Raw genomic sequence first — 70,959 nt, 5'->3', positions numbered from 1 at the left:
ACTTTGGACTTGAACCTGGGGTCTGTTGCTGTTAGTGTGACCCCGGGAAAGTCACTAAGTTCTCGGAGCCTCCGTCTCCTTTTCTGTAGTAATGGAGGTGACGGTATCTGAGCAAGAGTAGATGAGAGGATCGAATAAGAAGTGCATGTGAAGGCGTCTGGCTGCAGACCATCAGACCCAACGTGGCTATGAAAGACCCATGGTGACGGTGATTGTAACTGTGTGCAGACACCGCCAACAGTGGTACAGAGGAAAGGTCAGCAGAGCCCACAGATGACCGCAGACAGGGTCCTGTCCCTTGTGCCCTCAGCTATACCTGAGACCAAGGCGGGGGAGAGGATTTCAGAGAATCTCACTTGCTTTACATCTCCTTTCTTCTAGCCTCTGCCTCTAGGACTCCATAAAGTGGTGGTTTTCCTTTTCATATGTTACTTACTAGTGTTTTTAAAACCTCCTTTTTGGGGCACTTGGGTGGCTCAGTGGTTGAGCATCTGTCTTTGGCTCAGGTTGTGATCCGGGTCCTGGGACTGAGTCTGGCATCCTGCTCCCCGCAGGGAGCCTACTTATCCCTCTGTCTATGTCTATGCCTCTCTCTCTCTCAATGTGTATCTCTCATGAATAAAAAAATAAAGAAAAAAATTAAACCTCTTTCCCCCCCAGACTGCTTAGGGATTTGTTTTCTATTTTGAATTAACTTTATTGAGTTATAATTTACTGAGGTATAATTTATTATGCAACCACACCCCATTTCGATGAAGTTGAACAAATTTATACATTCATACAACTACATCCAAGATACAGGATATTCCTATTACCCCCAAAGTACCCCACATCTCATCCACAGTTAATCCCTGCCTCTGCCCCAGGTAACCACTGATCTGCTTTCTGTCACCATAAATTGAATTTGTCTTGTAAATGAAATTATACAGCATGTACTCTTTTGTGTTTTGCTTCTTTTGCTCAGCATAGTGTTTTGTGTTGTTGGTTTTTTAAAAGATTTTATTTATTTATTCAGGAGAGACACAGAGAGAGAGGCAGGCTCCATGCAGGAAGCCCGATGTGGGACTCAATCCCAGAACTTCAGGATCACGCCCTAAGCCAATGGCAGATGCTTAACCACTGAGCCACCCAGGCATCCCATCAGCATCGTGTTTTTGAGATTCATTTATGCTACGGTTTAGCATATTTCTTTTATTGCTAAGTAGTATTCTATTATATACCACATTATTTTTTAAAAAGAGATAAAGAGCCCACGTTCCAGCAGAGGGTAGAGGAGGAGAGGGAGAGGGAGATAGAGAATCTCAAGCAGGATCCATGCCCAGCACAGAGCCTGATGTGGCACTTGATCTCATGATCCTGAGATCATAACCTGATCCAAAACCAAGAGTTGGATGCTTAACCGACTAAGCCATCTGAATGCCCACCACCATTTTTTATCCATTCATTTACTAAAGGACATTTTACATAGTTTCTTTTTTTTTTTTTTACTATTATGAATAAAGATGCTATGAGCATTCATGTATGAATGAGTCTTTGTGTCAACATCTGTTTTCATATCTCTTGGGCATATCTCTAGGAGTAGAATTGCTGGGTAGTGAGGTAAGTATATGTTCAACCATGTAAGAGATTCCCAAAATGTTGGCTGTACCATTTACAGTTCCACCTGCAGTGTATGAGAATTTGTTCCACATCACTAATACTTGGTATTGTCTTAGTATTGGTCTTTTTAATTTCAGTCACTCCCATGGGTGTACAATGGTATACCATTGTTTTTCCTTGTAATTTCCGTGATGGCTAATGATGTTGAACATCTTTTCATGTGCTTATGGGCCATTTGTGTATCTTTCTCTGTGAAGGGTTGGTTTGGCCTCACTCGCCTCCAATGGCCTGCCTCACTGCCAGCACATTCTGCCACGGTCCCAAAGAAATGCTTCAATTACCCACAGTCCTTTGCCAGTGGCCAGAGTACTGGCTCCTCATCTCACTCAGGCCTATGCCAAAGATGTAAAATTTGGTGCAGATGCCCAAGCCTTAATGCTTCAAGGTGTAGACCTTTTAGCCAATGCTGTAGCCGTTACTATGGGGCCAAAAGGAAGAACAGTGATTATTGAACAGAGTTGGGGAGGTCCCAAAGTAACAAAAGAAGGTGTGACTGTAACAAAGTCAATTGACTTAAAAGACAAATATAAAAATATTAGCACTAAACTTGTTCAAATTGTGGCCAATAACACCAATGTAGAGGTTGGGGGTGGCACCACTACTGCTACTGTCTCAGCACACTCTATTGCCAAGGAAGGCTTTGAGAAGATTAGCAAAGGTGCTAATCCTGTGGAGAAATCAGGAGAGGTGTGATGTTAGCTGTTGATGCTGTAATCGCCGAACTTAAGAAGCAGTCTAAACCCGTGACAAGCCCTGAAGAAAATTGCTCAGGTTGCTCTGATTTCTGCAAATGGAGACAAAGAAATTGGCAACATCATTTCTGATGCAATGGAAAAGGTTGGAAGAAAGGGTGTCATCACAGTAAAGAATGGAAAAACACTGAATTAGAAATTATTGAAGACATGAAGTTTGATCGAGGTTATATTTCTCTATACTTTATTAATACATCGAGAGGTCAGAAATGTGAATTCCAAAATGCCTATGTTCTATTGAGTGAAAAGAAAATTCCTAGTGTCCAGTTCTTTGTACCTGCTCTTGAAATTGCCAATGCTCACCATAAGTCCTTGATCATAATTGCTGAAGATGTTGATGGAGAAACTCTGAGTACACTCGTTTTAAAAAGGCTAAAATTTGGTCTTCAGGTTGTGGCAGTCAAAGCTCCAGATTTTCGTGACAATAGAAAGAACCAAGTTAAAGACACGGCTATTGCTACTGGTGGTGCAGTGTTTGGGGAAGAAGGATTGACTCTAAATCTCGAAGATGTTCACGACTTAAGAAAAGTTGGAGAGGTCATTGTGACCAAAGATGAAGCCATGCTTTTAAAAGGAAGAGGTGACAAGGCTCAAATTGAAAAATGTATTTAAGAAATCATTGAACAGTTAGATATTCCAACTAGTGAATATGAAAAAGGAAAAGCTGAATGAACGTCTTGCAAAACTCTCAGATGGAGTAGCTGTATTGAAGGTTGATGGGACAAATGATGTTGAAGTGAATGAAAAGAAAGACAGAGTTAGAGATGCCCTCAATGCCACAGGAGCTGCTCTTGCAAAAGGCATTGTTTGTTCTAGAAGGCGGATGTCCTGCTTTGGTGCATTCCAGCCTTGATTTCAATAACTCCAGCTAATGACCATCAGAGAATTGGTATCGAAATTATTAAGAGAACACTCAAAATTCCTGCAATGACCATTGCTAAGAATGCAGGTATTGAAGGATCACTGATAGTTGAGAAAATCATGCAGAGTTCTTCCAAAGTTGGTTACAATGCTATGCTTGGAGATTTTGTGAATATAGTGGAAAAAGGAATCATTGATCCAACTAAGGTTGTAAGAACTGCTTTATTGGATGTTGCTGGAGTGGCCTCTCTGTTAACTACAGCAGGAGGTGTAGTCGCCGAAATTCCTAAATAAGAGAAGGACCCGGGAATGGGTGGAATGGGTGGAATGGGAGGTGGTATGGGAGGCGGCATGTTCTGATTCCTAGAATAGGGCTTTACCATTCTTAATGAATTGAGAAGAAGCTCAAGGCTGTGCTCCTCAACCATAACTTCAGAGAAGTCAGTTGAAGGAAATGACTAAAGAAAACGCTGGCTGGTATTTAAGAAAATCGCTATAACCATCAGTTACTGTTTCAGTTGACAACATATAATGGTTTACTGCTGTCATTGTCCATGCCTACAGAGAATTTATTTTGTATTTTTGAATAAAAAGATATTTGTCTCTGTGTGACTATCATAAAAAAAAAAAAAAGATATTTGTACGTTCCTGATAACTGAGTACAAGAGCCATGCACCAATGTACTGCTTTCAATTTAAATCGCATTTTTACTACTATTCTGTTAAAATCAGGATTTTAGTGTTTGCTATCACCAGATGAAAAGAAGCAGCCTTTCTGTAGAGAGTAAGAATAATTGTGTACAAAGTAGAAAAATATACAATTATGTGACAACCTTTGTGTAATAAAAATTTGTTTAAAGATAAAAAAAGAGTATGTTTGATTTTTTTTGCCCATTGAAAAAATTAGGTTGCCTTTTTTCTTTTTTAAAATTGTGTTTATTAAAAAATAATAAAATTGTATTTATTTATTTGATATTTATAGAGAGAGCACAAGCAGGGGGAGCAGGAGAGGGAGAGGGAGAAGCAGGTTTCCCACTGATCAGTGAGCCTGATATGGGGCTCCATCGGAGGACCCTGGGATCATGCCCTGAGCCGAAGGCAGATGCTTAACTGACTGAGCCACCCAGGCACCCCTAGGTTGTATTTTTATTATTGAATTGTAAGAGGTCTTTATAGTTTCTGGATACCAGTTCTTTATCAGACACATATATTAAGAATATTTTCTCCCAGTCTGTGGTTTATAATATCTTTCAAAGAGCAAAAGTTTTTTTTTTTAAAGATATTATTTATTTATTCATAAGAGAGAGAGAGAGAGAGAGAGAGAGAGAGAGAGAGACAGGCAGAGACACAGGCAGAGGGAGAAGCAGGCTCCATGCAGGGAGCCCGACGCAGGACCCAATCCTGGGTCTCCAGGATCACGCCCTGGGCTGAAGGGAGCGCTAAATGAGCCACCAGGGCTGCCCAAAGAGCAAAAGTTTTAAATTTTGATGAAGTCCAGCTAGTTTTTTTTTTTTCTTGGTTTGTGCATTTGGTGGTGTTTTTCTAAAATATTTTGGCTTCCCCGAAGGTCATAAATATTTTCTTCTATGTTTTCTTTCAGAAGTGTTACGATTTTAGTGTTTATATTAGGTCTATGATTCACTTCAAGTTAATTTTTATATATGTGGTGAAGCCTAGGGTTCACTGTTTTTCTCTATGAATAATGAGTGTCCAGTTCTTTAGCACAATTTATTGAGAAGGTTATACTTTCCCCCACTGAGTTGGCAAGTTGTTGAAAATCAATTAAACATATACATGGAGGGGGTCTGTTTCTGTACTCTGCCTTCCATCCGTTAATCTGTATGTCTGTCCTTACACTGATACTACACCGTCTTATTTAATGTCCCTGCACAATGCCTTGAAATCACATAGCGAGGGCCTCTAACTTTGTACTTCTTTCCAAGTGTATTTTGGCACTTTACAATTCCATGTACTTATTTTTAGAGATTTTATTTACTTATTCATGAGGGACCCAGAGAGAGGCAGAGACATAGGCAGAGGGAGAAGCAGGTTCCCTGCAGGGATCCTGATGCAGGACTTGGTCCCAGGACCGGGATAAATGACCTGACCCAAAGATGGATGCTCTGAGCCACCCAGGCGTCCCTCATGTAAATTTTAGAATCAACTTGTCAATTTCCAAGAGAGATGCTTGCTGGAATTATTTTTTTCCTTGCTGGAATTTTGTTTGGAGTTGTATCACATCTATAGATGAGTTAGGGAGACTGAGTTTTCTAATCTATTAAAACGGTATATTTGTCCATTTATTTTCACCCTCTTTGGTTTCTCTCAACAATGTCTTATGTGTCTCAGTTATAAATCTTAGCTATATTTTTTAAATTTATCCCTAATTACTCATGTTTTGTCATGCTAATTTAAAAAGGTGCAAGTTCTAATTGCTAATATATAGAAATACAATTGATTTTTGTATATTGACCTTGTAATTGAGACATTGTTAGTCTCATTTATTAGCTCTAATAGTTCTTTTGTAGGTTTGTTAGGATTCTCTGTATACATGACCATGTAGTCTGCACTAAAGATAATTTTACTCTCCACTTTCCACTCTTTCTTTTTATCCCTTTTTCTTGCCTGATTACATAGGCTAGAATCCCCAATTTACTGATGAACAGAAGTCATGAGAGCAAGCATTTTTTGCCTGTTCCCAAATGGAGGATGGAAGCATTCCGTCTTTTGCCATTAAGTATGAGGTTAGCTTGAGGTGTTTCATATTTCTATATGCATTTAAGAAGTCTTCTATTCTTAATTTGCTAAGAGTTTTTAACATCAATGAAAATAGAATCTTTTCAATGTTTTCACCTACATCTCTGAAGATAATCTTAAAAAAATTTATCCTGTTATGGTGAACTATGATTTTTAAATTTTAACCAACCTGAAATAGATGGGATAAATCTCATTTTTTTGTGTATTGCTACATTGAATTTTCTAGGTTCTTTTTTCATGAGGGATATTAATCTCTACTTTTCTTTCTTTTTTGATAATGTCTTTTTCTGGCTTTGATGTCAAAAAAATGATGATCTCATAAAATGAGTGGGAAAGTGTGCTCTCCTTCATTTTCTGAAAGAGTTTCCGTAGGATGGTCTTCTTTTTCTTTCTAAATATTTGATAATATTCACTGATGAGACCAATTAGGCCTGGAGTTTTCTTTGCAGGATGGCTTTTAATTAAGAATTCGACTTCTGTAGTAGCTATAGAATTACTTGGATTATCTGTTTTTACTTTAGTTAGTTTCAGTAGTCTGTGTTTCAAGGAGTGTTTCCATTTGTCTGAGTCATCTAATTTAGGTAGAAAGTTTTTCATGACGTCCCCTTTCCATAGGAATCTATCATAGTGTTCTTGTTCACCCTGCTATTGGTAATTTGTGTGTAATTCTCCTTCCTTCACTTTAGTTTATCAGTTTAGCTGAGGTTTATCGATTGTATTGATCTCTTCAATTAACTTAGGTTCAGCATCATTGACTTTTTCTATTGTTTTACAATTTCTATTTAATTGATTTTTGTGTTAATGTTTGTTTTCTTCCTGATTATATCAGGTTTAATTTCTCTTTTTCTTAGTGCTTAATATAGACAATTGGGATATTTGTTTAGGAATTTTCTTTTTTTTTTAAACAATAACAGATTTTTTTTTAAGATTTTATTTATTTATTCACGAGAGACACAGACAGAGAGAGAGAGGTAGAGACACAGGCAGAGGGAGAAGCAGACTCCATGCAGGGAGCCTGATGTGGGACTTGATCCCGGGACTCCAGGATCACACCCTGTGCCAAAGGCAGGCAATAAACCGCTGAGCCACCAGGGATTCCCAGGAATTTTATTTCTTTCCAATAAAAATGTTTAAAGCAAATTTCCCTCTAATGGTGGCATTGATTGGAATATCATAAATTTTATTATATCATATATCCACTTTGCTTGACTTAAAATATTTTCTTTCTTTTGGGGGCTTAAAATGTTTTCTAATTTCCATCTTTTATTTCTTCTTTGATTCATGGATTATTGAGTAGTATGTTGCTTAATTTTCCAATTATTTGGAGATTTTTCAAATAGATAAGTTTAGAGAAGGATAAATTTGTACAGATTCAGTTGGTTTTACCTCTCATGACTTTAGAACATGGAATGCTTAAGATTTTTCTTTTCATCAGTTATCTCTAATGTGTTCTAAAATAATGTTTGTTTGTTTTTGAGATTTTATTTATTTATTCATGAGAGACACACAGAGGCAGAGACATAGACAGAAGGACAAACAGACTCCCTGCTGGGAGCCCAAGGTGGAACTCCATCCCAGGACCCCAGGATCATGCCCTGAGCTAAAGGCAGATGCTCAACCACTGAGCCACGTAGGCAGCCCTCTGTCTAATGTTTTCTAAGCTCGATTTTTTTTTTTTTTTCTGAGATCCAGATGTGATATCTTCATACCAAGGATGCTTTGAGGTTTGGCCACGCCTAGAAGGCCAAGTCTTGATTTACCTTATTCATGAACAATTGGAAGGAGCACCGGCAGAGGGAGCTAGAGACTCAGGCCGGCCAGGGGAAGTGACCCACCTGCCTTAGAATGTCTGCTTTTTGCTCAGCTCAATCACAGCCATAAGATAATGCTGTTCTTTCTCAAGATCCATATACCTACTTTCTGCAAACACTTGAGATTCATAAAATAATTCTGAGCCTATTCATTTTCCTCACTTTTATTCAGGGCCCTGACCATTCCGGGTACTGCATTAGGCACTAGGAGTTTAAAGAGGAAACTTACAGCCTTTGTGTGGAGTCGGGTACTCACAGGAAAAGAGGATCAAATGCACAAAGGGGCAGAGGTCCAATACACACACATAGTAATATACATTAATCACTGATGTAGACCGTAGGTCAGAAATATTCTGATGTTAAGAGTTATCATATAGGAGTGCCTGGGTGGCTCAGTCAGTCAGTTAAGCATCTGCCTTCAGCTCAGGTCATGGTCCCAGAGTCCTGGGATCGAGCCCCACATCAGGCTCCTTGCTTAGCAGGGAGCCTGCTGCTCCCTCTCCCTCTGCTTGTGCTTTTTTTCTCTGTCTAATAAATAAATAAAATTAAAAAAAAAAAAGGTTATTGCACAGTTTTTTTGTTGCTTAAAGTTAAGATGTTCACACTTAACAATTTAACATTTGGTGACAAACATCAATTTGGAATTTGGGCTGGTCTAGAAAGAGAATCACACATCCAACTCTTGAGATTATAGAGGTTGTTTGGATTGGTTTGGGTTGTTTAAACCTTCCTTTCAATCAGTTTTGCATTCAGGTTTTGAGAAAAAAATGATAGGTCTGAATTACAGTATTTCTTGAACTCGGGTTAAGAGTAAGCTCCAGAAAGTCCCTCCTCTCCCCTCCTACTTTGTTTGTTTTAACAAACTTTATTAGTAATGTATCACATGGAGTTTGCTGTCATGCCAATTTAGATCTTGGTCTGCTGCCAGGGACAGTGAAAGTGCAAGTATGCTGTTGGTTGGAAAGGAAGGTGGCCATCTGGAGAGAGGGGTGCAAATCTGAGAGGCTGCTTCTCCAAGAGGTTAAGAAAACAGAACAAAGCAAGCAAGATCACAAGATCAAAATGAATTGAGACACATCCAACGAAGCCCAGTGAGTCACGAGGAAGCACACAATAGGCAAGGGGGAGGGCTTGCAAATGTAATAATTTTGTTCCTAACTCATGGGAACAAAGATGGACAGAGAGGGGACCAGCAGAAAGATGGAAGGGGCAAATGGAATTACTTGAGTCACTGAGAAAGTTGTCTCTCTTGAGGAGAAAGCCAGATCTCTGCTGCTGGCTGGGGGGAGGGGGGGCTGCTAGAGTTTTGAACCTGAGTGAAGCCCATGATGGGAAAACCTGGGGTGATTCAGGTGTTTTGAGAAAGCAAGTGATAGAAAGATGGAAAGCTTTCTCCCTCCTCACGTATAATTGGGGGAAATGGCCATGATAATTAGGAACTGTAGCTTGGAAAAGCGAGAAGGAAGGTACCAAATGAAACGACAGATTTAAAAACTTCACCTACCATTTTCAGGTTAGCGGCTAGCTTATTTTCTTTATAAAGGATTGCATTCTGGAACTAAGATAAGACATGAGTTTTGCTTTAGACAGTGTGAAGGCAACCAAAGTGTGTGTTTCCTGGAACAGGTGCAGTGCTTGGCACAAACTAAAAAATTTTAGCAGGGGCAGCCCTGGTGGCTCAGCGGTTTAGCGCCGCCTTCAGCTCAGGGCGTGATCCTGGAGACCCCGATGGAGTCCCATGTCAGGCTCCCTGCATGGAGCCTCCTTCTCCCTCTGCCTGTGTCTCTGCCTCTGTGTCTCTTGTGAATAAATAAATAAAATCTTAAAAAAAAATTATCAGGTTACTGACATGGTGACAGAGTGCTCCAACTAGAGATTTGGGGTTTGGAGTGGTGGCAATAGCATCTGAACTTTGGGTTTTTTAGCAAATGTAGAAAGGATGACAGTCGCAAACGCCAAGGGAATCATCAAACATTCAGGTGTAAATGATGGTGGTGCTGGAACTCCAGGGAAAAAATCCACATGTGAACAGGTTTCTCAGTTTCTCCAGCAGAGGGCACTTTAAGGTTTCTGCAACACAGTGGGTCTCCATGACAAAAGTCTGAAAAAATCTGTTTACAGAAGGAAGAATTTCACAGATTTGTTTTCTCAGACCTCTCTGAGGTTCTGGCCAGGGTATGGGTGGTGGAAGGGTTGCAGGGAAGAGAGGGTGTTGGGAAGGGAAGGAGTTGGGAAGGGTGGGTGTTGGGAAGGGAGGGTGTTGGGAAGAGCCAGAATGAGGATGCATTTCCAGCTCTGTACCGACTGGGCAGTGACCTTGACCAGCCACTTCAGCTCCTGGACCTGCTTCTTTGTTGGTAGTAGGAAAAGATCATACTCTGATTGCTCCAGCTCTGATGCGACAACATGTGATATACCCTATGTCCGCAGCCTGGGGTTGGTAGGAGGCCATGGCTCCTTTTGTATCTTGTGGGATTTAATTCTGAGCCCCATTTCATCACGGCATGTCTGTGTCTCTCTTCTCCCTTCTTTCCTGAGACTCATCACTCCGTGATGCTGCTCCTTGCTCTCTGCTTTGCCCCCTGAAGGGAAAACTGTCATCTCCGGAAGGTCTGGGCTCCCAGTGCTACAGCCTTGCGGTTCTTCATGTCTATGATTGATGGCATCCAGCCTCCCCCCTTGGAAGCAGTCAGACATTCGGTGTGAGGGGTGCTTCAGAGATGCTGTAGCACTTTAAAATCCACAAGGCGTCCAGATCCCTTTCTTTGGAAGGCTTCTAGGCCCTGACACCAATTTACCCACTCCTTCCTAGCAGTCATAGTGGGAGCTTGACCTACTCTTGTAGGTGCCAGGAGTCAGCTCACGCTCCCTGAGAGCAGTGGCTGCTGACTTGCCTTTCATCTACTTCCTGAAAGGGACCACTCAGGAGGTTTCTCTAAAGGAGACTCACTGTCTCCTTTGCTAGAAATAGAAGTGACTGGAAACTTAGAAACTTGCTCTTAGAAAATCTAGTTCCACCTCCAAGGGCGCCCTGTAGCATTTTTGTGATGGTTCATTCGGTCTGGTCTTTCCTTAGAGTTAGCAGAGCTCACCCCCAACTTTAGGCTGGGGTGGGAGAGAGGAGGAGGGATTCAGCAGATGACATTTTGTGTTACTGTGTCTCCTGCAGGCAGTGGCAGTAGGGACGTCCCCCCTCCCTGTGGCCAGCCCGCAGGCTCTCCCCTCCCTCTGTGGGCTAAGCTCTGGTCATTTCAGCAGGGCCTGGCGGGGGTGGCAGGTGGGGGGACAGGTAGCTGTGCAGGAGGCGGCCTGTGGCCTGTCAAAGGTGGGGCAGACAGGAAGGGAGATCTGCTTTGCTCAAGCTGGTGTGTGGACTCCAGTGGCTTGTGGGGTGCCTGGCCATTCCTGCGCCTCCTGGGCCTTGGATGCACGCCTGCCCCCTGGGACTCCAACTCAGAAACCAAGATTTCTGGGCTCTGCTCTGAGGATCGACCGGGACCTTATTAAAAAGGTGGGGGATTCAGCTCAGGAAAGGAAGTTTATTTCATGTTCTCTGACTTGGTGCCAACTCTACACTTTAGGAAATTCTCCCCTCTTTTGCTTTTTCTTGTACCTTCTCCCCCTTTCCTCTCTCCCATCCTCCCTATCTTTCCTCTCCCACCCTCTGTTTTCTGCTCTGTGGTCAAGGGGAGCAGAGCCCAGACCTAACGGGAAGGGGTGCTGTACCTTTTGCCAAAGAACTAAAGTGCAATGACCAGCTGCTGGTGTCCACAGAGGGACGCTTGTCAAGGGACATACCTGTGTGATCTCTCAGGAGCAAAGCATCAATCCCTGAGTCCCATCCGTCCCAGCCCAGCATCCAGCAGCAGGCTAAGGTCCAGGACCTCTCTGCAAGCTAAGGCTCACTTGTTTGCTGTTGCGCTCCAGTGGTAAGAAGTGTTTTGTGCATACCCCTCCTCCCACGACAGATTCACACTTCACAAAATGTATTACTGTAGTAACACATTATGCACATTTATTTTTTTTTTTTAAAGATTTTTACTTATTTATTTGAGAGAGAGAGCATGAGGGGGAGAGAGCAACAGAGGCAGATGGAGAAGTAGACTCCTCGCTGAGCAGGGAGCCCGATGCGGAGTCAATCCCAGGATCCTGAGATCATGACCTGAGTTGAAGGCAGACACTTAAGCGACTGAACCACCGGGACACCCCACATTATGCATGTTTAAAGCATATTAAAAATAGAAAGAAAGAGATTAAGAATACTAAGAGAACTTCTCATCTTTTCTTCTTGCCCCCCTACCACACCATCTTGTGCACTCCCAAGTGCCTATCCCATGCCTTGGACTCTGTGGGCCAAGGCGTCCTTAGGGCTACAGGCCGATGGACTTTTGCAGGTCGCTCAGGGTGAGGTGGGAAGAATGCTGGGTGTGGTCATTGCTATCCTGTTCCCAAACATTCCAGTTCTCCTCTGCATGGGGCACACACTAAGCTTGCATTTCCTCCTCTCCTGGAGGATTGGTTTGGCCATGTGACTTGTTCTGGCCAAAGAAATGTGAGCAAAGGTGTTTTGCATCACTTCCAGGTGCAAGCTCTAAGAAGCAGGGATAGAGGTAGAGAGAGATATAGAAGAACAGCAGGTGTCTTAGCCTGCTCCTGCCATACAAAGTCCCTCAGACTCGTGGCCTCAGTAACAGCCATGTACTGTCTCACGCTGCTGGAGGCGGCAAGTCTGGCAGCAAAGTGTCTACAGGGTCGGGTTCTCCTGAGGCCTCTCTTCTTGGCTTGCAGACGGCCGCCTTCTCCCTGTGTTCTTACATGGTCTTCCCTCTGTGTGTGTCTGTGTCCCAATGTCATGTTCCTATAAGGACATCAGTCCTTTCGGATTGGGTCCATATGAGTGACCTCATTTTACCTTACTTACCTCTTGAAGGCCCTATCTCTACTTTTTTATTTTTAAAGATTCCATCTATGTATTCATGAGAGACACACACACAGAGAGAGAGAGAGAGAGAGGCAGAGACATAGGCAGAGGAGGAAGCAGGCTCCCTGCAGGGAGCCCCATGTGGGACTCGATCCCAGGACCCCGGGATCATGGATCACAACCTGAGCCGAAGGCAGATGCTCAACCACTGAGCCACCCAAGTACCCTGAAAGTCCTATCTCTAAATACAGTCCTATTCTGAGGTCTGGGGTGCCAGGACTTTAACATTTGAACTTTGAAGGGACAGCTTAGTCTGCAACCAGGCATGATGCTGTCATTTCCCAGCGGTGATGCAGGGAGATGTGGGGACAGAAGGCTTCTTGAGAAGGAGCCACTCGGGTCCTGCAGGAGGCCCTGGGAGGCACTTGCCCAGCCTACTGAAATCCAGCGCACTTTCAAGATGACCTCCACGAGCCACTTCCTCCAGCAACCACTTCCCTGACCCTTCTGATAGTTCTGTAGCCCAAACCCCTTTATCAGGTCCTTCCCCTCCTGGAATTCTCACAGCCACTTCCACTTTCCTGCCCCAAACCCTGGCTGGTACAGGCAGACAGGGAGGAGAGTTCCTAGCCCATGGCACCCCTTCCAGGTGAGGCTCCCCATGCAGTGGGTGCAACCCTTCCCTGTGATGCCTGGGCCACAGCCTGGGGAGGTGAGTCTCCCAGAGGGAGATGGGGAGGCTGGCTTGTCATTCCCTAACTCAGGATTGCCTTGGGACCCTGGGTGTTCTCTGGCAAGTCATCCTTAGCGCTTCAGCTGTCCCTCTGTGGACAAGCAGGTAGGTAGGGGAGCCGTGGCGGGGGATGGGGGACCCTCTGTGTGGTGAGATGGTTTAGGGGACACACTAGGAGCCCATGAAGCTGGGCCCAGGGAGTTTGCACACACTACCGGTGCACTGACTGCTGGTCGGGGAGATGTCCACAGTGAACCTAGCACGTCGTGGTGAGCAGGGAAGACTTCTTGCCAAGGCCTCAAACGTTTGTGGTTTCCTTTCCTAAAGCAACTTCCTTCGGAGACCGCCTTGCTGTCTCCATCACTGTTGGCTTCAAGCCGGCGAACAGGGTACTTAAAAATAGCCAGGTCTGAAAACTTGCAGGGCTCCAGAGCGGTTCCCAGCAGAGAGGGCCTGGGATTGTGACAGGCCTGTCTGTCGTGGCAGGGCCACCGTCAGCCACACTGCCTTCCTCCTCCCTGTGGGCCCATTACAGCCTTCCTGGCCCAACCGCCAAGATCACAGACTCCGCACCTTTGCCATAGTCAGGAGAGGGCTTCTCCTCCTGCTGAGAAGCCAAAGGGAATGTTGTCAGCAGATCTTATCTATCTTAGAAATAAATGAGATAGATAAGATCTGTAGGTGGCTCTAGGAGCCACTGTTTTTGACCTATGTCGCCAGTCCCAGAGGAATACACTTAGCTGCGGCCACCGGGCAGGTAGGGTAGCAACAGTCTGTGTCCCTGAGTGGAGAGGCTGTATCATCCCTAAAATATCACTCTGCTCCCCCCATTGACTGGTCATCACCTTCCATTCCATCTCCAGACCTCTAGATGTCAGGGTCTTAGGATGCTGTACTTAGCCCCTGCCTCTTTTTTTTTTTTTTTAAGATTTTATTTATTTACTCATGAGAGACACAGAAGGAGAGGCAGAGACACAGGCAGAGGAAGAAGTGGGCTCCCCTTAGGGAGCCCGATGTGGGACTCGATCCCAGAACCCCAGGATCATGACCTGAGTCAAAAGCAGATGCTCAACAACTGAGCCACCCGGGCATCCCAGCTCTTTCTTCTTTTATGTCCTCTCTCTCTTCCTTCAGGAATTTATACAGGCATGGTACTTTTAATGTCATCCAAATATCCTATGCCAGAATCCCAAATTTATGTCTCCAACATTGGCCATTTCCTGTAATCCAGATCCCTATATTCAACCACTTATACACTCCCCACTTGGATGTCTAATAGGCATTTAAATGTACCATGCTTGAGACACAACTACTGGGTGTTGCCCCTCTGCCCCAATCATGCTCCCCTCAAAGCTTCTTCATCTCAGTAAATGGCACCCCCTCTGTCCAGCTGCTGGCCAGAGGGTGGTTCTTAATTCCTCCATCTTCTTCACACACCACATCCAAGCTGTCAGCATGTCTTGTTGGCTTTACCTCCAAAGTATATCCAAAAGCGTGTCCCAAACCCATCCACCTCCACCCACACTTCTTTCCTTCCTTCCAACCTCCCTCCCTCCCCTCCTCTCTCTTTCTGTATGTGCTACAATAGGAACAAGGTAAAAGAAAAGAAATCTCTCCTCCTTATATAGTATCTTCTTTTGAAATATTTTTATTTCACTTTTTCTAACAGCAATATAGAAACAAATAATAATAAAAAATAAGATTATAAATTGTCCATCGATTATGTAATAGCACTTGGTATTGCTACAGGGAGGAGGCCCGGGGCCGGATCAGGCCCTCTCTAGCCTCCCCAGGCTCTCCGGGCCTCTGTGATCTCTGCTGAGTCCGTGAAGGCATCACACACTGCTATGTAACGGCAGTGTCAGTGGAGACCTCGTGGTTTACACTCAGGGTCCTTGGGGATGACACAGAGGTGGGTAGATAATGAGTCAGACTGCAAATAGTACTGTGTACACGTGGGACACCAGAAGGTGGCCCCAGGATGCTGGCGATGGCACAGGTTAGGTTGCAGGTGATCCACAGACATCTCTTGATCCCCCCAACCAGGCAGGGACTTCACACAGTTGAACTGACCGGGTGAGTTAATTGTGTTTCCTGTGGGACTAAGGGAACTCCCGGACACTGGATGATGAGTCAGGGGACGCACCCGGTCTGTCCCCCTCTGCTGTCATCTCTGGTCCCCTCCCCTTTCTCCACCATCCTCGCCCCCAGATTAAATTCTCTTGGGGTGAGCTAAGCAAAAGAGAGGAGACGTCTAATCTATTCAGAAAAAGTGTTTCTTGATCTGGGCTTCCTCTCAGAGAACAAAGATGGGAAGGGACCATTAGATGACCCGAACAATAAATTGCCCAGCTGATGCCAACTCCATTGGATTGACAAAATCAACTATATCACTCAGCTTTAGTAGAATCCAATTTTTTCAATTACTATAATGACTGATTTCTGATTTTCTAGAAAGAAAAAAAAAAACCCAAAACACCAGTTTGGCATTACTTTCAGAATATGCAACGGGCTTTTTGGTGTGGGTTTTCATACGTGTACCTGTGTGCCTCTCGAGAGTGAGTGGTGTGCGCAGGCCAGCCTGCCGCCCTGCCCTCTCAAGGAGGCATCTCAGAGAAGCCCGGCAGGAACGCCTCTGCAGGACTTGGCAGTGCTTGGATGTAATCCCTGAGGAGAGAGGGCACTGGGTAGAGAAAGTCCCCTCCTTCCCTGCCTGAGGGGGAGCAGGTCTAAGGGTCCTGGCATTGCACTGAGGTCTTTTCTGTGGACCAGTCCTCTGGGCCTCAGGCTGCAGTCATTGCTCAGAGTCAGGTTGAGAATGAATTTTAGCTGTGGTGCTGGACCTTCTTTGAAGGAAGCATAAACCCTCTGGCTCTTTGAAATCACAAAAAAGAGACCAAGTTCTTTTCTAACTAGGGACCATTCATTCACATCCTCCCACTGCCAGCCCACAAAAGAAAAACAACCAATGTGAGTCAGGGTGTGTGTGTGTGTGTGTGTGTGTGTGTGTGTGTGTGTGTGTGTAAAAGTGTGCATAGGCCCCAGTAAGACTAAACAGGAAGATGAAACATGAAAGAACATCAGGACACCTTACTTCAACTATGGAAATGTGATTGGTAAATGCATGTACTGCGGGTCTACTTTCCAGGCATTGCTCTGACTTTGACCCAACTATTCTGAGTTGCAAAGTGAGAGGTACATGTAGGGGCTGCACGAGGTGGAGAGTAGAGGGCTTGGCAGTTTGTGGGTTTGGCAAAGCATTAGGACCATCTTTGGGGTTCAGGTTCATTGATATATGATTGGTCTAGGCAGTTTTAATAATGATTTAACCTGTTGATATTCTACAGCCACTAGGGAGCTATGAAACCTGAGGAAGGTCATCTCCTTCCCTGGCTTCACTTCACTCCATTATGAACAAGAAGGCTCGGCTAGGTGACGTCCAAAGCCACCTCACCCCCAGCTGGCAGGAGAACACGCTCCACGCAGCATTCTATCAGGTTAACTTTCCTCCCTGTTGAGGTGTCAGCCCTCACCTTGCTGATCTTCATGCCCGATGTCAGGGACAACCCTTTACAGTCAATTCCTTAACTACTGTACTTGAGCTACCCAATTGGCATCACCATTTGGACAAAAATCAAACAGTTGTTAACAAGTTAGCAACAGATTAGTAACAGTCTGATTCAATTAAAATTAGTCGTTTAAATTAGGCACAGAATGTCAGAGGAGGCTCAGGGTGAGCTCCTGAGCTCCGTGGAGTCTCTCTGGGGAGGGCAAGAAGGGGACAAAAGTGACGCCATCAGGAGAATTCGGAGGTGGGAAATCCACCGACACACTTGCCTGGTTCTCTCAGGCACTCCCCAAGGGGCTCTTTGGAGACTGGGATTGGTGTGTGCGGCCAGGGCGGCAACAGAGGGCATCTGTGCTTGCTCCACCCACATTCCCTGGTGTGTCCTGGCACGCGCTGGAAACAATTTACACGGTGCTGGTGGTGCCAAGGTCTAAGACTGACAGTCGCCTGGACCAGCTGCTCCCCAGAGGCGCTGGCCAGGACTGTGGGGCTGCGTCCCCAAGCCCCCACTTTGTCATTCCTTCTGGTTTTCCCTTCCAGGTGGGTCCCTGTTAGGGCTGCTAAGTCACCTGTTTACGGTGAACTTGAGCCTGTACTTAGAGGACAGCAACAGGAGATGGGTTCATCTGACACACCTAATCACCTCCTCCCTGGATGTGCAGTGTCCTTGGGGAAGCTTTCTGCAAGAATTACAGCTCTGGGGGTCCCCCTTCGGGATCCCAGATCATAGCACCAGCGATTCCGGGAAACAGGAATATGGGTGAGCGAGGGGAGGATGGAGATGTGTCATGCTGGGAGCCAGGTCTCATTGAACATCTGGATGGAGCGGCCCTTCTGCAGGACACTTTGGGTCACAGACAGTCAGGGGGTTGTTGGGCTCCACAGCCGGAGCCCCCGGGGAGAGCACCTGCTGTGGGTCTGAGGGTCCAGGTTCACCAGTCACAGGGAAGTCCTGCCTCTGGGGAGACCCACTCAGGGTAACTCAGCCTCAACTCCCTTGCCACATCCCCTCCCCGCCTCCCAAACACTCTGCTCTGCACCGCCCCCCCCCCCGCCCCCTTCCAGGGCTTCTCAGCACAGAGAGAACCTCCGGGAGTTGATGTTCATCTTGGTGACTCCGATGAGCTTGAGCGGGGTGGAGAGACTGAAGGAGGAGGCCAGCGGGGAGTCGCAGAAGAGATCGGACAGCTCGTCCCGTTCCTCCAGCTCGTAGGTGGCATCGTTGAGCATCCTCCGGTGCAGGTCACAGGTCTGCTCGATCTTCAGCTTGTTGATGTCACTGCGCAGCCGCATGAGCTGTCTGGCCAGCTGCTGGTCCTGCAGCCGCATCTCCATCTGGAAGGGAGGAGAGGAGGCGTCAGCCAAGAACGGGGCTGGGGCTTGCCGCTCCGTCGCCTCTGACAAACACACACATGCTGATTGGAGACCTGATTAATGGCTCGCATCGTCGATTGGTCCACCTGGAGATATTGGACAGTCCCTGCTCAGGAGGGTGAAAGCACACACAGAGCAAGATGACACATGGGGACAGATGGGTTTCCTAAACAATACTTTGTTGTTGTTTTTTAAAAGATTTTATTTATTTGAGAGAGAGAGAGAGAGAGAGAGAGCACACCAGCAGGGGGAGCAGCAGGCAGAGGGAGAGGGAGAAGCAGGCTCCCTGCTGAGCAGAGAGCCTGATGGGTGCTCAGTCCCAGGACCCTGAGATCATGACCTGAGCCCACGGCAGACACTTACCAACTGAACCACCCAGGCGCCCCTCCAACAATATTTTGTGCTAGGCTAGATACTATGTCTAAGTCTGTCTGGAAGAGACATATGTCAGTCCTGGCTTACTTAAAATTTCAGTCTCATTGTTTACAGATACATACAGATGGGAATGGAGCAAGAGTATAAAGGAACGCACGGGAGTGATAAGTACCAAATTCAGGAGCATGATTACCTCTGGGTGGGAAGGAAAGAAGGTGGTTGGGGAAGGTATATGAGGGCTTCAGCTGTACTGGTAATATTTCATACCTCATGCTGGGTAGTGGTTATGCTGTTATTCTTTAAACCTTTAAACATTCTAGAAGGCCTGCAATGTTTTTAAAAAGATTTTATTTATTTGAGAGAGAGAGAGAGAGAGAGAAAGCAGGGGAAGGGGCAGAGGGAGAGAGAGAGAATCCTTAAACAGACTTCCCACTGAGCCCGACACCAGGCTCCATCCCATGATCCTGAGATCATGACCTGAACTGAAACCAAGAGTTGGATGCTCAACCCACTGAGCCACCCAGGTGCCCCTGTCTGCAATATTTCATAATAAAGTTTCAAAAAAACCAAACAAATATGTAAATATATGCCAATATTTACTGAGTGTTTTACTATGAACCGGGCACTGTTCTAAGCTCTTCAGGAATCTATTAATCTGCTCAGGCTGCCATACAAAATACCACAGACTGGGAAGATTAACCAATAGACAAACTAAGATTTTTCATAGTTCTCGTGGTCAGGAAGTCCAAGATCAAGGGGTGGGCTGATGCCATCCTTAGGGAGGACCTTCTTCCTGGCTTGCAATGGCCACCTTCTTGGTTTATCCTCACATGATGGAGACAGAAAGCTCAGCTTTCTTTCCTTTCATAAGGACATCAATCACATGATGGGGGCCCCACTCTTATGACTCAAACTCTAATTACCTCCTAAAGGCACACCTCTAAATACCATCACTCCGGGGGTAAGGGCTTCATCATGTGAATTTGGAGGGGCGACACAAAAATTCAGTCTATAACGGGTATATCAACATGCTGCAACTCTAAGTAAAATCACCATCACCATCCCCCAGTTAGAGATGAAGAGACAGAAGCTGACAAAGTCAGTCACTATGTCAAGCCACAAAGGGCATAAATGGCAGAGTTGAGATGAGAAATCCAGACAATCAGTCTCCAGTGCCCAAGCCACCGACAAGGAAGTCCTGGTTCCTCTGCTACTGTTGAGGAGGGTGGGGCATGGAGCTAGTCCTGCACTCAGTGAACTAACAAAAGGCTCATGATCTTTTCGATGCCTTTTCTATTGAGGAAGGAGAGTGATAATACCCCCACACCTGGTCTAACATCTTTACAGTTTCCAAAATTCATCCTCATGCTAACTTTGTTAGTACTATACAGCCAGCCCCGAGGGATCAGCAGAGCAGGTTGGCTGAATAGTTTACAAGTCTGGAAGAATGTCAAACAGTTCTCAGTTTCACAGTGGTGCCATAGCAGAGATGGGTATTGGAGCTCACAGGATCTCCTCAGGCTCCCAGCACTTTCAATTAATTTTTTTAAAAAGATTTTATTTATTTATTTATTCATGATAGACACAGAGAGAGGCAGAGACATAGGCAGAGGGAGGAGCAGGCTCCCTGCGGGGAGCCTGATGCAGGACTCGATCCCAGGACCCCAGGATCATGACCTGAGCCAGGGGCAGATGTTTAACCACTGAACCACCCAGGCATCCCAGCACTTTCCATTAATAACCCTTGTCGGGATCCCTGGGTGGCGCAGCGGTTTAGCGCCTGCCTTCAGCCCAGGGCGCGATCCTGGAGACCCGGGATCGAATCCCACGTCGGGCTCCCGGGGCATGGAGCCTGCTTCTCCCTCTGCCTGTGTCTCTGTCCTCTCTCTCTGTGTGTGACTATCATAAATAAATAAAAATTAAAAAAAATAACCCTTGTCAATAGGACAGGGGTCCTCAGCTGCTCCTACTTGATACAAATCTGATTCCTTCTCACTGTCTACTCTGCCTGTCATTGCATGTGGCTATTGTTGTTGCGGTTTTGTGTCTTCAAGCTCAGCCACATCCTTCACATGGTGCTTGGAACCAAACTGATGTGGAGAAACCAACCCTGAGATCCCAGGGGGACACTTCCCACTGTTATGCAAGTGAATACAAATGGTCTCACTTTTCCTCTGTTAAGGTTTGGAATCTAGTGCATTGCCTCGTAGAAAAATAAGCAACTTCACCAACAAGCATTTTATCATTCTTTTTTTCTCTTTCATGTTTAAATGTATTTCTACAGATCCCCCTTCTTTCCATTTTGCAGATAAGAAAAATCAAGATAAAAAATCTTGCATGGGAGGGATGCTTGGGTGGCTCAGTGGCTGAGCATCTGCCTTTGGCTCAGGGCGTGATCCTGGGGACCTGGGATTGAGTCCCACATCAGGCTCCCTCAGGGAGCCTGCTTCTCCCTCTCTGCCTATGTCTCTGCCTCTCTCTCTGTGTCTCTCTCATGGATAAATAAATAAAAAGCTTTAAAAAAAGTCTTGCATGGGGATCAGCAAAATATTTAATGGCAAAATTGGTATTAAAGTTCATAGCCCCTGTTTGTTAGTTTCTTAATCCTTGGGCATAAAAACCCAAATTTTATTGCCAATCAGAAATTCTATTGGGGCACCTGGGTGGCTCAGTTGGTTAGGTGTCAGACTCTTGATTTTGGCTCAGGTCATGGTCTCAGAGTCCTGGGATCCACGCTCAATGGGGAGTCTGCTTGAGATTCTCTCCCTCTCCTTCTGCCCTCTCTCTCAAATGAATAAGTAAATCTTTTTTAAAAACTCTACTGATTTAGAACAGCACCAAATTAATGATGGCTTGCTCATCACAGGGCAGTTGGCCATTCATTCATTTGTCATGGAGCTTGGAAGTGGGCTAGATGTTCATTGGTCATGCATGGAAGTGGGCTAGGCGTTGTCTAAAACCCTTCTGAAGGAGATAGTGGTCAAATTTGTCTGAAAGACAGTGCCAGCTCACGCCCATTGCTTTATTTAATATGGTCTTCGAGGAGTCTTGATTGAACCACTTCTCTGGGAGTATTTTATCATTTGAAGATAGAGCTCTTTGAAAAGATGGGAACTTCATGGTTTTGATTTAAGCTTTGGCCCCGAGATTGGATCTGAGGTCTGAAAAGATCCTTAAGGTCGGAGAATTTCAGGTTTGAGCAGGTGTCTAGGAGTATCTGTGAGATGTGGCCCGTAGGGGTGCCTGATAGAAGAAAAGGTCTATTTTCCTATGGCCAATAGATCAAGTCAAAGGTCAGAGAACAATTTAGGGTTGAAATCCCATCAGAGTTAGCGGGAAAGAGGGGTGAGAGTAAGCATATGTCCAGTTCTCTTTGACTGGCCCAAGGCCACCTTGGTGAAGCCACTTCACAGACTCATTCAGCTTGGACTCATTTGACTCTGCATAAGAGAATCAAGAGAAATAAGACCATACTTTCAACAGGGCTGAGGATTCTGGCCATTCGACTTGTTTGTACTCCCAAAGGACCACGATGGGGGATGGGGAAGGGGCTGTTTTCCCTGCAGACCCTGGTTCTGAGGGCGCCTCAGTGTTAGTATCTGCCCTACGAGTCACTCGGAGTATGTATTTTGTTACGACCCCTGAACGTAAATCAGCCACTGCATCTGATGCTCAGAGAAACACTGTTCCAATGCCACAGGGAAAACCGGCTGTGTTGGTCCTATTCTCACTAAAGGATTTCCCAAGGGTGACTTGTACATTAATTTGAGGTATTTCTGCCCTGCCTTATGAGGTAACTACAGGGGAGGCCTGGGTGGCTCAGCGTTTTGGCACCTGCCTTCAGCCCAGGGCGTGATCCTGGAGTCCTGGGATTGAGTCCCATGTCGGGCTCCCTGCGTGGAGCCTGCTTCTCCCTCTGCCTGTGTCTCTGCCTCTCTGTCTCTCTCTGTGTCTCTTGTGAATAAATAAATAAGATCTTTAAAAAAAAAGAAAAAAAAAGAAAAGAGCTAACTCCGGTAATCAGGCCGAATCTATACAGAAATGAACTCCCATTGCTAAAAATTAAAAATAAACAAAATTAAAAAACCTAAGCAAAATGTGCAGATTCCCCACCCCACTCCCAACACACCACCTAGAATTTTTCTTTCGTTTTTTTCATTGTGGCAAAATACACATAACCCAACATTTTTACCATATTAATCGCTTTTAAACATACAGTTCAGTGGTGTTAAGCATATTCTCACTGGTATGCAACCATCCCCACCATCCACCTCCAGACCTCTTCATCTTTTAAAACTGAAACTCTGTCCCCATTAAACAACTCCCACCCTCCTTCCCCTCTCAACCACCATTTCACTGTCTCTGTGAATTTGACTGCTTGATGTACCTTATATAAGTGGAATCATACAGAATTGGTCCTTTTGTGACTGGCTTATTTCACAAGGTTCATATAGCTATGAGGCTTTTTAGAAATTAAACCTTTTCCAGATATGTTTAGTGAACATATGTCTTTGCTGATCCTGTTACAGTGAGTCAGGCCCCCCTTGCTTTTTTTTTCTGCTCTGCCAAGGAGGCACTCAGGCAGCTATGATCTCATGCCCCATCTCCTGCCACATACTGTCAGGTGAAGTGTCAACTAACGTTATTACTTCACTGCATCTGCTCACAGCTCTAGATGAGAGGTATTTCAGTCTGTTTTACAGAGGAGGAAACCAACTCAGAGAAGTTAAGGGACTATCCAGGATCGGCCAGCCGGGGCATGGTGCCCTTGGACCACCCCAGGCCCCTCAGAGCCCAGAGCTGGTGGCCCTTCCATGGCTTCTGCTTACCTGGAGCTGGGCTGGATCCCAGAGCCCAATGAAGTGGGAAATCCTCTGTTCTGGGGTTTGGATCTGGGTTCCAGTGGAAGCCCCTCCTCTTGAGCTGTGTGGCCTTGGGTGAGTCACTAACACTCTCTGAACTTCTCTGTCTCTTCATCTAGAGAGAAGGGACACTGTCTTTTCCAAGGACTACGAGAAGCACGGTAGATAATAAGTGGCATGCCAAGTGAGCTGAACGCTGCCAGTCAGACAAAGGTAAGAGGTTCACCGGTTAAGCTCTTTCTCTCCAAGCCAAGGTGCAGAACGTGGAAAGTGGCCAGAACCTCCCACTTTTAAGACTTTATTAAAGAAACTGAGACGCTGGCCCTAGGTCACCCTGGGCCCGCTGACTCAACCATCAGAGTATGGGTTAATGTTCTCCCTGGCAAAGGCTCAACTGTAGGACGTGCCGATTTCTAATCCCCCTCCCAGGGTGGCCTGTTGTTCCAGCAGAATAAAGGCGCTTGCTGGATTCTCAGAGGCGCGCCTACAATTCCAGTAATCCTGTAATTAGGGCAGAGTGCTCGGTGAAAGGGGAAGAAATGGCAGCGTGTTGTGGCCATCAGCCCACTGTGGTGACAGGGCGTGTTCCTATCAGATGAGGAAGCTCACGAAAGAGGTGGCCAATGGGTGACTTTGCAGCAATGGCCATGCACGGCTGTCGCCAACGCAGGTAGGATGGCCAGGCGAGGAAATTCACACAAGTACCTCATGTGAGAGTGATCTGCTCTCAGGGGGAGTTAGAAGACGGGCTGACTTCTGCCTCTGAGTCGGGTGGAATAAAAACAAACATTGCCTTCAACTGATGTGGAGAACAATATGGCAGTCCCTCAAAAAAATTAAACAGAGAATTACTACATGACCCAGCAATTCCTCTTGGGCGTATCTCCCTGCAGGAATTGTAAGCAGGGGCTTGAACAGAGATACTCGTGCACTTGTGTCCGTAGCAGCATTATTCGTAAGAGGCAGGAGGTGGAAGCCACCCACGTGTCCACTGATGGATGTACAGATCAACGAAATGCGGCCTGTCCATACAGTGGCATGTTATTCAGCCATCCTGGCGTACGCTACAGCACGATCTGTAAGTGAGAGACTTGCCACTTACATGACGAATCTAAGTAGTCAAACTCAGAGAGGCAGAACAGAGAATGGGGGTTGCCAGAAGCTGGCGGGGGGGGGAGAAAGAGGAGAATGGGGAGTTAGTGTCTTCTGGGGACAAAGTTTCAGTTGGGGAAGAAGAACTCACTTCTGGAGATGGACAGTGGTGATGATCGCACAAGACTGGGAATGTACCTAATGACTTGTATGCTTAAAAATGGTTACATGGTAATTTTACATTTTATATATGCATTTATATTTATATTATATACACACACATATATATTACCACAATTAAAGAAACAACAAAAGCTAAAAATTAGGGTGATCACCACGATCACCCAAGGTTTGCCCAGAACCTTCCTGGTTTTAGCTCCCCAAGTCCCATATCCTAAAACCCTCCCTGATCTGGGGCAAACTGGGGTGCTTGGGGAAGAGAGTGTTTTGTTCTTAGGCAACGGCCCCTGCAGCATTTGGGAGAAGCGGCATTTTGGGGGCAATCTGGATGATTTGCTTCCTTCCTCAGTGCCCGTTGTCCACTTGCTCTGTGCTCACTTGCTCAGTCTAAAACACTGATGTCTTGGCATTCCAGGGAAGACAGCATGTCAGTGTTTCTTTTAATACTTAAAAATGCGAGGTTCTGGCTAATACCTTTATTCCTAGTTGCCAATGGAACGTGCTAGGACACTTTCTTGGGTCTGCTCTCTGCAGGTCTAAAATGCCCTGAAGTTTTAAGGACTTTGAAAAAAAGACAAAAATCACATAACTAGCAGACGGTCAGGAGCACAAGAAGCCATTCCTCTGAACACAACTTTGCCCCAGCAGCTGGTGCTTCCTCAGATGAGTACTAGTATATGGCCTGTGGACACACCCTCTTCTCTCCAGCACCTGGCCTCCCTGCAGCCCTGTTCCTGAGCTGCTTCATTTCCATTCCCTAGTCCTTCACTTTCTGCGATCTTGCACCTTTCCCCCTGAAAATTTGTTCTCTTAATTTGGAGAAACAACAAGATGGGGACAATGGCTTGAGACACGGCCCTGTGCACACCTGCAAGCACATTTGGGGCAGAGGTTTGCAAATCTATCTCTAAAGCTCACCCCAGAGAACCCCGTGCGCCCAGGGCAAACCAGAGAAGCTGCGAATGAGCTGGATTGAGGCTTGTTGGGATTAGCACAGATGCAGGAAGACAGAAGGAATCCTGAGGTGATCAAGGGCATTTCGTTTAGCCCCCGTTTCTGAGGCTCAGATCTAAGGCATCCTAGCCCAACTGTCACAATTACCCTCTGACTGATGTTGAAGAGAGACTGAGTATAAAATCCAGGCCGTTCTCTCAGCCGTGCATGAAAGGACGGAATGCGCCGTATTCTCTATGAGACTGAATGCTTGAAACTTGGAAATGGTTTGTGTAAGCTGTCTGATGATTTATATAACTTCACCAAAAGGTCCAGCTTATTGTTTTAATCAGTGCTGTGTAGGAACACACTTAGAAGCCTGGAGAAAATATTATTCATTATTTGATCATTGGTTTGGCCTCTGAGAAGGAGCCAGAATAATACTGTTAGGAAAGCAAGCAAGTGGTGTCATTGAAATGTGCTGCTAGAGGCAACTTTAGGGTCCGGGAAAAAAAAAAAATTAAAAATTTTTTTCCAAACACCTCTAGAAAGCAAACTGTTCATGGACTGATTTTCAAGCAAAGCTGTTGACTCAAGTGAAGGTTTCTCAAAGGTCTCTATTTGGGCGGCGACAGACCACTCTGCCCGGCAAAGTAGAGGCTGCAGTCACAGCTGCCTCTCTGCAGGTGTCAGGCTGTCCCTGCCCCAGGCTGTGGGTGGGCAGAAGGACACCGTGGCTCTCATCCCCTGGGCAGAACATGACTAGGCTGTCTGGGCTTCTCCGAGGCGCTCTTGTGCTCTCCTTGGAGCCCCTATCTGCTGGGAGGGAAAGTTTGAGCAGAGCCCAGAGCCAGGGAAGATGTGCCTCAGACCCTGTCCGGGACCGTCTGTCCTCTGTGGCAAGAGTCAAGCTCTTTTTTCTTTTCTTTCTTTCTTTCTTTCTTTCTTTCTTTCTTTCTTTCTTTCTTTCTTTTCTTTCTTTCTTCTTTCTTTCTTTCTTTCTTTCTTTCTTTCTTTCTTTCTTTCTTTCTTTCATAGATTTATTTATTTATTTATTTACTTACTTACTTACTTACTTATTTGACACGTAGAGAGAGGCAGAGACATAGGCTGAGGGAGCAGCAGACTCCCTGCCGGGAACCCGATAAGAGACTCAATCCCTGAACCCCAGGATCATGCCCTGAGCCAAAGGCAGACACTCAGCTTCTGAGCCTCCCAGACATCCCTCAAGTTCTATTGCTATGATAAGGTCTTTGATTTTCCAACTTGGAAGGTCCAAGGCCAAACTGAATCTTTACCCATGAGGCTGGCACATAGAGTGATGCACTCTGAATAGCCCCCAGATCTGTCCCCAGAGGCTCTGGGTTCCAGTTTGCTTTGTGTGACCCCTAAATTCATATGTTGAAACCCTAATGCCCAGTGTGATGGCATCTGGAGGTGGGGCCTCTGGGATGTGCTTAAGTCATGAGGGATGAGCCCTTGTGAATGGGATGATGAATGCTCTCATAAGAAACTCCAGAGAGCGACCTCACCTCTTCCACTATGTGAGGACTCAGCGAGAAGTCTGTGACCCAGAAGAGGGCCCTCTGCTGACCATGCTGGTCCCCTGACCAGAGACTTGCAGCCTGCAGACTGTATCAGATGGCTGTAGCTGAGAAGCTACCCAGGCTGGGGTATTTTGTTGCACCAAAAGACTCAGATAGTTCTAGATCAGCCCCTAATGAGATGAGTGGCTCTGGGCAGCGATGTGACCCCTTAATGGAGAGGGGATGCTGATCACCTTCTCCTAGCCAATAAGGCTGCATCCTGGATATGAGGCGGGCCTGGAAGCTGTACACCTCAGAAAGGATTCCTGTATCCTTGAGTGGGAGCAGAAGAGATGGGTGCTGTTGCTAGGCTGGGAAGGACAGCCAAGACTGGCATGCCCACAGTCACCCCACACCCCACATCATGGGTTCCTCCCTGCTTCCCCCCCGCCCCCCGCCCATGTTTGCACTGGCCCCTACACTCAAGAGGCTGATGGACAGGTCTCCTCTATTCAAACCTTTCAAAGGCCCAACCAACCCTCCTGGCTCTCCTGCTCCCTCCAGCCTCAACTCCCCTCCACAGCAGTCATACTGGGTCCTTCTTCCCTCCCCTAGAACCATCCCATCCTCCTTGCCTCCATACCTTACAGGTTGGGTGACACTCACCACCATGGGTGCTTCCTACCACAGCACCTACACAAGGCATTTGTTGACTCATCTGTCTCCCCGCCAGGTGGTAAAACACCAAAGAGGAATGACTACTGTGCCTGGTGCATAACTCTCATGCTCAAAAGCCATTTGTTGAATGTATGAATGAATGAATGAATGAATGAATGAATGAAGTCAATGGACAATATCTCCCCAGAGCCAGGTTTTCATTTTCTACAGCTGGGACAATCCTAGGGGACCTTTCCTGACTTCCTCACCCAGGCTGCCCTCCAGGCCTGTGGGGAGGCAGTGAGTAGAATGAACAAAGCCCTGGCTTGTGGATTTGAAGTCCTTCATTTACCACTCACCGGTGGTGCTGCTCTGGGCAAGTTGCTCAAGTTGTCTGAGCTTCCATTTCCTTATCTGTGAAATGGGCATAATAATAATACCTGCTCTGAGAATTACATGAATAACACATATATAAGACACTCTGTATAGGATGTGAGGTTCCATAAGTGTTAGTTTCACTTTATCCCCTAGAACTGCAGAGCTAAGCAGTTAGTTATTTCCCGTATGACACTCTTACCTCTCTCACTAAGTTACTGGGGTCCTTGAGTGACTAGCAGAGCTAGTCACCAAATCATGCTTCCCACACACTTTGCAGATGATTACTTACACCTGACACCTGTGTTGCTCTTCACGCTTAAGCCCAGTCCCGTGGGATTGGCAGGGTGGCATTAGCATCCCCTTTATCACCTGGCTTATCTGTGTCCACTCATAATGCCAAAGCATTTTGGGATTTGAAATGGAGGCGGAGGTCCTTAGCTTGGCCAGTGTGCATGGGCCTTCCCCAACTTCTTGGCCACTGCCCTGGACAGCCAGTGGGGGTGCCTTGTGGGGCCAACAGCTAGTCCTAGGACTGTGTCACTCATGCCAGGCTGCTGGAGCAGGGCCTCCAGCCAGACTGCAGGGAGGGTGGGCCTCCTTGCCTCTCTGAACCAAGACGCTCTGCTGGGCTGTCTCTGGGTGAGAGAGCTGACAGAGAGGAGAAGAGACACCCCTTCCTCCCCTCCCCACTGCCCCACCATGGGGACTGTGTTTCTACTCTACCATGAGCTCCTTGCACTGCCTTCAGATTGTTCCTACTGGGAGCATTAACTATCCCAGGCAGGGATTGTGCCTCCTTAAGAGATTGCCTGGAGATCAATCAGCTGTGGCCAGGGCAGTTGTCAATTGAATGAAAGACGAATGAAGGACACTGAGGCACCCTGACTTCCTTCCATGAGAGACCCCTAGAGCACCAGTGTTGGGACTTCTAGATTTCTCCTGGATTCTGGGCTTCCCAGCTTGGAAACTGCTAGAGTGGGAGTTCCACACTGGTGCTGAACAAGCCCACGAACCAGCCAGAAACACTACTGACCACGAGTGAGGGGGAGCCTCTTGTGGGACAGGGGCTCTCTAGAACTGGGGCTTGTATGAGTAATCAAGGCTCTCATGCACCTGTAGTTTCTATCTATAGATTCTCACTGTGCCTTCAAGAGGAAGTGAAGCCCATCTCTTCTCTGCCCCACCTTCCAGGCGTGATTGAGGCCGTTTTGCTCTCCAAAGTCATTTCACACTCCATTAACCCTGGAGCCTGCCTCCTTAGGAAGAACAGATGGTTTGGCCTCATCTACCTGGGGGAACTCCGCAGCAGCCTTGGGGCCTGGTGTGTGTGTGTGGGGGGGTGGTGGTGGGGGTGTGTATGTGAACTCAAAACCCACCTAAGGGGGGTATTTGCAGTGCCTGGGAAGCGGCTATGAGCTAGCTCCGGATCAGAGTCCAGAGTTAGGGCAAGAGTCAGGGCTGCACCCCTCCCCCACAGGTCCCAGGGGCTTAGTAAGGTCACCAACTGCTGAGTACTGTGCAGTGTGGCCCGAGGTGGCCCCGTGGGCTGCTGGCAGAGTGAGAGCCCGGGAGCGGGTGGGCTGGGGAGGGCGGGGCCCGAGTCTGTGACAGCTGATGGGTGGATGCTCCTGCATTTCTCCGCATAGCATCTTCCCCCTTTGGACAACGAGGGTGATGGCTCTTAGCTCCTGGCTGCCGTAGCATCTGGGGGGTCTGCGCATCCTGCTGGCTAGCACTGTCAGAAGGAGCCCTAGGAGAGGGGTCCTCAGGCGCTGGTGCATGCCTGCCCTGCGGGGGGCAGTGGGGAGGCAGAGAAGCCAGGACCTCGTACTGGCCCCGCAGCTCCTCCTCCCCGCTGGGGTCCTGAGCGGCCTGCAGGCTCCGCTGGCCCACGGCGGGCACCCCGGGCTCCCGGGGCCCAGGCCCGTAGTGCACAGCCCTGCCGGGGGCTCAGCCGCCTTGAGTGAGCCTGTCACCTTTCCCTGGGATTTGCTTGCTTACAGGCTGTGTCTGGCTCAGGCCTATGCCCAGGGACATGACCAACAATAGCCGTGGGCAGTGCTTGTTCCTTTGTTGTTGTTGTTTTTCCCCTGGTAGCAGCTTGGGGACTAGGTTGGGTCCTGAAGCTTATAAAATAATACATCCCTCAGAAAGGGGATGTTCAGGGGCTCCTGGGTGGCTCACTGGTTGAGCATCTGCTTTCGGTTCAGGTCATGATCCCGGGGTCCCAGGATTGAGTCCCACATCGGACTCCTCACAGGGAGCCTGTTTCTCCCTCTGCCTCTCTCTCTGCATCTCTCATGAATAAATTAAAAAAAAATTTTTTTTTTTAAATAAAGGGGATGTTCAGCCCAAGGGCATGTCTTAGTCTTGAACAGTCCCTTCTGAACCTCTGTGCCATGACACCCAGACTTCATATTAGAATAATGAAGACTTCTCAGAGAGAGAAGGGAGTTCTTGGAAAAAGTGCAAAATCGAGTGAACTCTGGAGAACAGCAAGCCTAGAGTTCCAGGAATTGAAAGAGTGTGTTGAATGAGCCTAAAACGTCATGAAATACAAAGTGGATTCATGCTCATTTGATCACAGGAGCAATTGATTGTGCAGCAGCTGTTCAAAGCAGGGGTTCCGAGGTCGGACAGACCTGGGTTCAAACCCCTGCTCGACTGGTTGGTCTTGGCTAAGTTACTTTACTTCAGTTTTCCCACCTGCAAAATGGGGACGGTGCCTACCTTAAAAGAGCGCTATATTACATGATGTGATGAATATAAATGTGCACAGTCCATTTAGTACATAGCACCTGACTATTTCGATAAATATTTATTATGTATGTTCTGGCAGGGAGGTATTTATTAAACCCATTTTGCAATGACAAAACCTGGGTCTGGGTTAATTGTTTTCCTAAAGTCACACAGCTAGGATATAGTAGAACCTGACTGAAAGTCTAGTTTAGTTACAAATTTTATGTTTTTGCTTCTCCGCCTGTGACTGGTTAGTGACCTAGTTGCCTTAGAATCACCCTCGGGCACTTGTTAAGTTCCTGATACCACCCCAGATTTATGGAATCTGAATTTCCACGAAGGGTTGAGAAGGATCTGAATTTTTAACAAATGCTCTGGATGCCTCTTCCAATAGTTACTACACACTAACATACTGCATAGTTATAACTGGGCGGGTGCACATCAGAGGAATTGGGTTTTCCTTATTCAAGGAAAAATGTGAATGGAAAATAAGGAGCAGCCTAATGTCAATCACACTTAACGACATGGATTTGTTGCTGAAGAAGGTAGGGATTTGTGTATTTCTGTTTGGTTAATTTTACTGTACACTGTGCCTGGCGCACAGTGACTGCTCAGCGTGCACCTCGGCTCCCCGAAACATTTTGGAACTGTATTTATTTTACCTCTAGTATAGCTCTTGTCACACCGTGTCATTGTGTTTTGTGTCTGTCTCCTCCATGAAAGGGGGAACCCCATAAACTCAGGAATCCTGTCCCAGTCACCCTGGCCCACCACCTGCACCCAGCTCCTAAGCTCAAGCACTCCATGAACTCTGGCTATGCTGGATGAACCGACGGTTGAATCAAGGGACCCCCCCTCCCCCAGCCTGTCTCCTACAGCCCCAGGATTGCCTTATGCTCTATTCTGGTTGGGTACCATCATCAAGCCTCTGCTCCTGTCTCCCATCTCCCACTCCTTTCTTTTTCTTTTTTAAAAAAATGTTGTATTTATTTATTCATAAGAGAAACACAGAGAGAGGCAGAGACACAGGGAGAGGGAGAAGCAGGCTCCCTGAGGGGAACCTGATGCGGACTGGATCCCAGGACCCCAGGATCACGACCTGAGCCGAAGGGAGATGTTCAACTGCTGAGCCACCCAGGTGCCCCTCATCTCCCCCTCTTTTCAACTGCCAGACAGTCAAGGGAAGGAAAGAGGCAAGACCAGATTCTTGGAGTCGGCTTCATCTCACTGGCCAATGGTCCCCACCTCATCGGCTCTCACTGTAAGTAGGGAATTTGGGGGGATCCAGGACTCCCTTATCTTAGTCTAGGAGATTCTATGCCTTTTTTAAGACCTAGAGATTACAAGGTGAGGAATGTATACCAGTTACATTGACAAGACAGAGGGGAGCTTGAAACCTTTCTTTCGTCTTTTATTTTTAAATCTTTTTTCTTCCTAGTTGTATGTAATGTATTCCTATTTTGGGACTCTCAGGAGCTACTGAAAAGTCCAAAGAATGATACTGGGACCCAGGAATGAACGTCACTGATGTTTTGTTTGTTTCCTTTGCTGGTAGCTCTGTTTATAAATATTTGAGTAACTGCTGAAGGGTTACTAAAGTGTGTGGCTAGATGAACAGAACAGTCTTAACTCCTGCAGGTTGCTCCTGCCAGACAGGCTGAAAGCCCCAAGTTACACTGAGAAGACTTAGAGCCGGGCAAAGGAACACCTGGACTAGAAACTCTGGGGACTCGGACCCCAGCTCAGCCAGTCCCTCGCTGAATGGTTCTGAGCATACCCTTATCATAATATGGCCAGAGCTGTCCCTGTCGCCACTACCGGGTGGTTATGAGGTATTGCTAAGAACTCTCTGTAATCCTTTGCATGTGTCCTGTTCTGTAATTAGCAGGGTTTTAAATACAGGCTTTTGAACAACTCCTGGCTCCACAGACTAGCACTGAGTGCCAGTGCCTATACCTAGTACAAAGGTAAGTGCTCTGGGGGCTCCTGGATGGTTCAGTGCTCAGGGAGTGATCCCAGGGTCTTGGAATCCAGTCCCACATCGGGCTCCTCGCAGGGAGTCTGCTTCTTCCTCTGCCTATGTCTCTGCTTCTCTCCCTGTGTCTCTCATGAATAAATAAATAAGATCTTAAAAAAAAACAAAAACAAAAAAATGGTAATTGATCTGGATCCAGAGCCAGGAGATGTGGGTCTAGGTCTTGGTTTGGCCATTTCCTTGCCTATGACCTTGGGCATATGGGCAAGTCACCTAAACTCTCTGATCTCAGGCTTAGCATCTTTCTGAGCCTCAGGCTTCTCCTCTGTAAAAATGGGAATAGCAAGTACCTCCAAGCCTTCTCCCAGGATGTTGTATATAAAAGTGCTTTGGGGACCATGCCATGCTCCTTAGATGGGAAGTATTACCATGGCTGTGATCAGATGATGCTCGGTGCATTCGGCTGTATCATTCAGCAGAAATGGATCATGCTGGCCTTGTTGGCCGTGCCTGGGATGCATCAGCCACATGCTTGCCAAGCGGGCAGCACAGGCAAGAGAGGCTTAATCAGGAGAGGCTGAAATCAAGCTGCAGCCACAGAGGGGCCAGCCGAATTCAGGTCCATGACCTCCTGCCATGGCAGCCCCTTGAATTATTAAAACTTGTCAGGTTCCTCTTCCCTTTTTCTAACAACCATAAACACCTTTTTGGGGCTTTCTGTGGGTATCAAACACCTGCATGAAACTAAAATAAAAACAGCTGCTCATGTCCCAGGATTCTTGCCACAAAGACAACCCCATAGGAAGCTGGACTGTTTTGCTTTGTCTGTAGTTTTGGCAGCACGCAGGCCAAGCGGAAGATTTTTTTCCCTTTTCTTTATCTTTCGGGTTGGCAAGGGGAATATTTTAGCAGGGTTGAAGGGAGAAGACAAGGGAGCGTTCCTTTTACCCGGGTGCTTCAAGCTCTGGGACAAAGCACAGAGGTCTGTGAAATGTTCTGATTTCCAGACTCAGCTAGAGAGCTGAGTCCCACAGCATCTGGGGCACACTCACTGGTTCCTGAAGGATTGCCCCCACCCCTTGGCCACCTGGGGAGGCTGCCCCAAAGGCAAGAAGGTGGAGGCTGAGACTTTCTGCTAACATAAGCAGTCTGGAACAAGTAGAGCTGTGCCACAGCCTCTCCTGCATACAGAAGTGGGAGCTCTACCTGCCACATCCAGATGGCGACAGGCTCCCTGGATACCCTGGGGGGGCAGGTGGCAGGGGGCAAAGTTCAGGCCTGCCTAGCTTGGAGGAGTAATGCCAACAGGGTTTGAGGGTCTCTACCTCCCTTGTATCCTCCAACACGTGAGACTGAAGGAAAGGTCTGCCCTACTTACAGGTCCCAGGAGCCTGTCAGGAATGACTTGTCATTTTTCCCTGTAGCTGGAGAATGGAGAGGGAGAGGGAGCTCCTTGAGGGAGTTCTTAGGATCCTTTCTTGCCTTGGAAACAAGATTCGGGCAGTCACTCTCTGCTTTGGAGCTGGCCTTGCAGGAGACAGGGGCTGGACTAGCCCATCTGTCCAGACCCAGCGTGGCCTGCCTCTAAAAGGCTCAACGATGACAACAAACACCTCACTGTTTTTACTGACTGCTCCCAGGACAGTGGTAATGCCAGAGCCATTGGGGGCCTGCCCTTTACTGAACACAAACCCACTGCAGAGCCAGAACTTTCAGCACATTGAGGGTTTGGCATCCTGTAGAACAAACAGCCACCTGGTTGTCCGGATTCCAGATTTTAATTGGCTACCTTAGCCACATCAGGAGAAAAGACAAATGTGCACAGGAGCCTGACAAACTGGCAGAGGGAATCTGCCCAGGTGTAGAGGAAACTTAAATTCTGGGCTTAGAATAAAACAAAGGTTGTTTGAAACCCCCTTCATTGGGTTCAAACAACAGGTTAAATTTTTAAAAAATGATTTTGTTTATTTATTCATGGGAGACAGAGAGAGAGAGGCAGAGACACAGGCAGAGGGAGAAGCAGGCTCCTCACAGGGAGCCCGATGCTGGACTCGATCCCAGGACCCTGGGATTAATCTGAGCCAAAGGCAGATGCTCAACCACTAGGCCACCCACGTGCCCAAAACAGGTTAATTTTTAATGACATCTTCAGTGAGTTGATAGATGACGAATTAGGAAAACAAATGACACGGAGTTAAGTGTTTCGACTGAAATGTTAAAAATGTGAAAGGGTGCCTGTTGTTCAGATGTTGAACTCTGCATTTTCCATTCAGTCCAAGGACTTTACAAGTTGCCTGTGTTACCATTTAATCCCCGAAGTGGAGTGAACAGCACTGCCTGCCAGGCTGCATCTGAGCCGCTTCTGACCTCAGACTTACAACCTCTGATGGAATCTGGTTCTTGGACACCTCAGTGTGGCATGCTGGGACTTCCTTCCCAGAGGCCCATTTACTGGCCGAGCCCCAAGCCAAAAGGGCAGCTCTGGCAATGGCTCAGCTCCGGGCACAGGCTTGGGGATCCCGGGGGCTTCCTCTGAGACCCCTTTCTGGCCTCCTGGCCCCCGTCTTGCCTGCCTTTTAGTCCTTGCTTCTCAAAGTGGGGTCCATGGACCAGCAGTATAGCATCACCTTGGAGCTTGTTGGAAATTTGAAATCATGGACCCCATCCCAGACCAACAGGATCAGAATCTTCATTTTAACAGGAGAGCCAGGTGATCTGTATGCCCGTTAGTTCGGGAGTCACCACACTAAGAGATGCTCCCGAGTGATTTCTAGAGCACAAATCTGCCCCTGTCATCCAGCATGCTCATTCAGCATGCCCAACTGGGACCTTTGCAGGAGGGCCACCTCTCCTGCCTCTCTCCCCAGTGGTGAAGGCTGAGTTCAAGCTCTGGCTCTGGCACTCACAAGTCATACAATCATACAGTCATACAATCCTAGGCAGGGCATTTGACTTCTATGAGCCCCACTTTACTTATCTGTAAAATGGAGACAATTACAGCCATCACACAGCTAATGTAAGACAAAGGAATAATGGTGTGAGGACTGGGACTCTAATTCAGTCTGGTTTCTCCCTTGGCCTCTACGCTCATGTGTTTTGTTGACTGCTGGCATCTTTGTGAATATACATTTTTAGGAATCACCCAGCAAAATCCATTGCCTTTGGAAGATACTGCGTAGTATGGTGGCTAAGAGGATTATGGGCAATGCAACCAGATGGGCCAGAGTTCAAATTTTAACTCTCTTGCTCATTGCTACATTTCTCTCTGAGCCTCAGTTTTCTCCTCTGTAAAATGGGATTGACGGGATAGGGAGGTGATGATCGAAAGAGGTAAGTAATACATGTGAAGTGTGTGGCACACAACAGACACCCAGTGACAAATCTCAGTATTATTATTACTATTCTTACCCATTCCTGGTAGCACAGAGAAATTGTGGAAAGGGTGGCAAATGCCATGCAAATAAACTGGCACAGCCACTCTAAAAAACAGCATGGAGGGACGCCTGGGTGGCTCAGTGGTTGAGCATCTGCCTTTGGCTCAGGGCATGATCCTGGAGTCCCAGGATCGAGTCCCACATTGGGCTCCCTGCATGGAGCCTGCTTCTCCCTCTGCCTGTGTCTCTGCCTCTCTCTCTCTCTCTCTCTGGGTCTCTCATGAATAAATAAATAAAATCTTAAAAAAAAAAATACCAGCATGGAGTTTCCTCAAAAAGTTAAAAATAGAGGACTCCTGGGAGGCTCAGTCAGTTAAAGCACCTGATTATCTGATTCTTGGTTTTGGCTTAGGTCGCAATCTCAGGGTCGGGAGACTGATGCCCACATCAGGCTCCACACTCAGCGCGGAGTTTGCTTGTCCCTCCCTTCCACTCACTCATTCCCCCACCTGCACTCTCTCTCTCTCAAATAAATAAAATCTTTTTTAAAAAAGTTAAAAATAGAACTTCCCTACAATCCAGCAACTGCACTACTAGGTATTTACCCAAAGAATACAAAAACGCTAATTTGAAGGGATACATGCACCCTGATGTTTATAGCAGCGTCAGCTACAATAGCCACATGATGGAAGCAGTCCAAGTGTCCACTGATGAATGGATAAAGAAGAGGTGGTGTATATATATATATAATGGAATATTAGTCATCGAAAAAGAATGAAATCTTGCCATTTGCAATGACATGAGAGTATAGTACTGAGTGAAATAAGTCAATCAGAGAAAGCCAAATACCGTATGATTTCACTCATAATGTGGAATTTAAGAAACAAAACAAACCAGTTAAAGAGAAGAGAGAGAGAAACAAACCAAGAAACAGAACCTTAACTAGAGAGAACACACTGATGGTCCCCAGAGGGGAGGTGGGTGGGGGAATGGGGGAAATAGGTGGCGGACATTAAGGAGGGCACTTGGGATGCACTAGTGCCGGGTGTTGCATGAGATTGTTGAATCACTTTCTACACCTGAAACTAATATTACACTGTGTTAACTATACTGGAATTTAAATAAAAACTTAGAAAAAAATTACATTGTGTATATGGAAAAAAAATAAAATATCCTGCAAATATAAAGCATTATGAATGCTAATATTCCCTGTACTTGAGACAGCCTTTGGCAGACAAGTTAGTCTGGACAATTAGTATTTCTTTCTCTGCCTACAGAGCATTGCTCTCTGTATTACCCATGGTTGTCCTTGACCTGGCCCTCCTGCTTTTTCTCAGCACATAGTCTGGCCAGGGCAGTCATGCTGCTTGGCTTGCAATGGCCAGGCAAGAAAAAGGGGCCCAGCCCGCAGACCTACAGCAATGCTTTTCAACCTAGGCTGCGTTTGGAAGCACCAGGAGAACTTTAAAATCTGATGCCTGGGTCCCACCCCACTGACATTCATTTTGATTGATCTGCATGTCTAGGTTCTGGGACATTTTAAGGCTTCCCAGGTGACTCTAATATGCAGGTGGGGTTGAGAGACACCTCTCCCATCTAGAGGATGAGGGGGATGAGCTCTAGAGAATTCCCTCCCGGTTTACTCACAGGGAATTCCTTCTCTAATCTCCAACCCAAAGCCCTTCCACCCCACCCCCCCACCCCGGAAGGAATGCTAATTTATTTAGAAAGCAAAAGCCTCCAATCCCAGAAGCAATAAAACCTCAAATGGACCCAGAGCCAAGTAATTGAATCCTTGATTGATGGGGATATTTTTGTTCTCTTTGTGAAAACAAATGAAAGCAGTTCAGCCTGGGGATCTTAAAGACCAGCTTTAAAGAACAGGGGCCAGCGTGTGTCCCTCTGGACTCACCTCCTAAACCTGCCAGGAGCACCCACCCAGTGGCAGTGGAGTGTTCAGAGACACAGCATGAATCCACAGGTGCCCCATTTTCTATGCAAGCCAACTTTACACCCCACTTACTAAAGACAGACATAGTGGAAGGGTATATTTTGGGAAGCAGTTTCAATACTAAAGATTAAACATTAAAACCAGAAAAGATTGCCAATTCATCAGACACCTGAGTCCCTGAGCCTCCCCTCCTGCCCCAATTACTTATTTCAACCCGTGAGGAATTCTAGGCCCCAAAGGGGATTTATATTTCGTGATTTTGCAGAACAAACCAGGGAGGCCTCTGCCTACCCTGTTGACACAGCAGTTATGAGTGGCTCTCCAAGGCAGCTGGCTGTTGGTGCTGGCTCACCTGTGTCCAGAGTGGCCTGACAGGGCAGGTGTTACCTGGGCCACAGGTAAGGAGGAGGGACAGGAGTCGAGGTCATGGGGAGCATTAGCACCGTGCCTGGCTTTGCCGAGGGGCCACGATACCCAGGACCAGTGATTCTCCCCTGGGCAATGGGCACAAAACTCTGAACACCTATTCTCTTTCCCACCTGCTGAGAGATGCCACTGATGGGAGCCTGCTGTGCCCGTGGGCGGAGGAAAGCTGCTGCCCTCCCCCTCCCCAAGCATACCTGTTACTCATGCTCATTCCCCCAGATGCCCCTCCAGGTGCTGACTTCTGGGCAGACTCTCACTCAACCTCCAAGACCCAGCCCAAAGCTCTCAGGCCCCATCAACCGCGCCGCCCTCACAGCAGCTCCTTACACACAGCTCAGTATGAAGGGAGCACTGTGGGCTGACCTTGAGCCACGTAGAGCAACCTCCAGCCACACAGCTCTGGGCCTGCACAGCCCCATCTGTACTTACCCCCCACAGCCCCAGGGTTCCAGCACAGCGCCCCCTCCCCACTCCCGTGGAGCAGAGTAGCTTGCTGAGGAGGGCTCCTAGCAGGTGGGATGGACAGTGAGAACATTTTGGAGGGGAGGGACATCACACTCCAGGAACATCCTTCACATTTCGGGAATAAACCTATGAGACTCTGTGCAAGGAGGGCGTTGGGGAAGGTCGGGGCACACAGGCTTCCTCCTCCTCCTGTGACTAGGGGCTGATTGGCATGTGGACCTCATGTAACCGCACAGTAATGAGGTCTACCCTTGCTTTAATGGGGGAAATGACAGATGCCCAATTGGGAGGGATAGAGGTTGGGGGAGAGGCGGAGAGATAAAGAGAGACAGACAGAGGAGAGAGAGAGATGCCTTTTCTGGGGATTCTTGGAGGGGCAGCCACTTACCAGTTCCTTCCTGAGCCAGGCTATAGCTTCGTCAATACTTTCAAAGCCTTCCAGCTTGCCGGTGGGCTGGGGCCCAGCATCCTGGCTGGCACGCCTGTTAGGTGGGGGATGCTGCTTGGACCCCCTCCTTGGGGATGAGGGCTCCTCCTGCCCACACTCCCCCTGCTCAGCAGCTGGCCTCGGGAAGGGCCATGTCTGCTCTTCCAGCCTGGCTTGCCATTCCAAGTAGGAAGGCCTCCGGGTCTCCAGCCTCAGTTTCTCGGTGAGGGCCTTCAGGCTCCGCAGGTGGTCATCGGGAGGCAGGGCTGCTCCTGCTGGCTCTTCTTCCCCACCAACCACTTCTTCTACTTGGATCTGAGGCACAGACATCCTAGAGTCTGCTGGGGCGGCCAGGCATGGGAGGTGGTGGGGGGCGGTGTGGGAATCTTGGTGGGTGGCAAGATTGGTTCCCCCTCAGGAGTGATCTCATCCAGCTGGGTTCAAGGCTGCTGAGGGCATCGCTGGGATGTGAGGAGCTCCCTGGAGCTGACAGGGACCAGGATGTGGACGAGCCACACAGTGTGCCCTCCGGAGCAGTGGTGGAGGTTCAGTGTTTAAGATTCTTCCCGGAGTCCTGTGGGTGCCATGCTTCACAAAAGGCAGGAACAGACAAGTGTCAGCAGGAATTTTGGGGGGGGCAGATTTGCCAAGATCAGTCCTGGAGGTGCAGGCAGATCAGAGAGAGGCAGGGAAGCAGGACTGAGCTCCCTCATGGGCAAGGGCAGGCGGTGAGAAGCTGCCTGCCGGCTGGTAGGACGCCCTGCAGGAAGGATGCAAATGATGTCAGTACTAATCCCGCCCCTGGCAGACCTGCCACATTCCTGAGCTCCTTAGGAGGGGAAACTGAGGCTCAGAGAGGTCAGGTGACAGGGCTGCGGATAGTTCACTCAGGACTAGAAGTGAGGCAATTTCAAGGCTTAACCCAATGCAGAGAAGTCAAGAATAAATCAGGGCTCTCTACAGGGTTTCACCACTTTTGAAATGATTCCACCTCCATTATCACATTCAATCCTCATGGCAAGTCTGTAGTTACTTCTCCGAGTTCCCATTTTGCATGGGAGGAACCTGAGGCTCTTAGAGGTTGAATGACTCACCAGAGAACTCTTGGCCATTAGCAAGGACAAGTCTGGGTTGTCTGATTCTGAAGGATCAGGTCTCTCCTCCGAGCGACAGCTACCTGAGGGTCCCCAGGCAGACACTGTTGTGCCATGGGTCTCAGGTCAGGGACCGCTGACCCCGCCCAGCACAGCCCCCCCACCCTTCCTCAGGCACTGGCTCTTCCAGGTCTTACTGCGCACTCTCAGCTGCTTCTTCCAAGAACAACACCTTACCTCACGCTTCCGAGGAGGAAGCAAATAAACCTGCAACGGCTGAGGGAAGAGCCGACCTCACTCAAGGAGGATTGTTAAACCAAGCGAGGTTTGTGACTCACCATTCTAGAAAGATGGGTCGCACATTTACCTAAAATGCCTGCACCGCAGCGCCTCGTGGACAAGGGCTGTGGCTTTCTGATGTGACTTGGCCTTCCCACCTCTGGGGAGGGGGTCTGAGGGCAGGTAGAGAAGTCACTCCGAGTCCCAGGCCAAGTCCAAGTGAAGCTCCAGCCTCCCAGCCCCATCCCTGTGCCCACAGAGTCCAGGCAGGTGGAGATGGAGATGGGTACATCAGAGTTGGGGATGTTTGACTTGGACCAAGGAGAGAAGTCCTTGGTTCTCAGCCGGCTCTTGAAAAAAATGTGTGCTGAGGGCATGCTGAAAAAGCATGAATTCATACGGAAAGATGTCCAAGATAAAGCTTAGGTGAGAAAACCCAAAACATTCATAGTCTGGAGAGTACACTGTTGGTGTGGAAGAGGAGAAGGGGAAGATTTTTATTGATTTCTATATACCTAAAATGATCTCTGCAAAGAGAAAAACGAAAACTAAGAGTCCTGATGACTTGTTTGGGTGACAGGAACTGGGCATGGGTGTTGGTGGGCAGGCATATGAAGAGGCAGAGAATGCGGGGAGTGGGGAGCAAAATAAAAACAGAGACTTGGCCCCCTGGGGAGGCTCTGGGGCTTCTCTCCCACCGAGCAGTGGAGATATTCAAGAAGAGCAGGACTTTCTGTCTTTCTGGACTGTCTCTACAATCCCCGCCTGCAACACGATCTGACCAGAGGAAGTCTGGCCATCCTCCCCATGCTCTGAGCCTGGCCCATTTGAGGGCATCCCTGAGGAATGAGGAGGAATAGTCTACCCCAACTAATAGAGAAACCTACTGTTCACCTCTAGCCACCCAGATGGGAATCCCCAGAGGAACCTTCACAAAAATAGATTCCCAGGCTCCATTCCCAAGGGGTTCTGATTCAAGCAACTTGGGATGGGACGTTAAGGCTCCGCAGGTGATGTGAGGAAACAGCCAGGGCTGAGAACCACTGGTTCTGAGCTAGAACACTAGACTAGAGATCAGATGGCATAGGTGCAGGGCCTGTCAGGCTTGCTGAGCCTCAGTTTCCTTGCCTATAAAATGGGGGTGATCATACCAATCTCCTAGGTTTGGGAGGATTGGCAAACTAAGGTTTGTATCCACTTTCTGCAGGTTTAGCAAGCTCTGCAAACGTGGGGGTGTTCTCGCAAGGGGCTTTCAATGCACTCTCAAGGTTACACAGGCTATTTTAGAGTCTCTCTGAATCTAAAGACCTATTAGCAGCCCCTCCCAGGCACTGCCTCTTTTGCTGAGGTGCCAGAAAGTGTTTTGAGTGTGCCTCGAAGCATCTCTACCTTCCAGGACTTCTTTCTACCGGACTGGGGAGCTCTGATCATTCCCAGTGAAGCCTTTTGGAGAGGATCTAATTGCGGACAAACCCAGGGCAGTACTCTCTCCACACCACAGTTGTGTGAGCAGACACTGACGGGAAGTCTCCCTTCATCTCTCCCTGCACACTTGACTACAGAAGGCAGGGGCAGCTATGGCTGCAGGGAGAACCTGTTAGGGAAAGGTCTTCCCTTTGGAGTGTGAAATAGCTATGACTCCATGACTTTATGAGGCTGCCTCCAAGGGTAGGGGGAGTTTATTTTAACTGGTGTTTTCTAAAGCAATCCAGAGAAGGCCTGTGAAGATGGTGTCAGAAGGACTTGGAGGCATTAACAGGAGCGCCAATGCACGGTGAGTCAGCTAATGATGATCCTTTGATCTGCTGAGCTTAGGGGGTGTATGAAAGCACCCTTGTGTGCATCCTCTCGCTCAAGTCTCACAGGGACCCCAAGGAGCAGGTGGGATCACCCCATTTCACAAAGGGGAAAATCGATGCTGGGAGGGGTGAAGTGAGTCACTCTTGACCACAGACAGGTGTCAGCAGTGGGACTTGGGCACAGTCTTCTGATGTTGGCTGGCCTTTGCCTACTCCAGAAGGCGTGGGCCGTGGGGTTAGACCCTCCCAGGGCGCCCAGTTCTGTGATCTTGGACATGTTACTTCTCGACCACGCTGTACTTCTGTGTCCTTTTCTAAGAAGTGGGGATAACCAGAATCGTCTATATAGTTTTCTGGGCTCAGCAGACTATATGAAATGAAAATGCAGAGCTCCTTGTTGAACAGTACTAAGAATTTCAATCTGGCAACAGCAGAGCATTTCCCCAAGCACAGGGCCCATTGGGGCTGCTCGGGTCCCTTGCTCCTGAAGCTGGCCCTGGTGGTAATAATATCACCTTCATGGGACCATTTCAAGGATCAAAGTAACAAATATTGAGCTCTTCACATGGCGCCTCCTCTATGGTAAGTCCTAGACAAAGTTAAACTTTAAAAAATATTATTCTTAAGATGATGAAACCTATCGGTGCTACATCAGTCATATGACCAGAAAAAACGCTCTGCACTGCACTGAGGAATCACCCTGTTGGTCCTTGACCTGCTGGGTGCACCCTGCATCCTTCCCTGGAAGCTGACTGAGATGAAGTTGATTGGTCCCACCTCCCCCTAGATGTTCAGGTCTCCCCTTTAGATTCTCATCACGCAGCGGTGACTAGCAGGTCTTCCATAGGAAGGAGGAAACAAAAGCCTAGTTTAGGAAAACACGATTTTATGTCCCCACTCCCTCCCTCTCTGCTCATTTTCTAAACACCCCTGTCCACAGCTCAGGGCCCTGGGGGTGACCTAGTTTGACAGTGTGTCATCCACATGGTAAGCGCAAGGGTAGGGGGCTGAATGTCTCACCTCTGGTCTCAGATCTGCTCCCCAGAAACCCAGTGCTGGGGCTCAGCTCTCTCCTCTTAGTCTCAGTTTCCAACTCTGCATAAGAGGGCTTCCTACCCCAAACCGCCTCACGAGGATGCTGTGAGGGTCTGCTGGATTCTGGTACACAAAAGCTCTCTGCAACCTTTGAAGAGCTGTACCCACCTGGGGATTATTATGATCATCAAGGCATGTATGGGGTATGGAGCGGCCTGAGTCAGGGACTTGCCACTTGGGGGGCATGGCGACACGGAGCGGGCAGGGACAGAGCCCTAGGCTGCTTCCCCTTGCCCCCTCACCAGGGGGTGAGGATTTGCTGAAATTGGATCTGATCTCCATTCTCCTGGTCATCAGAGGGTGTCCCAGGGATCACTGCCCCTCTGGATGTGCAGGTGCCCTGAGAGCCTCTGTGGAGGTGCTCCTCCCTCCACCTGCCAGGTTGCCAGGGCCTGAGCCGGAATGTCACCGACTCAGGGCACTGTAGGGCTTTGGGTGCTGAGCTGGTGGAGAGGAGTCGGCTGGGTGCAGGGGAACCGAGGCCAGCACTGGACGGTTTCCTGTGCTGAAAGGGCAGGGGAGGAAGAGCCCTCCAACACCAGGGCAAGCGGGCCTTCTTTTATCTAACCTAAGTCCTTCCTGTGGCGCGGGAACATAGTGTCTGTCACTTTGGGCCTTGCAAAGGTGGACAGCCTGAGGAGGAAAGCCAAAGGACGCTGGCAGACCCGGGCACCCAGAAAAACAAAGTCAGACCCTAATCCCCACCAGGCCTGGGCGTGCTCTGCTAGGCAGGCCACCTGGCTGCGGGGCAACACAAAATTTCCCTCAACAGAAGACAAGCCTCAGGGGCGCATCCGCCTTTTTTGTTGGAGCGACAAGCCAGCGCCTGGGGACGTGCGCTGCACAGGAGGGCTGCTGCTCCAACACGCTCCTGGCTCACTCCAGCCCACAGTGGCTGCTGCGAAGGAGGCCGTGCCAGCCATGAGCTAATTCTCAGGCTGCTAGAGGAGCCAGGTGGGTGCAGCTCAGTCATCCAGCCAATTATGCCCTCGTGTTATCATGACCTAATCTGTTCACTTGAACAGCTTTCAAACCCACTTCCTAGATGGACTCCTTGGGCAGGGAAGGGTGCGAGGGCAGAGGGAGCTGCTAACCCACTCTCTCTGTCTCTCCCTGTCTCTGTCTCTCTCAAGGGTGAAGGTCGGATGAGACTGTTCCCTGGCAGGACTCACTCCCTTATTGCTCTACGGTCTAAGAAACTCAAAAGCCACCCTCACCCCCTGTTGGGACTCCCAGGCTCGCGCCTGCTCCCTTCAGTCTGGGGTACAGGGCTAGAATGGTTTCATTTCTTCTCCATGGTGTGCAACTTCCCCAGTGCTCCTGTCCCATGGAGGAGCATGCTTTCTCACTCCCTCAGGGCTTTGCACAAGCTGTTCCTTTAGCCTGGAACACCCTTCCCTCCCTCTACCCCTCATTTCTCAAGGGGTTTCTTTTTCAGGAAGTTTTCCTTGACCCGCCCCAGCTGTGTGTGCCTGGGATGCAATAGAGAGAGAGCACATCAGAGAAACAATGATCTCATCACAACAATATTAGCTAACGCTTACTCAGAGCGGACCACACCAGGCATTGTTCTAGGAGCCTTACATGTAATAACACATTAATCCTCAAAACAACCCTACAAGGCAAGTAGTAGCATTGTCTCCATTACACAGATGAGGAGACTGAGGCACAGGAAGGCTGAGTAGCTTGCCTGAGGGCACAGAACTGATGAATGGGAAAGTAGGGATCTAACCTCTGCAGTCTCGCTCTGGGCTGGCCCCTCAGCTACCGGATTTAGTGGTCCCCTCGAGCCATAGCACTTTCCTAATGGTTCCTTTACCAGACTCTGGGCTTCAGGAGGGTGAGAACCAGGCTTTGTATCCTGGAACAAGCAGCACTTAGCACCATGCTGCCTTCTCTAAATGTTTGTGGAATGAACAAGTAAATAGAACAGATGCCCCCCAGGCACCCACCTCGGGCATTGTGGCCTATGCTCACTCCAGTCTCAACCAGTCTGGACAGGCTCACAGAAGCAGAGGAGACCCGGTCCCCTCACCACTTGTCCTCATGAGACATGCCCTGACCTCAGAGTCCCAGACACAGGCTGTCAGGCCCTAGGAAGAAAGGATAGCCCCATCCTCCATCAAGGGCCAGGCCTGGGAGCTGGCACACAGGGCAGTCCAGCATCACAGGTCCAGCTGGAGAGGCCTTCTCTGTGTCCAGCATCATGAAGTAGTTTCCACCCTGTGTCCTTTATCTCTTCTAGAAAGAGCATTTCTCTGTGCTTCCTGTTGAGTAAGGGACAGCTGGGGTGAGGTAGATGAGGTAGGGAGAGATAGGTAAGAGGGAAGTGATCTGGGCTCACCAAAAATCCCAGAAATGCTGAGGCTAACAGAGCCAGATAAGGGAACATTACCACACCACTTTGTCTTAAACAGCACAGAGGAGATATTCAAAGGGGAAGTAATGATGGTGCTATCAGAGGTGACATCAAGAAAATTTAAGTTTCCCGGTCAGTTTTCTATAAAAGACCAATCATAAAAGGCCTCAGGGGTCCCCATGCAGGAGCCCTCTCACTCCAGAGAGCTATTTTCTTTCCTTTCTGTTCTCAACCTTAATAAACTTTCACTTCACCTCACCCTTTTGTATCTGCGGATTCAGAGATTCGTTCTTCCACTCAGGGAGACAAGAACCCTGCAACCCTGTAACATTTCGGGATGGGTAGGCCTTCTCTGTCCCGAGTAAGTGGTCACATGACTCCAGCTGGGTCAATCAGAGTCCTCTTAGGTTTCAGTACCAGAATCATCCAGAAACCAGCCGGTGTTCCGTGCTGACCTGGGGTCACTGGGGACCTTGGTCACCACAGGGAGAAACTGTGTTTCTGACATTTATAACCAGCATAAGCATGTGTTGGAGAAAGAATATAAATAACATCTGGCGTCAGTGGATATTTGTGGGCATTTGTCTTGTTTGTTTACCATAAACTGTTTTCAGGGAGCTCTTCATTTTGTGCTAGACAGCCGGCAGGTTGGGTATATCTCCTCTGGAACAGACAGGATCATATCCTCCTTCCTGTCCTGAGCCCTGACACAACCAGCTGTGAGCATGTGAATTGAGCTTGGCCAATCAGATGCTCAGGCCCAGGCCTCAGAATGTGGTGCATGTGAGGCCCTGAAGGAGAAATGGTTAGGAGTCATTTGTGGCCACGTAAGCCTTGGAGCAGATGTGAAGTGCAGGGGAGGTGGCATTATCTTAGCCAGATCATCCCCGCTAAAGGACTATTGGAGGATGTGATACGTAATAAGAAATAGATATTTGGTTTCCATCCCCAATTTCTCGTACAGAGAGAAACCCTTGGAATGTCCTGAAACCCTTGGAATGTCCTAATTGATGAGAGCAATAAGAATATTTCTTCTTGAGACTCCTGGGTAGCTCAGTGGTTGAGTGTCTGCCTTCGGCTCAGGACGTGACCCCAGGATCCGGGATCGAGCCCTGCATTGGGCTCTTTGCAGGGAGCCCACTTCTCCCTCTGTCTGTGTCTCTGCCCCCCCCCCTGTCTCTCATGAATAAACAAATAAAATCTTAAAAGAAAAAGAATATTTATTCTTGTAACATCTAGGGTTTTGTCCTTAGTTCTTGAAATGGCTATAGACCCAGAGAGGTGAAAGGAGTATCTCACTATTCATAACAAGTCCCTTTCAACCACACCTGCGTTTATGTGAATGCAGGGACTCATGGAAAACCCCTCAGGATGGGGCTGCTTGTCACCAGGGGAACCGACTCTGTAATTAGAGGGTTGGGACTTACGGCCCATCCCTGCCCTGGGGGGCCAGAGGGAAGGGGCTGGAGATGGAGTCAGTCACAAATAGCTACTGATTTAATCAATCATGCCTATGTAATGAACCTCCATAAAAACCCTACCCTAAGGAGTTCAGAGAGCTTCTGGGTTGGTGTGCACACGGGAATTCTGGGAGGGTAGCACACCTGGGGAGGGCACGTGAGTTCTGCACCCCTTCTGCACACCTTGTACGTCTTCATTGGCAGGGACATGCAAGCAAATGCTTCCCTGAGTTTTGTGAGCCATTCTAGCAAACTTGTGAATCAGAGGAGGGGTTTGTGGGCAATTCTCGGTTTATAGCCAGTAGGTTGGAGGTACAGGTGGCAATCCGGGATGTGCAGTTGGCGTGTGAGGTGGGGGCAGTCTGCCGAATTGAATCCTTCACTTGTAGGATCTGACACTGACTTTAACTAGATGGTGTCAAAATTGAGTTCAATCATAGGACACCCAGTTGGTGCCTGCAGAGAACCGGAGGGTTGTTTAGTGTGGAAGAAATCACACATCTGGTATCAGAAATGTTTGTGTGGGGGTAGAGTGTGAGTCAAATCCTAGCACTCCACTGAGTCGGTCTCAGACAGTTTAATTCACAGGGCCTTGCCTCCCACTCTTTGTTTTCTGGAGCTGCCTTGGTTCTGCCTGTCTTCTCCCTTGGGTCTTTACCTCCTGCCAATTCTGTGAACACCTTACAGCAATACTGTTTTCTGCTGCTTAGACCAAGAGCCCTGATTGAAAGGTAGAGGATGAATAATTCATTTGGGGAGACAAAATACATCATTGAGGGCTAAGCAGTGTCATAAAACAGCATGACAACCAAAAAACTCTCTCCTCTCCACGTTTCCACGTGTCCCTGGGAGGCTGGTGGTGTCACCCCCAGTTGAGAACCACAGGGCCTCCGTTTTGAAAGTGAGATGGCTGCAGTGTCCACCCTGCAGAGCTATGGTGAGGATGAGAGAGTGAGGGCAAAGGGCTTGGCACACTACCATGTGTTTTATAAACTTAAATTCAGGGCAGCTCGGGCCACAACTCACACCTGAATTTGTTTCTTTCCTTTTCTAAAGCGGCTAATTCTTTTATTTTTTTCCCCCCAAGTGGATGAGGGGTCAATAGGTCTGGGATGTGGAGGCGGAGCTCTGACCAGGCAGCCTTTTCCAGCTAGGTTTAATCATTAAAACCCTAAAGCTTATCTTGAATGGAGAGCCCAAGGCCCCGACTCAGGCCTGACCTCCGGTGGTGGTGACCCACGCAGGCTGGCCGTGAATTTCTAGTGCGTGCTCTGCACACTGGCAGGAGTGCTAATGACCCTGAGAGGCCAAGGGACACAGCCCTGCACCCTACCGAGCTGCCCAGAGGAGCCAGGGAGCTTCCAGGAGCTGCCAGAAAGCGTGTTTTCTCTCCTATCAGAGGTTGCCATGGTGACCAAAGCAGGAGGGGACACCCGCTGGTCTGGCCCCTGCATAGCTCATCTTTATTCCAAGTCTTGGCTGAGCCAGTGTGGGGAGGGAGCTCCTGAGGTGGGGGAATGACATCTTGCAGAGACTGGACCCTGGCGGGGGTGAACTGTGCTGGGACATTGTGTGTGTGTGTGTGGGGGGGTAGGTTATATTGTTGCATGTGTGCTCTGGGTGCACGGTGGGGGATGACAGTAAGGGAAGGAGGATGGTACCACAGCTGTGCCTGTCAGTGGAACCTTTCTCAAATGCCCCCCTGATCTATACCTCAGGGGACAGCTCACCTACGGGGCTGCAAGCTGCCCACCCAGAAGACCCCTTCATTTTCCACCTCCTGGAAGTCATCTGTTTGCTGCCTGGATTACTCCTGGCAGCAAGCCACTGTGAGAATCCAGCCATTTCTTCTAAGAGTCTGAGGCCATGCTGCCTGCCCTCAAGTCTTGGCTCCACACAGAGACTGGCTCTGACCATCTTATGGAGACATCCTTCTTCCTTTGAACCCATAGCTGTTATCACTCATCATATAACTATGCTATATGTCGATTTATTTATTTATTTATTTACTTATTTATTGTATATTTCACCCACTAGAATGTAGGCTCTGTGAGGGCGGTGATGGTCTCCTGTGTCTCTAGCACCCAGGACACAGTAGGTGCTCAGCAGCCTTGTTGAACAAACGAATGACTTCTCCGGGACCTCCCTGCTCTCACAAAGACTAAAACTCTGTTTTCGAGCTCAGCTGAGAGGTTGCTCCCACTCAGAAGTCCTCAAGGATACCTCACCTGCCAGGTCATTCTTTGAATTCCCCCGGGCACTGGTTTCTATTACGCTCACCACCCATTAGGCGGTTTGATCTTGAGCTTTGGGAGTGTCCTGCCTCCCTGACCAGATGTCTAGCTCCTCAATAGAAGAACACTGCTTTCTCTTTTGCGTCCTGAACACAACACTCTAGAGACCATAGATGTTCAATAAGTGCTGAGGATGGTGATGCTGTGAATCAGTGACCACATCCTAGCTGTAGTAGTTCTACCTCCAAACCTGCCCAGCAGAAGACCTCCTGCAAATTCATAGGTGAGACTTTCAAGGTCAGAATGAGTCTGAATTGGTAGGCGGGATGGCTTGTGGGGCTGGCCTCAACTTCATGTTTTATACTTCCCCCAAAACCTCATGTTTGAATATGACCAAGTCTTTGAGCCTACTTCAAACACCACTTCATTCTAGAGCTTTCCACATTCTTTTTTTTTTTTTTAATTAACTTATTTATTTATTTATGATAGTCACACACAGAGAGAGAGAGAGAGAGAGAGGCAGAGACATAGGCAGAGGGAGAAGCAGGCTCCATGCACCGGGAGCCCGACGTGGGATTCGATCCCGGGTCTCCAGGATCGCGCCCTGGGCCAAAGGCAGGCGCCAAACTGCTGCGCCACCCAGGGATCCCCTTCCACATTCCTTTTGAATGGAACCGATCGCTTTTTCCCCCAAACAAAAATTTTTTAGCACTTTTCTGCACTGACTAGTCTTAGGTATTGACTATTTCTCTCCTTGGATCACATTAGTTACATTTCTGATGCTCCTGTGAGGTGGACCAATGTCTTCAGCATCCCTTCTTTGGGTGCTCTCCTAGCATCATTTTAGTGTTTAGAAGGGACTGTGAGTCAGAGCTCCCTGCCCCCCACTCCCACCCCCAGGGATGCTCATGTGACCCACACTTAGAGGTTCGTTTTAGCCCTTACTCTAGCAAGAGCGACTGGTCTGATGGATGTATGCATGGCCAAGCAAGGCCAGTCTGAGTCTTTCCACGGGATTTAAATATAGACATTTGAAGAAACAGGGCTTTTTGGCCTGGAGTTTCCAGGGTGCATCATTGTCAGCCTCATGGAGAACTCATTTTCATTAAGAAGGAATAAGCCTTTAGGAAGGGGAACCAAATGAGAGACAGAGACAGAAACATGATAACATCTTCAGAGCCATTGGACCCAATGGTGTCCAAAGACATAAACTCCCTATTTCTATGCACTAATGAATTCTCTCCTTTGTTTGGGCTAATTTAAGCTGGACTTCTGTTTCCTGCCACCAAAACAGGCCCCAGTCATCTCCCTGCACTCACTGTGGGATCTGTCTAGGCACTATCTAATTCCAATTCTTCCCCATACTTCTTACAGCTACTGGCTTGATATTGCCAGTTCAACTTTCGTGTGTTTTTCAGTATAAGTAAAAGAAATATATAAGTGGTCATTTCCCCTCAAACTGAATACAGGAATAAAAATACAAATTTCTAGAATCAAGAGGAAGAGGGGAAGAGAACCATTTTCCAGTGGCTACCATGCACCAGGCCTTGAAATGGCCCTGAGATAGGAATATCTCTGCTTGACAGGTCATATACAGGTAAGTAAGAAATGACCATCTGAGCCCAAGTTTTCCCAACTCCATCATTTTGACCATGTCCTCAAATGACTTCATATGTAGAAAAGTAACAGGAACATATGCTTTATAGTGTTTCAATGTTTTAAAGCCAGGAGCAAATAATACCATTTAAATAGTCTTATGGCAATACTTCATTTTCCTTTAAAATTAATCTGCACAGTCGAGTAGGTTGAGACCCAAGCACCTAGACTGAAGTCCCTTTCTATTGACGTTGATGAGCAAAACTACTGCAGCATAAGGGTCTCTCTCCCAGTCTAGAGCCCTCCTCTGAGGGCAGGGTCTGGCAGTAAGGGGACCCAAGCCTAAGCAAAGTTCTGCTGTTTAATGACTGTGACAACCTCCCAGACAAATTACATGACTTTTTGGAACATGAGTGACGTGTCTGGTATGGGACACAGAGCTCATTTCTTCTGTCCCTGGTGTTTTTGTTGGAGGTAAGTTGGCTCCCAGGCAGGTCCCAGGGGCAGCTAGGATTCCTAGACCTGAGGCTGCCAGCCTGGGAGGATGCGCCGTTGGGTACGAGGCCCAATGTGGGACCCCAGCAGGTACAGAGAGGCTCAGTGGGCTGTGTTCCTCACTCCTCTGGACTTTCCTGCTCTGGGCAACCCAGAGAGCCTCCTAGCCAGGGTCACAGCACTGCTGCCAGCAGATGGAAATGAGAGAGATCCAGCCCAGGGTGGGAGAGAAAAGAGCTCCTGGCCTGAGAGTCAGCTCCAGGGACCCTGTCTCATCCTGAGTGACTGTAGCAACTCATTTCCCTCTCAGGGCTTCGCTTCTCTCCTGCAAAACATGCAGTTTGGGCGCATAGGCCTCTGCACTTCCTTCCACCTTGACACGTGCAGAGTTGAGACCACACGGCTGGTGGGTTATCACCATGTCACCGAGCTGCACCCATGAGGGGTGGGGGCAGGGGAACCCACTTACCCACGCTCTCCCAGGGGTGTCTCCCAGTGAAGCTCCGTCTCTGACGTCCAGCGCTAATGGCTGTACCTCCACTTATCATCCAAAGCCTCTGTTTCCTTACCTGGCATAACAAGAAAAATCACAATGATTTTGAAATCACCCTGTAAACAAAAATTCACAATTTTTCGCCCCACACGCTATGGTCTGGGCTGGAGAGAGGCCTTCCGGAGATAAACCACAGACAAACCACAAACCAGAGATGTCTTGAGACTTGCCTGGGGTCACACAGCTTTGTCCGTGGGGTTTGTCTGGGATTGGATTCATCTTCTGACTCCAAACTGGGCTTTTACTGTCTAGAATACCGGGAAACCTTGTCTCATCTCGCTGGCATATTGTGAGGCAAGATTCTATAAAAAACACTTGTTCAGACCTTTGCACATTCAAAGTGCTCAGCCCATGCTGAATAATTGATGGGCTCTGCTCTCGGCCACTCAGAGCAGACACACAGGCCTCCTGCCACACATAGGGCTGGGAATGTGGAAACCTTTCCTATGGTTTCACCCAGTGAAAGAAGTTTCCCAGAAAATCACCAAGAAAGAGTTGTGCTTCCCTATTGCTGCAGAGAGAGGCCTTGGCTCCTGGGACCTGCAGATCTAATTTACTGCCTCAGTGAAAGGAGAGAAGAAAGCATAGGGCTGCTACAGGGAGGGGGCTGCTGGGCCACCCAGAGTTCACGACGCCACAGTGTCCCCTCCAATGCTGTGAGGCCCTGGGAAAGGACTGCTCTGATGTGACAGGCAGGGAGAAAGGTGCCTGAAAATCCTCAAGTCCCATACAGGGGACAGGCTGGCAGGCAGGGGGGAAAGGGGGAGGGGGGAGCCAAGGGAAATGCAGGGTCTGAAGCAGGGGCCCTCCTCCAGGGAGAGCCTGTCCAGGCAGGGATGCCCAGGAGGGGCTGAGCCAGCCCATTCACCGTCCCAGCCCTCCGCTGCATGTGACCAGAGCACTTTTCTGGCCAAAGGCCATGGCATTGGGGATTAGGGGGTGGAAAGCAGACACAGAGTGGCCTTTAAAGCAATTTGAAGAGATCAAAGTAGAACACAGTTCAGGCGGGTGTTCTGGCTATAAAAGTAGGGAAGGTTTCACAGCTGACTAGAACTCAGGGTACCATTTCACAGATAAGGGCACTGAGGTGTACATGGCCCCCCGGTGGGGTGCAGGCCACCAAAGTATCTCCCGACTAGGATTGGTCTCAGCCCCTACACGAGGCAGAGTTAGGACTACCCAAATCCACAGGATAATTGGCTTCAACTTCAAACAGACAGAGTCAACAAAGTCCAGCTCAAACGGGAATTTGTTTTGATGATGGGCTTTCTGTTTTATTCCGCATCACAAGTTCCAAAGCCTCGTGGTTTTAGCAAGGACTTCCTAAGAAGTTGCATGGTGTGCTCGGTGCTTATGCAAGTCACTTCCCTCTCACAGTCGGTCTGGGCGTGCTGACCTCTCCAGGGACTGAAGGGCCCTTAGAGTCTCCCTGTGTTTGGGCAGGGCCCATCCCCAGGAACTGGGGATGGAGGCCAGGGGTGGCCCCGGCCTGGATTCTGCTTGCCTAGCAACATCCAGGCGGCCTGCAGCTAACCCGAGGTGCGGGACTGCACCGTTGCTGGGGTTTGGAGGGAACAGTTGGCTCAGGGAGAACAAGAAGTGGGATGCATGGCCCTGCTCCCTGCTTGTGTCAACTTGAGCTGAGTGTCGCTGGGCCGCTGAGCTGCCTGAGTCCATAGCTCCCAGAGGGCAGAGAAAGAGATGGAGCAGGTTAGGGATGGGGCAGGGTGGGGTGTTGGGGGGACAGGGTTTCACAGCCCAGTCCCAAGACTTAACTAAATATACCACCTTGGGTAATTGATTTAACCCACTAGGCCTCAAGTTCCTCATCTGTGAAATGGGGGTCATAATAGAATCGATCTCAAAGGGGATCCCTGGGTGGCGCAGCGGTTTGGCGCCTGCCTTTGGCCCAGGGCGCGATCCTGGACCCCGGGATCGAATCCCACGTCGGGCTCCCGGTGCATGGAGCCTGCTTCTCCCTCTGCCTATGTCTCTGCCTCTCTCTCTCACTCTCTCTCTCTTTCTGTGACTATCATAAATAAATAAAAATTTAAAAAAAAAGTTAAAAAAAAAAAAAGAATCCATCTCAAAGCTTTGGAAGGATCCAATGAGATAGAGTGTACCTGAATTCTTAGTCACGCCCCTACTAGGACTGCCACCTCCCATCCATGCAAACCATTCAAGTTAGCTCATGTACGTCTGTGTGCTCCAGAATGTTCGGAACATCACTTCTCTGTCAGCTTGGTACTCTGGGCTGCTCAAATTGTCTTTTCTAACCTGCAACCCTGATCAGACTCCACACTGCTTGAGGGCAAGATCATTGTCTCATCACAATACAATGTCTATTATTGATCTTAAAACCCTTCGTAGGTGGAGTGAGAAGTTCTGTGCAGGTGCAGCAGGCTAGCTGGAACGAGGGGTGCATTTAACAAAGGTACGTTCAAATTGGGACTCCCTACTCCTGGCCAGCAGCCGCAAGCAGAGGGTCTGTGCTCCAGAGGGAGCTATGGCAGGTGTTTTGGCTGTCTTTCTTTCTGCTCAACACTGGGCATCTGATAATTAAAAGAGTAAATGTTAGAAATGCATTCTCCTTGGTGAAAACAGAGGTATTCAAGATATGTGGCTTGGCCAAAATTACTTGAGACACTCTTGACCTGAAAAGGTAGGGGGGAAAGATACTAGTGAGCTCTTAGGGGAGGTGTGGTCAGGGCACCTAGAGAGATGGATAGCTGTGACCTCACCGAGTCCCCAGAGCAAGCTGTGTGAATTCTGTTGGACCTGTCTGCAAATACATGGTTGTTCAAAAAATGTATGTACATGTATGGCAGACGTTGGTCTGAGGCTTGCTTTCATCTAAGCTGCAAACGAAGTTCGTCTTTACCTTTGTCAGAGTTTGCAGTGGTCACTGTCCAACAAATGTACAAACGACAAGCCACCGAAGCCTGAGAGTCATGACCAATTGGGCTTATGTCAGTTCATAGTATCTCAGCGTCCCCAGGGCACAGCACATGTCAATGCTCACGGGACTAAGGAGATAGTGTCACTTTTAACTTTAAAGGGCTGAGGGTAAGGGGACAGCCAGGGCCCTAAGAGGCCTCCCAGGCATGGATCCCGATCTAGAACCTTCCTGGGCATGCATCGCCCTGAGAGTTCCCCAGCTGGCCTCTGGGGCTGAAGTGCCCAGCTCACACTCCAGAGGCTCTGTTGGTTTCCTGGAATGAGGAAATGCTGCTCGGCTGTCAATAAACCCCGAAACTATGGCCACAGTGGAAGTCACTGTCTGGGCCCATTTTGTACCTGGAAAACCAGCTCTGAGCTGGGCCTTCCCTACCAGGTCTCAAGGGACAAGCCCTATGAGGAAGTCTCCTGGGACCCATCACTAGCTCCCACAGTTATATCAGATTCTGTGTGTGGGGGGGTGGGGGGGTGGGGGGGGCGGATTTCTGGCCATGCTGGAGAGATTGTCTTGAAGAAATGGAGCTCAGGTTATTCTCCTGGATAAGCTGAACGCTTGCCCCTTCTGGGGCTCTGCAAAGGCTGCTGGGGGTGAGGAAGCCCCTGATGCCGGAATGCTCACTACTCCTCCACTCCTAGAGATGAGAGACCTTCCTTGACACTGCCCTGGGCACTCCCTTCTCTAAGGGCTTTTTCTGGGTGAGCACTGCTCAGAGTCAGGATAGCAGGGGTGGGTAGCATTGAGGAGGAAAGCAGACGATGTGGGGAGTGCCAGCCTCTAACCTCTCCTCTTGCCCTCCTTCTTTCTCCTTTTCTTTGTCTCCCACACTTCAGAGAGAAAGGGGGAGGGCTGTGGGGGTGGGGGTGGGGAGGGAAGCTCTGGGCTTTCCTGCACCAGGGCAACTGTCCTAACCATGGAAAAGCTGACATTTGCAGCCTTCCAAACTCATGTTGGCAACTCGACCCTCTAGAGCCGCCCAAACTCTACAGGCTGATGGCCAAGTTGCCGCTAAACCCCTTTGCCATCTCCAGACTCTTCCTTCCCGCTCCCACCCTCTCTGCAGCCCCTCCCCAGGCCTTTGAGGTCTGCCTCAGGATCACTTCAGAATTTGCCTTTTCCTTCCCTTGTCCTCACCCCAAACCAAATTCCAGGGTACATTTGCCTCTTGAGAGCCATCCTGGCTAATCCTAGGAGATTGCCGGTGAGTAAGAACTCCCTCACCCCTCTTCTGTAAACCGGGGAGCAAACTGGTCAGCTTATCATTCATCTTCCAGCTTTGCAAGTAGCTCAACATCCCAGTCAAGCACAGAACCACTGCCAATTAGAGTACAGCTCCTGGAGGAGTCTAAAGATTCCAGGTGCCTGTGTACGGCCGTAGGAGCTTTCCACCAGCACAATTTACCTAGAGAAAACCACCCAAGTGTGTGAGGAGCCTAACAAGCAGTTTCCTCCCCCTTGGCCTGGGACTCTGTGGGTCTCCCTCAGCAAATAGTTAGGCACAGTCTTAATTTACTTCCCCGCCAGAGCCCCTCTTTGGATGGAGGCCAAGCTGGTAGATACGGAAACAGGACTATTAATTTTGTGGAAATCCATGCATGTATTTGGGAGGACAAGACAGGAACAAGTGTGTGAAAAGTTGAGGGACTTCGGGTGGGCACGGAGGAGAAGTGGCTGAAGGAAAACTCCTCTCTCCACTTCAGGCAAGCAGGGTTGAAGCGAGCCAGGCCCGACTGCAAAGCCTTTCAGGCTCCTGATGTAAGAAATGGATTTCCTGGCTCCACGGGGTCCCTCGGGATGGTAAGGGATAGTCCCAGGACCCAGGATGAGCCCTGCCACACAGCTCTCATTTTTTCTGGGTGCAACTGGTTTCCTCCCCCTCTCTGGGCCTCTCCCCTTAGATCTCCTAAAGCAGCCTTCCTTTGAGGGCACTGTCTTCGGAGTCAGGCATGTGAGGCTGACTCTCCCTCCTCTTTCACTAGCCACCTGAGCTGTGCAGAGTTCCCGAGTCTCTTGGAGTCCCAGGGGCAAAATGGGGATACGATGTCCCCTCCCAGGGCCATTGTGAGAACAAAATGACCAACGGATGCAAAGTGTTTTCAAGCAGTGCCTGCTCGGTAAATGTACCCTGAAAAGAGCTGTCATCTTTAGCCACCCTAAGCACAGCTCATGGCTGCTTTGCCAAACCTCTTAAAAACATGCTAGCAGGAACTAGGGGACGCAGTCAGGTCAGAGGCTCCATGGCCACCTCTGCTCTTCCACGACTTTGCCCAGCACTGTCCCCTTTCCATCCCCTGCCTGGTGGGCGGCAGGACCATCTCTGGGGCATCAGAAGGGAAGTTGTTTGGAGCCATGGCTCCCCTGGGCCCTTAGGGGATTCTCCTGTTGATGGGGACCTGAGCTCATCCCACCTGGGATTTACCAGGAATGGCTGGGAGTGGATGGAAATTTAATCTGGGAGCTCATGCCTGTGGGTCGAAGATGAGGTCGTGGCCCACCAACCTAGAACCAGCCTCCCTTCCAGACCTCCTCAGGAGGAACCACAGGCCGCAGAGAATGAAAACCAGATACAGACAATAAGAGATTATTTTAAAAGTAGAACATCTAACCTGACTTGGTGGAAGGAGACACCTGTGTCCTAGCCAAGGACCATAGACATTCCTGCCTTCTCTTAATGACCCCCCCGGGGGGGGGGGGCGGGACCCAGTCTCAAGGCTGACCTGCTCCTTCCCCTGGGGCCCTTGGGGCTGCACCCTTCCCTCTGATCAAACTGGCCTCAGCCGGGCCCTGGGTCACTTCTGAGTTAGGGATTGCTTCCTTGGGGCAAGAACTTCATGTCACTGAGCCTGAAGTAGGTTGGAGGGGACAGGGCGGGCTTAGACACGACCGGCAGTCTGCGAGCGGACCTGGGGTGACCGAGTGGGGCTCCTCCCTCCCAGACCGTGCCCCCCACATCTCCATCCAGATCTTAGCCGGGGACCGCGGCCGGCAAGGAGATGGGAGATAGCGTCCAGCAGGCTGTCCCACTCCCCGGGAGACAAGCGAGCCCCCGGCGACGATGGGGGAGGACCCGGCTCTCCCGGGGCGGGTTGGGGGTGTCCATCCAGGGTGCTCCCGGCCCCGCTGCACCAGGCTGCACTGTCTGCAGGTGCCTGCCCCGGGCACCCGCGGCCCCGAGCCCCCTCCCGCAGCCGCCACCAGCCGCAGCCCCTGCCCCAGTCCTGGGAACGTCCCCGCCCGGGTCGCGACCCTACCTTCTCGGCGCTCCGAGGCCCCTTCCGAGGGGGTGGACGAGCTCCCCTCCTCCTCCTCCCCCTCCTCCTCCTCCTCCTCCTCCTCCTCCTCCGGACGCGGCTCCCGGCGCCCAGCCTCTGGCCCCGGCTCGGGGCTGAGCCCGCTTCTGCCTGCCTTTCTCTCGGCTCCCGTGAATTCTCAGCACTATTCTTTTTTTTTTTAAGGGACTTTTTTTTTTTTTTTTTTTTTTGCGTTGCGTCAGGGCTGTTGCCTGGCGACGGCGGAGCTATTCCGCGGGAGCGCCCGCCGCGCAGTCCGAGCCCCGCGGGCCTCCGGTGCTCCGGGGCCTCCGGGCCGGTCCTAAAGCCCCGCTGGTGGCCCTGCCCGCCCCAGCCCAGCCGCCGCCCAGCCGCCGGGAAGCAGAGCACACGCGTCTGCCAAGCCCTAGACAAACCAAACCCAAATGCCTTTTTTTTTTTTTTTTTTAATTAAACCCGCAACCCGGGCAGTCTTCCCCCCAAACATGTTAACGTGGCTTTGCCACTGTCAGCAGCCTGCCTGCGTGGAGGGGACCGGAGGAGCCCCTCGCGGGCGCCGGAGTTCAGGCCCCGCAGCACATCCCGTGACTGAGGGCCTCACCTGGGCCACACCGTCGGGGCCTCTGCAGGGCAGGTGTGGGCATCTCCGGCTTGCGGATGAGGAAACTGAGTCTTAGAGAGGCCAAGTGGGAACCAGAGGTTAATTGGAAACAGACGCTCTTCCAGATTTGTCTCCCAGACGAGCTGGGACTGGTCCAGAGGGGCCTGCCCCAGAGCACGTGTTTCCCCCACAAACCACAGGGTGCCTTTGGGCTGCACTACTATGAGCCGTGGCAACCACTAGCGATAGTTACATTCTAAGGTCCAGTCTCTGCTCCACCAGAGCCTACGGCTCCAGGCACCTACAACACATAGGGACCCAGCCAGGGCTGCCCCATCCTGGCCTATAGGGTGGGTCCTGACTGGAGACCCAGGGCTCCAGTCCAGAGCTTAAGGACTCCTTTCCTCCTGGAACCTCTGACCCCAGGGCTGATTTCTGGAAGTTGGCTTCATTCTTAGGGCAGCCTGGGACATGGCCAAGTTCCTTTCCTAAGACACTTGAGGTTGGCAAGATCCTTCAGAATGACCTAATCTGCCATCCTCACAACACCAGCCGGCTGGGGTGTGTGTGGGGGGGGAGTGGGTGGTGGTGCAGGGCAGGCCTTGTTTTCCCCATGAACAGATGAGCACACCAAGCTGTGGGGCCGCGGAGTGACCTGCCCCAGGTTCCGGGGGCTGGGCTGGTGGTGGCCACTCAGTCCCCACAGATCCCCATCCCTTTGTGCTGCCCCCTGGTGTCCCGTCCTTCCTCCTTTGCTGCAATTCCTCATCTGAGTCCTGTCCCACTCCTTTCCTTTCTGCCTTCACTAGGACATGGGCTGGGGGACTTTGTCTAAGGAGACGTACTGCTGATGTGAGCACCCCTTCACGCTAACAGGTTAATGTTTCTAGCTAGCAAATGTACTAAAACAGGGATTTTTTGGGGAAAGTCACATCATTGACCTAACCTTGATTCTAGAAATAGTGATCCAATCCTTCCACTTCTTCCCATCCCCTTTGCCATCACCCTGGCTCAAGTCACTGTCCGCTTGCCCCAGCTACAGCAGCAGCGTCTTACTGACCATGCTGCCCCCACTCTTGCCCCTTCCCCTGAGCCAGTTACTCATCCACAGCCAGAGCACACTTTTCCAAATAGAAATCCAATCTTGGCTTCCCCCTGCTTAGAAACTTCCAATAGTTCCTGTTCCTCTCAAGATTAAAACCCAGCATGGCCCATCAGGCCTGCATGGTCTGGCTCTGCTCACCCCTTGGATTCCACCTTCCATTGCAACTCTGCTCTTCTGGGTCCTTCTCCACACCCACTCCTTCTACATGGAGTAGTACTTCTGCCTCCTAAGGGAACCCCAGGTTACACATTCTCATAGCCTTACCTACCTGTCCTTCATGGACCGGTTGTAAGTTTTATCTTTATTTGTGGAGTTATTTGATTAATATCTGTCACCCTCTAAGGCTGTAGGCTCAAAGGGACAGGAACCATGTTTGCAGGCTGGGGGCTTGGTTCAGACTCAGGGACTCTGTATACTCTTGGGGTCGCTGTACCTGGCCACACGGGCCTGTGCTGAATACTTAGCATTTGCCCTACTGCTGTCTAGTGTATTTTGGCCCTAGCATCTGGAAATTCTAACATTTTCACTCTCCTAACCCCTCATTCAGCATGGGGCTCCTGCTCCGCTTTCCTATGAGTGCACTGTCTTCTGTCTTCACATAGATAGGCAGCCTGTCCAGGGCAGGGATGGGGTCTTACCTGGTGCCTCCTGGGCAAGAGGGTAATCAGTGATGAAGATCAGGAGAGTCAGTGAGGAGGGAGGAGCAGAGAAGGAGGAGAAACTGGGTCTCTGTTGGAACAGTCTCAACCCTAATATCTAACCATATGCAGTGGTCAAACAAGTTATATTTAGAGCTCGAGCATAGAGTAGGATGCAGTCATACAGATATTTTCAAAAACTATTTGATGATGTAGGAAAATGTTACTGATTTCATGCTAAGTAAATAGGGCAGGGATACCACGTGTCTAAGTAAATAAGACATTATGAAAACTTTAATTCTAATATCTAATGTCCAATTTTTTTATATGCATAGAAAAAAGATTGGGAGGGTATATGCATGTATTAGCTGTGGTTATCTGTGGATAGTAGAATAATAGGAATTAAAATTTCTTCTAGCTGAGTGAAGTAAGTCAGTCAGAGAAGGACAAACATTATATGTTCTCATTCATTTGGGGAATATAAATAATAGTGAAAGGGAATATAAGGGAAGGGAGAAGAAATGTGGGGGAAATATCAGAAAGGGAGACAGAACGTAAAGACTGCTAACTCTGGGAAACGAACTAGGGGTGGTAGAAGGGGAGGAGGGCGGGGGGTGGGAGTGAATGGGTGACGGGCACTGGGGGTTATTCTGTATGTTGGTAAGTTGAACACCAATAAAAAAAATATTTAAAAAAATAATAAAATAAAATAAAATAAAATTTCTTCTATAGATTTGCATTAATTCTCTGTGTTTCCTACAATGAATAGTTTTTGTGATTAGCAACATTAGGAAATACCACTACAAACTAAACATGGCCCAGTGTTTGGGGTATGTGACATCTCCTGCTTTCTATGGCCTTTTATGTCTTTTATGTGGGGGTGCTGTGAGACTAGGCTGGAGCTCAGCGATGGGTGGGGGATCCCCAGGCCCAGAGCAGAGGACCATCTGGGCGCTCGCCCACTCCAGTTGGCCATGTGGACCAGGAAACAGCGGGCCAAGCCTTCGGGAACGAATCAGGACAGCACACCGGTTCTAGGACTGCCTCTTGGCTATCCAAGGTTAACCTCTTGGTTATCCAAATTGGTCCAGGTATCCAATTTGACTTTCAAGGGGTAAGATGTGATGTTGGAAGACATGGCCCGCCCAGGTGTCTGGAGCACTCAAGTGAGCACATATGCTGGCCGACAGTGGCCTCACTGACAGTGCAGCACTTTACAGGTTACAGAGCCATCTCCTTTCCAGCAGTTTGGAGATGAGTGAGACAATGTGTCTCTTGTTCCTACAGAAATCCTGTGAAATGAGGGAGTCCAGAAATATTCTTCCTCTTACCTACAAGGATGCTGAACTTGGAAAGGTTAGGGGACTTCCACAAAGTCACATGGTTGATAGTGGCAGGACTCCCAGGACTGTCGGTGCAGAGTCTAAGGCACAGCCTGTGATGGGCCCCTGATCCTACAGTCCCTGTGAGCAACGGGCAAGGCAGCTTCAGTGATCATAATGTGTTCAATCTGTGCATGGCAGGCAGGGATGGCCTCATAAATGAGGTAACTATAGAACAAAGATTTGAAGGAGAGGAAGGAGTTGGTTATGAGGTATCTGGGGGAAGTAACAGGGAACAACTATGACAAAGGTGCCTTGTGAACAAACGGGTTTGACCCAGTCAAGGAAAAGCAAGGAGAGTGCTTTTGGGGGAGGGTGACAAGAGCTGTGGGAGATGACACCGGGGAGGTGACACGGTGGAGATACTGGGGCACATCCTGTGGACCTGGCAGGCCATTGTAAGGCCTTGCCTTCCTCCCAAGGGAATGCACAGAATGCACAGCTGTGGGGGTCTCTGCCTTCTCGGCCCATCTAAATTCATCTCACCTTCTCCCACTGGAGAATTTTTGTGCTACTCAAGGGCAAACCCCACTGTCTAAGGCTGCTGTATATCCCTCATGGTGATTAAAATTTGGTCCCCATTCACTGAATGAGACAAGGAAGGAAGACATTTCTCTTTGGCCACACTGTATGAGACCATGGAGGGGTGACGCCCTCTCCTGCTCCAGGGAGCAATTAAGATTTGCAGTCCTGGGCCAGAGTCCACTAGCTTCCATCATCTGCCCTCAGGAGAGACTTTTCCATCCAGAGGCCCCAGTGTTTCAAGAGGATCCAGGAAGTGTTTGTCATTTGGCATTAATGCTAGCAACAATAATGGCTGTTTTCTGCCCTTATCTCTCAGAAGGGGTTCATTTGGGCTGAAACATGGAAGGGAGCCGGGGGGCCAGTTCCCATCTTGTGGGGAGCTCATTAGGTCAATGAGCATTTGTAGGTGGCTCACTCTGTGTGCCCGGGTACTAGGCATTGGGGTATGGTGCCTGGGAAGATAATTAACAAGAACTGACTTGAGAACTGGACTCAGGGAAGTGATGGATGTCATCCAAGCCCAGATGAGAGGGATGAATGGGAACTGGTTAGGAGAAGTTTTGGGGAGGCCTGGCAGTGGCAGTGGAGGGTGGCAAGAGAGGGAAGGGCAGAAATGCACTTGAGCAGATGGCAAGAGGCCACAATGGACCCAGAGAAGGCCTTTGGAGATGATCCTGAAGGAATGGGTTAAGAAGGGAGCAGGTTGTGGCTTTTGTATCTCAGAGAGGCTGGACTGGTGTGGGGACAAGACAGGAAGCAAGGTGACCAATAAAGAGATCATTTGCATTTCACTGAGGGTGGGAGGCACTGAAATCTAGACCCATGACAGGGAGGGGCTCACTGCTTTTCCTGGGCGAGGATGGGTGTTGGGGAAGTAGCATGGTGAAGGGGAACAGCTGGTATCTGGAGGCAGGCAGACCCACGTTCAAGTCCTGGCCTGTAAAAAGTCACTCGAGTTTTCTAAGCTGCAGTTACTTCATCTATAAAACATAAATAATTTTAATAGTACTGTCCTCCTAATGGGCAAGAGGGCCTGCCTTGTATCCCACACTATAGAGAGCCCTGCTCTGGGCCTCTCAGAAAGGGTGGCCATGGGGTCAGGGGACATGCCCACTCAAGGTCCACTCCTTCCCTCCTACTCTAAGCTGTAAATATCCAGGACCCAGGAACTTCCAGCCCAAATTTGGGCCTTGTACAGGCCTCTTTTCTGATCTATGGAATGTGGGAGAGGGTTGGGGTGTCCCCCTGCTTAAGCACAGGGTCCTCATATAGGAAAAGAAAGAGGGAGGGCCTTGGCTGGAGCTGAGGCCTTCCTCTGCCCATCCTTCCAGGAATCCAGTGGTACAGAATTAGAACCTGCCTTTGAGGTTGTTATAAAGATATATTTGTCAAGGCAAGAGGAAAGAGCAAATATTGTCCAACAGTTTGTTAGCCTGGTTTATAACTCTCAAATATTTAGACACATGGCATGTGGGCCTCCATTTGTACGTTTGCCTTGGACCTCTCCAGTGTTAGTGGTAGGCCTGATTACAGGCCTGCCTTGCCGCCTTGTTTAAGACGCAAAGCACACTGCATGCTGCCGGCAAACAGGAGCTACTGCTCTCTGGCTCACTCACTCCCCTATCATGGAATCGCAGTATCTCCTGTCGAGTTTGTCCTTTTATCTTGTGGTCACTTGTAAGAATCATGATCTAGAAGATTCTGCAGAGATTATTTCCAGCACCAGCACCAGCACATCCTACTGGGAAGGAGGCCTCTCTGGACATGGGCAGGCAGTATTTGAAGGAAACCAGAAACCATTCCACTAATGATGTCAGTGAAGTAGCCCTGATGGGCAGGGGAGAGCCTTCTAGATTCTTCTAAGCATTATCTCACCCAAGTAGCCTGTTTCCTTCGAAAGATGGAAAGGAACCAGGAGATCCAGGCTCTAGTCCTGGCTCTGTTACCAAGCAGACCTTGTCAAATCATTTCCTACCCACCACCCACCTGATCGAGGAGGTTGAAAAGAAGTATATTGTAGTGCACAGTTCAGGTTTTGGGGGCCTTGGGTCTCGTCCTTGGTCTGTCATTGGCCCTTAGGCTGCTTGGGGGCAAATATTTAACCCTTCTGAGCTCCAGTTTCTCATCTACACATTGGGGGTAAGTATCTTCCACAGTGGGTTATTGCAAAGATTAGAATTAATGCCTATAAAACGCCTGACATAATGTTTGGCATAAAGCAGGCACCCAAGAAATGATGTCTCTTCTGTCGTCTGTGTGCCAACTGATGCTTCGATTGTGTACCATCTGAAATGAGGCGTGCCTGTTGCTCTTTCTAGTCTAATGCACAGCATGAGCAAATGTTAAACAATCAGGCTGGCAGTACTCCCGAATATCTTAGCTGCCTGGTTTGTCTTCTTAGAACATGAGGTAGCTCTGTTTGGAATCTGACACCAGGAAAACAGGATGAAGCATGGGGCAGACAAACATGCCCTGCAGTTGGGCCACAGTTTTCAGGCCCGGATTCAGAGCACTCTTTGGTAGGGAATGCAGCAAGCCGCCTCAGCGTGGTCGGCTGCCATTCTGCTGATTAACATCTCATGACATGGACCGTTCCTGGTTCACAGAGAGAACCAGGCAGGAGACAGAGAAAGAATAGATGCAGGCACACGGAGCTGGGCTTCCTTGATGTTCTCAAGGATGGGAGAGACCAAGGCACAATTGACAGAATGATGGACACAGAGAAATCACTTCTGAAGGATCCCCTGATAAATCACTTCCAGGTTAATGTTTCATGATTGGTTCAAAATGTTCAGCAAACAGAATCAGCCCTCCTTGAAGATGGTTGTTTGTGATGATAGAAGTTTCTAAGAAGGAAGAAGAGAGTACGAGAGAGACATAGGGAGGGAGGGAAGGGGAGAGGGGGAGAAAGAAAGAGAAGAAAAAAGGAAGAAAAGAAGAGGAAGATGTTCAGAGTAGTGCTATGATCTACGTGTCCTCCCCCTCCAAATTCATATATTGAAACGTGACCCACAATGTGATGGTATTAGGAGGTGGGGGCCTTGGGAGTAATCAGGTCATGAGATGGAACCCTCATGAAAGGGATGAGTGTCCTTATAAAGAGACCCCAGAGAGCCCCTTCTCCCCATCTGCCATGTGAGGGCACAGTGAGAGGACAGATGGCCAGCTATGAACCAAGAGGTGGGCTCTCACCAGACACCCCATCTCCTGCAGTCTTGATCTTAGACTCCCAGCCTCCAGGACTGGGAGATATAAATTTTCATTGTTTATAAGACACCCAGTCTGTGGTGTTTTGTGATAGCAGCCCAAAAAACGAAGACAGTGGGATACATTCTCCCTCAGTGGCCTGGTCTCCTGGAGTCAGGAGCTTCTGTAAGTGAACATGACACAGCCAGAATGAACCCATAACCCAACTCTTCCTCCTGATTCTCCCCCCTGCTCCTCTGATGAAGATCTTGGTCCATGTAGGCCCTGGTGGTCTAACTGTTGTAGGAAGGGCAGGGTCAGCCTGGGGCTAAGAGCTGTGCAGTTAAGCCATGCCTTCTCTCTGTAGGACCCACTCTGTTCTCCCTGAACCTGACCTCCATTTCAAAAGCCAATTCCCCACATGGGCATTTCTGCATCCTTGCAAGTCAGGGCTCGTGGCACAGAAGAGGTTGGGTTCTCTTAGAATTTTACTAATGGGGGTAAATGGCCTGTTGTCAGTAGAGAGAGAAGAGCAGCTTAGAATGACTATATAAAATCCTCTCAAGCCCCCTCCCTGGCCCCTCCCTCCCCCACTGTCCTTCCTTACCCTGAGGTCCAGCTGTGCAAAAGACTCAGGCCTGTGCAATCTCATAGGCTAAAAGAAATCAGATGGAGCCCAAAAGGAAGTAGTCAGAGGCCAAGTTTAAAATAAGACTCAAACTTTATTTTTTTTTTAAGATTTTATTTGTTTATTCATGAGAATACACAGGAGAGAGAGAGAGAGAGAGAGAGAGAGAGAGAGGCAGAGACACAGGCAGAGGGAGAAGCAGGCTCCATGTAGGGAGCCCGACGTGGGACTTGATCCCCGTCTCCAGGATCACGCCCTGGGCTGCAGGCGGCGCTAAACCGCTGAGCCACCGGAGCTGCCCCAAGACTCAAACTTTAAACATTATAGTCCTTCTGAGCTATGTCTTTACAAAAGACTTCTTGCCATCAGAAGAACCATTAGATTTTTTTTAAAACCCACTCACATACACACATGCAGACACAAATAAATCCCATATCTCAAAATATGACGTCCCAGGCTATTTATACTTGTGTGATCTACTTTAAGTGTTAGAAGCGAGTAGAGATGTTCAGTAAATGTTTAATAAATCTAGTCAGATGTCCCTATTTCAGATCCTAGAAGACATAGATTGTCCAATCTCTCCCTAAATATATTAATTCTGTTTCTCTCTTCCCTTCCCCCAATATCCACTCCTCTAGCTTGAGACATTCACCCTGAGGTCGAGTCCCTTGTCCCTCTCTCCTATAGATCCTAAGCCCTGTGAGGTGAAGGATGGTGTCTAACTTCTGTCCCCAGTGTCTGGGACAGGGCTGGAACTTGGTAGGCACCTAATCAGTGACGCTTGTATAAGCGAACAAACGAATGAGTGAATGAGCGCGAGTTCTTATAAAACCTTATGCCTAGTCTCCTCTGCTAAAGAAGGAATGGGTGGGAAATGAGCTAAGTCAGGGATGCCAGGAATGTTCCAGATGGGCAGCTGGCAGTGGGATGGGTGGTTTGAAGGCTAGGCCGTTTTTCCACTGGCACCTAAGAATGAGCTTGTTGGGATCTATGAAGGAAGTAGATTACCTTATTTCCTTTTCCAGAAGTCAGCAAGAGGCAAACTGCCACGTCCTTTCGGCAGATGGAGAAGCTGAGGCTAAAGAGAGGACACTTCCCAAAATGAAGGGAAGTGGGCTCTTCAGCAGTCCTGCTGCTAGCCCCGGACTTCCTTCTCCTCCAGCCCTGAGCTCAGGAGGAAGGCACCTGGCAATGTTTTCCATTCAGGAGTCACACCTAGGAAAGTTCCACGGCTTGCCCCACCTTCTCCCAAGCCCCAGGCAGCTGAGGTATGTCATGCACCTGGGTATCAGAATATTCTTGAGCCAAGCAGGGGCAGAGCAAGGGAAAGAGGCCCCAGTGGGTTTCCCACCTTGAATCTACTCCTGTGATGGTTGTCCCTCCTGATGGCTGGAGCCAGGGAGTGGAAATTCAGGCCCCCTCAGGCTTCAGGCCCTGTGGAGGCCGGAAACTCTCCCATGTGTTTGGGAGACTGGTTTTGGGCTGGAGTGTGGGAGTTGGGCTGAGGCAATACTAGTCACTGGGAGAGAGACTGGGTTGGAGGGTGTAGTGAAGGCAAAACAGGGGTGACCCACTTCTTGAGAGGCCCGGACAGAAGAATAAGTGAGGCCTATGGGTTAAGGCAGCCTGGGTCTTCTCACTGCTGACTCTGGGTCTGGCCTGGCCAGACCCTGACCTGCTCGGGTCACCACTGAGACCCTTGTTTCCAGAGATAGTCCGGAGACAGAGGATTTGTGCACTTGGTTTTTAGTTTGGTCCCATTTCTTTGCAGAAGTGGGAAATGTTTTGTGATTTTTTTTTTGAGATTTTTATTTATTCATGAAAGACATAGAGAGAAAGAGGCAGAGACACAGGCAGAGGGAGAAGCAGGCTCCCTGTGGGAAGCCCAATGTGGGACTTGATCCCAGGACCCTGAGATTACACCCTGAACCGAAGGGAGACACTCAACCACTGAGCCACCCAGGTGCCCCAGAAAGTGGGAAATTTTAGAAATAAGGAAATCAAAAGGTTCTAAAGGCAAAGAACAGTCATACATATTTCTACCATTCATAATTATTATTAATATTTCAGCATATTTGCTTCTACATTTTTCCATAGTATATATTAACAAGTATATTACCTGTAAGTAGATTGATTCTTTCCAAGGCTAAGCCCTCTGTGACCAGCCTCTACCACTTTGCCCCTCCCCAGGACTACTTCTTTCTCCTGCTCCTCCCAGAAATAAGCACTACCATGAGTTTGGGGTACATTTTCCTTATTCATGATTTTACTTTCACATATGTATGTATACAAAGCACACACACACAACTTCATTCTGTTTTTTTTTCCCCCCAGTGGCATAATCCTACATGTCTTGCTCTACAATTTGCCTTTTGCTCACCAGTAGGGTTTGGTGGTAATACACATGGGTCTGAGCCACTTGGATCCACTCCTTTCCTGATGGATATTTCCAGTGTTCCCCATCACAAGAGTGCACTATCATCCTCATCTACCTGTGCTTCTCCAAAGTTGGTTCCTGGGGTGACTTTTCGTTTTTGCTAGATACTGACGCATTCCCCTCCATATAGAGATGCAACAATTTACATCCCAACGGCTAGTACCCATTTACCCATTAACCAAGCCGACTCCTGGTACTGTCTGACCTTTTGTGTGTGATGTGGGATAATGGTATCTTGCTGTTCTTTTTTGTTTCTCAAGTTACCACTGAGGTTGAGTATATTTTTTTCCCTACCTGGATGTCCAAATACTCCAACATCATTTATTGAATCATTTATCCTTTTCCCACTGGTTTAAAATGCCAATAGGGGGGCGCCTGGGTGGCTCAGTTAGTTAAACATCTGCCTTTGGCTCAAGTCATCATCTCAGGGTCCTGGGATCGAGCCCCATGTCAGGCTCCCTGCTCAGCGGGGAGCCTGCTTCTCCCTCTCCCTGTCCTGTGCCCCCTGCTTGTGCTCTCTTTCTCTCAAATAAATAAATAAATATATAAAATCTTTAAGAAAAATAAAATAAAATGCCAACTTTTTAATATATTTTATGTTCATATACACACACATCATTCTAGTTAGTTCTACTTACCAAGTTGTCTATTCCCGAATCAATCAATGTCACCCCGTTTTTATTATTATAACTTTATTATATACCAGTAACTATCTCAGTCATTCCAGGCTGCTATAACAGAATACCACAAATTGGATGGTTTAACAACAAACATTTATCTCTCATGGTTCTAGAAGCTGGGAAGTCCAAGGACAAAGTGCTGTAGATCTGCCATCTGTTGAGAGCTCTCTTCTTGCTTTGCAGATGACCACCTTCTCGTGGTGTCCTTACACGATGGAGAGAGAAACAATCTCTCTCATGTTTCTTATCATAAGGGCACTAATCCCATTCATGAGGGCTCCACTCTCATGACTAAGCCCTTCCCAAAGTCTGCATCTCCTAATGCTGTCACAATGGGGCTTAGAATTTCCATGTATGAATTTGTGGTGGGGGGGTGGGCATAAATGGTCCTTAACAGTGCCAATATGAGTTTGCTAATCCTAATAGAAATTCTGTGAGGGTACTTGTTTTTCTCTTTTTATAGATGAGGAATCGGAGCCCAGAGAGGTAACATGATTTGTCCCTGGTCTATCTCACTCAGGACCCAAGGCTGAAACAGGTTTCAAATGGGGTTCTGTTGATTCCTCTGCCTGTTTTGTTTTCCTCAGGTCTTGCCAACTTTGGTGTGACGTGAGCTGACTATGGTGCCCTGCAGAACACAGCCTCATCCCTGAGCTTTTGTGAGGAGTACTGAGGAGTTATGTCCTACATTATATAGTGTTCCCCACCCCCCTACCCCCAAGAGGACCCACCAGACAACTCTGGAGCATTGGATGGACTTTTTTTGTGTGACCTCAGCCTCAGAAGAACTGAG

The 70,959-nt window shown here is 48.7% G+C and overlaps 1 protein-coding gene and 1 pseudogene across 2 annotated transcripts; one reads left to right on the top strand and one right to left on the bottom strand.

The window, feature by feature from the left end:
* Nucleotides 1–1,927: 1,927 nt before the first annotated feature.
* LOC144296493 (60 kDa heat shock protein, mitochondrial pseudogene) lies at nucleotides 1,928–3,665 on the top strand (annotated as a pseudogene).
* Nucleotides 3,666–15,125: 11,460 nt separating this feature from the next.
* On the bottom strand, nucleotides 15,126–62,794 carry FAM167A (family with sequence similarity 167 member A). 2 transcript variants are annotated; one of them, XM_077868631.1, is made up of 4 exons: nucleotides 62,660–62,794; nucleotides 52,676–52,775; nucleotides 39,757–40,555; nucleotides 15,126–18,396 (listed from the first exon to the last, which is right to left on the bottom strand). In XM_077868631.1, exons 3-4 carry the CDS (start codon nucleotides 40,123–40,125, stop codon nucleotides 18,133–18,135), a joined length of 633 nt encoding a protein of 210 aa, XP_077724757.1. In that variant the 5' UTR covers nucleotides 40,126–40,555; nucleotides 52,676–52,775; nucleotides 62,660–62,794; the 3' UTR covers nucleotides 15,126–18,132. The 2 variants fall into 2 exon arrangements, with proteins under 2 accessions (XP_077724757.1, XP_077724756.1); XM_077868630.1 differs by lacking the exon at nucleotides 62,660–62,794 and adding an exon at nucleotides 58,967–59,158.
* Nucleotides 62,795–70,959: the final 8,165 nt, after the last annotated feature.

The sequence above is a fragment of the Canis aureus genome, chromosome 24, assembly GCF_053574225.1.
Source record: "Canis aureus isolate CA01 chromosome 24, VMU_Caureus_v.1.0, whole genome shotgun sequence".
NCBI lineage: Eukaryota > Metazoa > Chordata > Mammalia > Carnivora > Canidae > Canis > Canis aureus.
Note: the sequence above shows the minus strand (reverse complement) of the source record. Positions and strands in the feature narration are given on the sequence as shown.

Bases quoted from the DNA above. Each gene is read 5' to 3' on its own strand.
- FAM167A (XM_077868631.1), bottom strand. From the start codon at position 40,125: ATGTCTGTGCCTCAGATCCAAGTAGAAGAAGTGGTTGGTGGGGAAGAA. The intron at 18,397-39,756 runs GTAAGTGGCTGC...CCTCCCTTCCAG, and splicing joins CCTGGCTCAGGAAGGAACTG to ATGGAGATGCGGCTGCAGGA.